The sequence below is a fragment of the Nuphar pumila genome, chromosome 4 (assembly GCF_984573655.1).
Source record: "Nuphar pumila chromosome 4, dmNupPumi1.hap1.1, whole genome shotgun sequence".
Taxonomy (NCBI): Eukaryota; Viridiplantae; Streptophyta; class Magnoliopsida; order Nymphaeales; family Nymphaeaceae; genus Nuphar; species Nuphar pumila.
The window spans coordinates 61,165,915-61,238,003 of NC_143252.1; the positions used below are offsets into that span (position 1 = coordinate 61,165,915).

Here is a 72,089-nt window from a genome sequence, read left to right on the forward strand (position 1 = left end):
TAAAGAACTGAATCAATTCCAAAGGAATGAAGTTTGGGATCTTGTACCAAGACCAAAGGATCATCCGATCATTGGGACAAGATGGATCTTCAGAAACAAGCTAGATGAAACAGGTAATGTTATAAGAAACAAAGCAAGACTAGTAGCTCAAGGATACAACCAGGAGGAAGGTATTGATTTTGATGAAACATTTGCTCCTATTGCTAGACTTGAATCTATTAGAATGTTTTTAGCATATGCAAGCTATATGGATTTCAAATTATATCAAATGGATGTTAAAAGTGCATTTTTAAATGGTTTTATAAATGAAGAAGTTTATGTAAAACAACCTCCAGGATTTGAAAATGAACAATATCCAGATCATGTTTTCAAACTCAAACGTGTTTTGTATGGATTAAAACAAGCACCTCGTGCTTGGTATGATAGACTTAAAACCTTTTTATTAAAAACTGGTTTTTCTGTAGGCAAAGCAGACTCTACTTTATTTGTGAAAATAGTGAATAATCATACCCTAATTGTTCAAATATATGTGGACGATATCATCTTTGGATCTTCTAACAGCACTCTTTGTGAAGAATTTTCTAAGTCCATGCAGAAAGAATTTGAAATGAGTATGATGGGAGAACTCACCTACTTTCTTGGACTGCATATTAAGCAAACCAAGGATGGAGTTTTTATCAATCAGTCTAAGTATGCTCGTAAACTTCTGAAGAGGTTCAACATGAACTCAACTGCTTCAAAATCTACTCCTATGAGCACTACTATTGTTTTGGACAAAGATGAAGATGGTAAGTCTGTTGATACAAAGGTATACCGAGGTATGATAGGATTACTTCTCTATTTAACTGCTAGCCGTCCAGATATTATGTTCAGTGTTTGCTTGTGTGCTAGATTTCAGTCAAATCCAAAAGAATCACATCTTAAGGCTGTAAAAAGAATAATGAGATATTTAAAAGACAGTTGATTTTGGATTATTCTATTCAAAATCCTCTACATTTGATTTAATCTCATACAGCGATGCTGACTTTGCTGGAAGTAAATCTGACAGAAAAAGCACAAGTGGAACATGTCATATGCTAGGGCACTCACTTGTATCATGGTTCAGTAAGAAACAAAACTGTGTATCTTTATCAACTACTGAAGCCAAATACATTGCTGCTAGCCTAGCCTGTACACAAGTTATCTGGATGAAACAAACCTTAAAAGATTTTGGTTTAAATTTTGAAAATACAACTATTTTCTGTGATAATACTAGTGCTATAAACTTATCTAAGAATCCTATTTTACACTCACGAACTAAGCACATTCAAATAAGACACCACTTCTTAAGAGAACAAGTCTTAAACAACATAATTAAACTCGAATTCATACGCACTAATCAACAGTTAGCAGACATTTTCACTAAACCATTGAAACATGAAGACTTTACACGAATTAGAAGAGAACTAGGAATATGCAAACTAAGTGACTTATAAATTAATCACACTTATTATAATACTTCTTATAAGTTTTGTTAAAATCTTATTTTAAACATTTTTTTTTATCGATTTTTGTTAGTCAAACTAGGTTTCCATATTCACGTATACTCTAAACTCTTATAAGACACATTCTTTATGTCTTTCAACTTGTCATCTTTCAAGTACACATCCATAATGACTCCTTGTCCTATCTCCTTTCACTCATATCCATAAGAATTAATTATATTAAAAGCTATCATGACATTGTTCACATCACTCATCTCATAACTCCTTTATTATTTTTTTGTCTTTTTGTGAAAACTTATCTTACGATAAGTTGATTCACTTTCAACATGATAACATATTAGTTTATGAGAAATCTTGCTTTTCAAATTTTAGTCAAAATGGAATGATTATTTTTTGGTTCTTTTTACCTTCTTCTAAAGATCTAGTTGCTATGTTTTTACGTAAAAATTTTATTATATCATTTGTTATATCATATATTACGTACACTCTATCTCTATCATGTCTTCCTTTTCTTCCTATTAAGACACTTCACTAAACTTTATGGTAAATAAATCGAGTGTTTATCTTTCTTATTCTCTTCACCACCTTTTTCAAAATCAAGTTGTCATATTTCACGTAAAATCTTACTACATCATCTGTTATATCATATCCTAAGTATAATCTATTATCGTCCTTTCATCCTTCACATCTTTTATGAAAAATTATTCGAAAAACTTGTCCTTTTTTTTTATTATTCACATTAGTACCTTTAGTACTCTCTCTCTCTCTCATACGAATTGAGCCTCCATTTTTTTCAATCTGTGATTTTGACTCCTTTACTAGTTAACTTTATTCTCTAAAAACTATGAACTTCCTCCAATCGAGTTTCTCTAAAAATATGTTTATCAAATAAACATTAATTCATGTCAATCATAACTTTATTTTATGTCTTTTATCTCATATCAATCATGAATTTTTTTCCCTTTTTTATTATTCCTATCCTACTCGAAAATCCATATATGTCATCTCACTTTTCTTTATGACTACTCTCACTCCTTCCACGCATATCCATAAAAATATTTCTTATATAAGCAATTATTACTCTTCACTCATGAATATCTTTTGTCTCCTCATTTCATCTCTCGATTACATTTTTTTTTTTTGAATCCGACTCCTCCATGTCTATTCTCATTCTTTAATCTATCATTTATCAACTCTTATTTTTTTAAAATATATTTTTGACTCTTTCTCTTTTTGTCTCATCATCTCTCTTACCACTATTCATAGTCAAAGTGTGTCCTTCTCATATTTACGTATACTCATAAAAATTACAAATGTGAAGACACATTAATCATGACACATTTTTTAAGTCATTCTTTTCTTTCAAAAATGTCATATCTTTCAAAGTACACATCACATGATCACCCTATGACCTATTTCCTTTCACGTATATCAAAACATACACTTCTTAAATAAGAAATTATTGTATTTCCTCATACTCTCATGTTTGTCCTATTCCAAACTCCCTCTTCACGATTTTGGAATACTTTCACATAAAGTAAACCTTTGAAAAAGTTGTTTGTTCTTATTAGGCCATTATTCACTCTCTATCTATTCTCCATGATCTTCACGAAAACCTTTAAAAACTCTTGAATCATTCTTTCTCTTACGTTTGAAATGACACTCCATACTCAATTCATGACTCTTCTCACTATCCAACAAGATTGCCCATAGAAAATTTGTTACATATATAGAAAAAATTATTTCGAAACTATGTCCTTCTTAATATCTTCACTAATATAATACACTATCTTCCGAAATTGATTTGATTTATCATTCACAAGTCTCTTATTTTACAACTCACGCATTTTCTCTTTCCACTAAAATCTAAAAATCCTTCACTTCCAATGTCATTCATTTCTTATTACCATTATATTTCTTCTTCTATTTATTAGATTGATTCATATCTCATTCCCACAATTTTCTCTATTCTCTTACAAACTCTTACTCCTTTCCAAGCCTTTCTCTCTTGCTCGTTCTTTCTAAGCCCTTGCCATAGCTTCCTCCTCAAACACTGCAATCACTGTCGCTGACCTACGGGATCCCGATCTATTTCACTTCTACAACTCCCTTTGTTCTCGACCAATTCATGAACAAACTACCATCACCACCAAAGTACGCGGACGCCTGATGTCCTTTCATGCTTCCTCATTAGGCAAAATTCTTAATCTTCCTTCCACCGGCATAAACCTAGACAACATAGTACCACTCGAACGGTCGGTACTTCAAAAAATTCTTCTCTGCACCAACTGCTCACAACTTCCCTGGCACATGAGGAATCTCCAACCTCATGCTCAACTTCTTGCCCAGATTCTTCTCCACAATATCTATCCCAAGCCTCCACGCAAGGGATTAGTACCAAGAAAAATCTCTCTCCTTCTCTACGCAATGTTTTCTTCTACTCCGATAAACTGGTCCAACATTCTTTTCGACCTTTTTATTCATTATCAAAAATTCCAGCCTCTTCTTTTGGGGTGTTTTATAACTCCCATTTTAAAATACTTCAAAGTACCCCTTCAAAACGAAGTTATCCTCCATCCCTCTCAGGTCCTCGATGCCACTTCCTTCAATCTCAGGTCCCTGCACCTGCCCGGCTCTGATGAAGATGCTCCAATATCCAACAACTTATCTTTTAGACTGTACTAGCTGTATTTTTTTCGGTCTGTAATACCTTTTAATTAATTCTGGTCTGTAATAACTTTACATTTTTTTTTGTATGTAATAACTCTCTTACTCTAATCCCTTCCTTTTTGTCCATGACAAAGGGGGAGAAAACCTGTCTCCATTATTGGAGAAATAATCTCTCTTTAAACATTTTTCAATATTTTATGATATTATTATTTCTATGCATAATGTCTTTTTGACAGGGGGAGCATATTTTGTCATCATCAAAAAGGGGGAGAATGTTGAGAAACTCTGTTTTGATGTCACATAATATGATACACTGTCTTATTTAAATGTCATATGATATGATAATATGTCTTCTTGAAAAATGTTATATAATGACTGGATATGTTTTGCCATATATCTAATGAGTATTTGATGCAAGGATATCTCACTCAAAAAGAATGGAGACCTCTTGTTCAAGTACAACTATGATGCAATCATACTCCATGAAAAAAAAGCTTGTTGAGCCATGCACTCCTAAAGACCATCTAAAAGAGATCGGCTTCCTCAAGATGAAGATTTTTTCTTCTTTAGAGTCATTTATAACAGAACCTTCAGAAGGATGCATATTGCATATTACATACTCACTCATAAAAGCTATTTCATAAAAGTATATGATAGTTTCAAAAAGCTCCTTTTTTAAAACAAATAATTGTACCTTCTTACAACCCTTTATGAAAAAGGTATTTTGACATGATTTCAAAATGTAATAATTGTACCTTATATCATATACAAGACAACATGAAAAGAAATGATTTCAAATATAGGAAAAAGACAAAACATGAAATCGGCTACACAAAGAAAACAAATATAATATGTTTTGAAAAGACTCTAGTTACCTTCTTTAAAGAAATGATTTCAAATATAGGAAAAAGACAAAACATGAAATCGGCTACACAAAGAAAACAAATATAATATTGGTTTTGAAAAGACTCTAGTTACCTTCTTTAAAGAAAGGATTTCAAAGATAGGAAAAAGACAAAACATTAAATCGGCTACACAAAGAAACCAAATATAATATGTTTTGAAAAGACTCTAGTTACCTTTTTACAAACTTATAGAATGTCGACTTACTTAAAGTCATCATTCTCTTTGTATAGCATTAAATACCTTCTGTAAAGAATCCTTGTTAAATATCCTTCTCAAAAATGTCGACTAACTTGTAGTCTTCATTCTCTCTGTAGACTTTGAAAAACACAACATAAAGAAAACACTTGACATGACTATGTACAAATAAATATCTCAAAGCACTCATTGTACTTACACTCATTTAAAGTAAAGAAGTACCTATGTACCACAAATCATTAATTAGGATAAAGACAAAACCACATGACAACCTACAATCCAACGTTCAATGTACTATTGTAAGAAATAGACTTTTTACATAAAATATATATTACCTAAAATATTACAACGACTAGTGTACCCTATATTTTACTTTTATGGATAGAAGACTTTCTCGAATCTCTCTAAAGATGTTTTTTGAAATGACTTGACATTTCACAAAGGCTACGATTTCAAAAAGCCAACGACTATTTTTTTTTAAGCTATAAAAACACACTCAAATGAACTATTCAGATAGAAGGGAATGGAATAGACAAGTGAGCTTACAACGAGAAAAATACCTATTCGATATTTGAAAGAGAGCCTAGAAAAAGAAAGAGAAAAAGTCAAAAATAACTTTTTGACAAAGAGTATCTTCTAAGTGACAAACAGAACATTCTGAGAATCCTTCATTCGTGCATTCATATCATCCTGAAGGTTCTATAGGAAGTATTGTAACTTTCTGTTATTCACTGTAATCCTTCTTTGTTGAAAGAAGTAGACCTCTGTGAATGAGGGTGTTGCCCTTCTCTGTTAAGAGAAGAAGACCTCTGTGAAAGAGGGTGTTGTCCTTCTTTGTTGAGAGAAGAAGACCTCTGTGGAAGAGGGTGTGCCCCTTCTCTGTTGAGAGAAGAAGACCTCTGAGGAAGAGGGTGTTGTACTATTTATCCGGTGACTCGGATGTTATAGTGGAAAGCTCAAGTGGTTTGCTTGGGGACTGGATGTAGGTCAGGGTTTTGACCGAACCAGTATAAATCCTGTGTTTATTGTGTTGTGTCTTATTGCTTTATTTTTTATTATATCAACTTGCATCGTATTTCACTATTCACCCCCCCTCTAGTGGAATTTCAAGTGTAAGATGTGTTGCATGCAGCAGGAGGATGCAAGTGCAAGAGGTGATTAGGTGGAAGTGTAAAGGTGCATACAATGGGTATAGGTATAGGGAATGTGCACAGGTGATGGGAATGCAAATGTTGTGAGGAGGTGGAGATAATGTGCATGTGAGATGCTATGAAAACATGGGAAAAACACATGTCAACATATGATTTTGAATCAACAGGGAATGTCTGTTCCGGCCTCTTTATGATGGTACGAATAATTCATAGTATAGGGAGGCTAAGTTGTTCGAAGCCATTTTAGAGATTTTATGTGCAAATACATATTGAAAATGGGAAAAGAGAACACTGAAATATTAACTTCAAGGTAAGCCACATGTGTTCATGAAAACTGCAGCTATGCACTCAAAGTTGTACTCTCATTTGCAAAAAAAATGAAATGTGCACATGGGGGAAAATAATTCTATTATCATGTACTCACCTGCAATTTAGCACAAGTTCATTTCCCAACCCTCGTAACAGTTTTTAGGAAAACCATTTATATGAGACCTTGAGTGGAATGATTTCATATTTCTTTTCCATTGAAGAGAGGAACTTCTTGTCTACTATACCCACCTGAATTTCCAGTTAGTTTCTTTCAAAACTAAGTGCGTGTTATTATTGTCTAAAGGCAGAACAAATATTCTTTGATCTAAGAAAGCAAAGTGTGGGCCAGTGATTTTAGATTCCTAACCTCTAGGAGGTTTACAACAAGAAGGGGATGGTGATGGAGCAACTTATCCACCATATCTCCTAGTGTAAAATCCTACTGGAACCTGGCAACCCACTGACAATGTTGTTGTCGCCCAAGTAGTTGAAGAGGGAATCCGCTCACATTAAGCACAGGCGAATGGTATGGGTTCTAACAAAGTTTCCAACCAATCATCTCATCTAGTTAGGTTTTCCAGACCTGCAGTATTTCCAAAAAAAATCTCAAAGTGTTCAAAGATGCAAAGTTGTGATGATGTAAGCATCCATTGGATGGATCCTTCAAGATATTATGTGACAATCTCTCTCACTAGCCAACCCAAACTGGGATATGCAAAATACAATACTAGGAAAGATGGCAGCGCAGGGAGGCCATCTCTTGCAAACACTCATCACAGATGTAAAATCCTCAGGACTGCATAAGGATGTTTTAACAATAGGACATATGTTCCACATTGCGGCTTGCTTGTTTAGAAAAGCTTTAGCTAAGGCTTTCATCAACATCCTGAGACAACTTTAGTTCGATTTGGATACTACCACCTTGCTTCGGGTTTCGTTGCTTACATAGGAAACTCTAGCACCAACCAGGAAGTGATCAATGTGGATTGATTTGGGATTGCTGAAATAACTAGAGGTTAGATAAGGAAGTTATTAAGGGTGGTAGCTATACTAGCTGCTCGGAATGGCGAGAGCAAAGCAAAGATTGGAGGTGAGGGGAGGTCCGGAGGCATCCTTTCTAGCAGGACAGCTCAATAAGGTTCACTGTAAATGTGAAGGAACCAGGGGATAAGTTGTCCATGATGTTGCAGTAGGCAAACTAAATGCCATTCAATTTTGATAAATTTAGCAACCATTAATTCCCAGGGTTTTAAGAGAAACATCGGTGATTTGATGGGAGATGGCTTGCAAGATGTGATAAACAGAGGATACAATCACATGCAAGAGACATGCTATCCTTGAATTAATGCAAATGAGAAGCTAGATTGAAAATGTGATGATCTGAACAAACTATAAAATAGAGAATGAATCATGTAATGTGAATTGTGAAATCAAGTGTGATATAGAGTCTGTTCAGAAAAAGGAAAGTGTATTGTGCAAAATCAACAAATGAGCAACTGAAAGAATGCAGATGCAAGGTGGTCAAAATGAAAATACAATGGAAATGCTAACAATACAGCCAGAGGGAGGATGATATGTTGTGTAAATGTCAAACAAAATTGCAGAGAAACAGAAAAAAGAAAAAAGAAAAAAAAGAAAGATATAATTAAAAGTGGAAACAGGAAATCAAATGTGAGCATGGAAATCAAATGTAAGCATGGAAATCAAAGGTAACAAAAAAAAACAAAAGATCTGAACCAAAATTGTAATATACTGGATAAGATACAATGTAGATAACGCTTAAACAAAAATGTAGCAAAGATAGAATCCAACGAATCGGATGGTGCTACAGGGGAGTACTGAGTTCAGTGGCATGAACCAACATTTCAACTTGTGTAAACCGAAGAAGTTCAAAAATAAATTACAAAAAAAAAATAGAAAGAAAATATAGGACTATGAGTATTCCCGTGATGTTGCACATACGTAGATCGATATTGCTATAAGCAAATTGATGCTACATGGGGTGTATTAATGGAGCAAGAACAGAAAGAAAAGAAGAAGAAAAAAAAATGAAATTTAAAAGAGAGAAGGAGAAGTACTCGTACCGTGTCTAGGCTTGGATCGAGAGGAAGGAAGGCTTTCTCTTTGTGCTACTACAAGCTCAATCAAGTTCTTCCAAAAAGAGAAAAAGAGAAGAAACAGAGAGGAAGGGAAAAAAGGAGAGGGAAAGAGAAGAGGGATCGAGAGGAAGAAGGCAATGGGAGGGTGAAGGCGGATGCGTAGAGTCAACCCCTGTGCTAGTTTTTATAAGAAAAAGCCATTACACTTTTTACTACAGAGGTCCCTTATATTTTTCAAGAATTTTAAAAAGAAGGTTTTTTAGAAAAAGAGTTTTTCCAAAAGAGGTTTTTAGTTAGGAAAGGAGTTTCAAAAAGAGGATAGGCTACTTTTTTTCAATTTGTGAAAGAAAAATTTGAAAATATAAGGGAAACACAAGGATTTTAACAGATGGGACCCCAAACGAGGGTTTAAAAATGTTTTTGAGAAATATTTGTTTTGAAAATTGAGGTTTTTACAAAAGAAGATTTTGTGAAAATACATGGTTAGATTTCAGAAATTGGGTTTCAAAATGGGTCTGGATCTGAGATTTTGAGAAAATATTGAGTTTGAATCTTGAATTGAGATTGGATTCAGATAAAATATCTGAGAAAATATAGAGAATTAATTTTTTAAATTTTTTTGATTTTTTTTGAAAAATAGCAGATCTGGGCTTAGAATTGGATTCGGATATCAGATTTGGATCCGAGATTGGGTCAGATATGGAAATTGAATTTGGATTTCGGATCTTCAACCAATGAATCCGAGAAATGAATGGAAGTTGATCAGAAGTTGACCCAATTTATTCAAAGGATGGGGCTCAAGGGCAAAAAAGAGAAATTTTGAAAATTTTGAAAAATTTGGGGTGTTCACAATTACCCCCAGCCCTCTCCTACCTTTTCCATGGTTACTCCGCAGAAGACAGCTTCCCAGTTATCTTTTGAGGAGAAGATTCTTCAAGCATTGTTGTTACGACAATGAAGCCATACATGATACTTCAAGTACAAGGTTTTGATGATGAGCAAGTAGAATCAACTGCATTTCAGCTAAAGCTATGAAGAAATTGAAGAATTCAGTGAAGAATCCTTGAAGACTAGTGTGCAAATGTTTAATTCATTAAAAGTCTTAGATTTTTGTAAGAGCCTTACTTAGAGTGCATATTTAGGTTGCATTTCACCTTAAAAGTCTTTAGAAAAACTTTTCAAAAAGAAACTCTTTTGAAAATCTTTTTAGAAAACTCTTTTCTTAAAATTTCATGTTTATTAGTCGACCAATAGACTTATCAGTCGACTAATCCTTTCGCGCCATATTTTCTAAAAAGTCATTCTTGTAAAATTAGTCGACCGAAGGTTTTATCAGTCGACTGAACAGAACATGTGTTTTCTGAAAATTTAGCAGCAGTCGACTAATGCTTTTTATCAGTCGACCGAACAGAATGTTTGTTTTTCAGAAGTTTTTAGCAGCAGTCGACTAAAAGGTTTTTCAGTCTACTGATGATATTATCAGTCGACTAACTTTTCTCAAGTCGACTAAGTTTCAAAAGTTCAGATTTTCAAACGGCTCGATTAACAGATCAGTCGACCGACGATAACTGTCAGTCTACTAATAACTAACTATTAGTCGACTAACTGATGTTTCAGTCGACTAATTTTGCCGTTTTCCTGAAACTTCAAAAAGGCGTGTCTTTTCATTTTTCAAACGTTTTGATCGTTCGAAATGGACCGTTTTGACACCCTTTCATACTCTCAACGTATGAAATCTTTTAACTATAAATATGAGTGCATTTTACACTCAAAAATAACAATTCAATCGATTTGAATCTTGCTTTTCACTCTTATTCATTCAAGTATTTGTTTTCTCACTCACGTGATATTTTCACTCAAATCACTTTGAGAGATAGTGAATTCGTGAGTAGAGTGTTTCAACAATTTCAAAAGCCAATTGCATCTCATTTGCATTCAAAAGAAAGGCTCATAGGTTGTATTGTAAGTTGTTATTTCTTTTGTGTAAAAAGAAGGACTCCTTGGTGTAAAGGAGTTGTTTGCTTTCAGTAGGATTGTTACTGAAAGTGGGACTGGTTATGGTCTGTGTGATCTTGTAGTTTACAAGGTTGATAGTGGAAAATCTCAAGCGGGTTTTGCTTGGGGACTGGATGTAGGTCGGGTTTGACCGAACCAGGATAAAATCTTGTGTTCTTTGTGTGTTTGCTTTGAGATTTGCAAAATCCTTCAATATTCCGCAGAAAGTTTTAAAAGCACTATTCACCCCCCCTCTAGTGCTCGTTGCCTCGATCCTAGTGCACTTTCATTTGGTATCAGAGCACAGGTTTGATATTACTTTGATTTGACCATCATCTAGCATGGCAACTACAACATCTCTGCACAAAGAAGGAAGCTCCTCCGTTCGTCCTCCCCTCTTCGATGGAACAAACTATGGATACTGGAAAGTAAGAATGACAATATTCCTGCAATCCATGGATCTCGATATCTGGAGAGTTGTTTCAGAAAAGTACCAAACTCCATCAACTGATTTCAGCCGATGGACCGATGATGAAAAGAAGACTGCTTCACTTAATGCCAAGGCAATGAATGCCTTATATTGTGGCGTTGACAAGGTAGAGTTCAATCGCATCTCTCAATGCTCTACAGCTAATGAAATCTTGCATACTCTTCTCGTAACACACGAAGGTACGTCAAAGGTAAAGGAATCTAAAATTGCTTCTTTAGTTCATAAATTTGAATTGTTCAAAATGAAGCAAAATGAATCTATATCGGACATGGTAACTAGAATGACCGATATAACTAACACTTTGAAATCCCTTGGAAAAGAATATTCACAAGTGGATTTAGTCAGAAAGATTCTAAGGTATTTAACTTCTGAATGGGAAAGAAAAACCACTGCTATTGAAGAAGCAAATGATCTCAATACTCTCACTCTTGAAGACTTAGTTGGTAACCTAATGGCATATGAGGTCCAACTTCAAGACAGACAAGAAGAAGAGCCTAAAAAGAAGTATCTTGCTTTTAAGGCTACTTCTGACTCAGAAGATTCTGAAGAAGATGAAGATGAAGATATTGCCCTCATCACAAGGCAATTCAGAAGATTCATAAAAAAGGGAAGATTTCAAAGAAAGGCAAAGAAAGCAGATTCTTTCATTCTCAATGAAGTAAAGTGCTTTAACTGCAAAAAGGCAGGACATATCAAGAAAGATTGTCCTCTTCTCAAATTCAAGCCCAAGGACCAATTCAAGAAGAAAAAGGCATTTCAAGCATGTTGGGATGATAGTGACTCCTCTTCCGATAAAGAATCAAATGAAGAAGTCGCCAACATGTGTTTTGTAGCACAAGAAGATTCGGTAAGTCAATTTGACTATGATGAGTTATTTGAAGCATTTAATGATTTATATGCTAAATTTAAGAGTCTTAGTTCTAAAAATAAAGAGTTAAAAACTGAAAATTTAACTCTTGACTCTCAAAATAAAGTGTTACTTCAAGAAATAGAAGATCTCAAGAAGGAAAATTCTTGCCAAGCACTTGAGATAAAAGAAATTGGAGTTAGAACCAATCTCTTACAAAATGAAATATTTAGTCTTAAAGAAAAGTCAAATGATCTTCTTTCTATAGTGACCAAATTCACAAATGGTCAAAAGAATCTAGAAAAACTTCTTGGTTCTCAAAGATGCTCGGTTAATAAAACCGGATTGGGATATAGCTTCTTTGATACTCAAAATAGACCAAACTATGTGGTGAAAAATCAAAGACATTATTCTCAACCTTTCGTTCATAAAACTAAATTTTCTAGTTCTAATAGAAATGCATCTATAAATGTTTATTCTAAATCCTTTTATAGAAAGAATATTTATTATCAAAGGAAACCAAAATCCAAATGGATATGGGTTCCTAAGACTAACTCTCATGGACCCGAAAATAGAAAGGGGTCAAATGCTCTGTTTTCTGATTTTGTTATAGGTACACAACATAAGGAGCAAATGGATATTGAACAACGGCTGTTCCAAACATATGACTGGAAGGCCGGAGTTATTTTCCACCCTCCAAAATAAGGATGGAGGAACCGTCACCTTTGGTGACAATAACAAGGGAAAAGTGATAGGTATTGGTAATATTGGTAATCCAAAATTTTCCTTGATAGAAAATGTTCTTTTAGTAGATGGTTTAATGCATAATTTAATATCTATTAGTCAATTATGTGATAAAGGTTTTCATGTTTCTTTTGAAAATGATTTATGCTTAATTTCTGATTTTCAATCTAAAAAGATCATTTTTAAAGGTAAAAGAAGAAACAATGTGTATGAACTATATCTACATGAATTACCCTCTTTTAATGAAAAATGTCTTATTGTTTCAAATGAAATTCAATGGTTATGGCACAAGAAACTTGGACATGTTAATTTTAAAATTATTTCAAAATTATCCAAGAATGATCTTGTAAGAGGCCTACCTAGAATACCATATAAAAAGGATCACTTATGTGATGCTTGTCAAAGGGGTAAACAAATCAAGAGTTCTTTTAAAACTAAAGATATAGTTTCAACAAAACGTCCTCTTGAACTTTTACATTTAGATCTATTTGGACCATCTAGAATTCAAAGTTTGAATGGTAGCAAGTATGCTTTTGTTATAGTAGATGATTATTCTCGGTTTACATGGGTGATTTTTCTAAAAAGCAAAAATGATGCTTTTTTAGAATTTTCTAAACTTTGTAGAAGAATTACAAATGAAAAATCTACATCTATTATTAAAATTCGTAGTGATCATGGTGGTGAATTTGAAAATGAATATTTTCTAAAGTTTTGTGATTTACATGGTATCTCTCACAACTTTGCTTTTCCTAGAGCGTGGTATGAAAGACTAAGAAATTTTCTAGAACAATCTGGTTTTTCCATTGGTCGGGTAGACTCCACTTTATTTATTAAACATTTTAATTCAGATATTCTTATTGTGCAAATTTATGTTGATGACATAATATTTGGTTCTACTAATGATTCTCTTTGTAAAGAATTTGCTAAGGCTATGCAGGAAGAGTTTGAAATGAGCTTGATGGGCGAATTAAACTACTTCCTTGGACTTCAAATAAAGCAAACTGAAGAAGGAATCTTCATCAATCAGGCTAAGTATACAAAAGAACTTCTCAAGAGATTTGGGATGGACTCATCCAAATCAAGAAGGAATCCTATGAGGAGTACAACTACTTCTCTTGATAAAGATGAAAATGGTAAAAGTGTAGATACTAAGCTCTACAGAGGTATGATCGGATCTCTATTATACTTAACTGCTAGTCGACCTGATATTATGTTTAGTGTTTGTATGTGTGCAAGATTTCAAGCTAATCCAAAGGAATCTCATTTAACTGCAGTAAAACAAATTCTTCGTTATTTGAAAGATACTTCAGATTTCAGTTTGTTTTACCCAAAATCATCTTCCTTTGATTTAGTTTCATATAGTGATGCAGATTTTGCAAGAAGTAAATCTGATCGCAAGAGTACTAGTGGAACTTGTCATTTCTTGGGAAATTCCTTAGTCTCTTGGTTTAGTAAAAAGCAAAATTCAGTATCACTCTCAACAACTGAAGCTGAATATATAGCGGCTAGTTTAGCATGTTCACAAGTACTTTGGATGAAACAGACCTTAAAAGATTTTGGTTTGAATTACTCCACAACAACTATTTATTGTGATAACACTAGTGCTATAAATCTTTCTAAAAATCCTATTCAGCACTCAAGAACTAAGCATATTGAAGTTAGACATCATTTTTTAAGAGATTGTGTGTTAAAAGGAGATATTTCGTTAAATTTTATTTCCACTAAAGAACAACATGCCGATATCTTCACTAAACCTCTTAAAAATGAAGATTTTATGAGAATTAGGAGAGAACTAGGTATTTGCTCGTTATTGGATTTATAAAAATGCTGATTTTTGAACAAAATCTCAAAATCGCACTATATTAGTCGACCGATAAAATTTTAGTCGACTGGTGTTTTATATTTTGGAATGTATCGCACCATATTAGTCGACCGATATATTTCTAGTCGACTGATGATATTTTTAGAATAAGTCGCACTTTTTAGTCGACCGATAAAGTTTTAGTCGACTAAATTTTTTTTAAAAAAAAAAAAATTTAAGTGAAGGGACCCGACACCCCTTGGATTTGTTTTAAAGCCCGTTTTTTTTTTTTTTTAAAACAAAAGAGGCATCGTTTCACTTCGTACCTTTTCGTTTTTTTTTTTTTTAAACGAAACCCTTAAACCAAAAACCCCTCTTTCTCTTTTGCCTCTCTCTCTTCCGAAAAACCCTCGGAGTGCCGTTCGACTCCATCATCGCCGGGATTTTCTTACCGTAACAGGGAGACGCCGGAATCTTCTGGCCGTGATCTTGAAACGCCGGAACTCTCTTGCCGTGACAGTGCTTTGCCGGAATCCCCTTTTGGCTGACTTCTCCTCATCGTTAGCCACCACATTGTCCTTCATTTTTTATCGCCGAAAAGTTTTTTCCCCTTGTCGGACGTTATTTGGAAGCCGACATTTTGGTAACCATGCCTCGCACGAAGTCTGCATCTGCAAAAGGTTTAGGTTCTCCTCCTCCTACACCTACTTCAAGACATGGTTTTTCACTAAGATTACTTCGCAACCCTCTTCTTTATGACACTTTTGGATCAATTTCTGCACTACCTATTTTACCAGGCCGAAATGTTCTATTTCACTTACAAAATAAGAGAATTATTTCCTGGTATTTCACATCTTTTTTATGCTTGTGCAGATACCCTTCACTATCCTTTTCTTATTCACTTGTTTTACACAAATTTACAAATGAATCATGAAACTGGAGTTTTGTCTTCTCTTGTTCATGATGTTGAAATCGAGTTTGATTCGAAATTGCTTGGAGAAATTCTTGAAATTCCACCTTCAGACACTCTTTTCAACACTATTGAATTGAATGATGAAAGAGTTTTTGAATAAATTCTTCTTCCAGAAGCACCTCACTGCCCTCCTTTCAAAAATACTAATCTTCAAACTCGTGCACGCATTGCTGGACGAATCCTTGCCCACAATGTTCTACCCAAAACTGGTTCTTTTGATTATTATTTCACAGATCTATCTACGGCTCTTTATGTTTTATTTGGAAATATTTCTGTCAACTGGGCCAATGTGTATTTTATAAACTTGTGGAAACAAAAACCATTTCTTCCTTATGGTTGTCTTTTAACCTGTATTTTTAGACATTTTAAAGTTCCTTTAACAAATGAAAAGTACATTGAGCAAAAAGAGTTCTTTGATCAAACAATTTTTAAAAGAATGAAAATTAAATATCTGCCTCCCTTAAATGTTGATCAAACTGAACCATCTGATCCTAATGAACCATCTATTTCTGAACCTTCACCTTCTGCAACACCTTCATCTCATGCAAAAAAGAAAGAAATTTTCGACAAATCAAGACCATGATGAAGTTATGCAGAGACTGGAAGCTTTGGAGCTGCATCAACCCACCTTTCGTGAAGATGTGACTCAACAACTTGCTTCAATTCAGAAGGATGTAACTGCCATTAAGGATTTGCTAAACTCTCTTTTCTGATCTTTGATCTTTGAAAAACATACTTTATGGGTTGTAATATTTTAAACTTATCTGCTTATGCTATTTTTGCCCTTACTCTTTTTTATTCTGACAAAGGGGGAGAAAAAGATAAAGATAGCATTACTTTGAAATTGCAAGGAGATCTTGAGAAAAAGATGATAGCAATTACATTACAGGAGATCTTGCATGAGAAATGCAAAATTAAGAACAAAAGAAAGCTTTGAATGAATGTATTTCTAAATGCATGATGAATGGAAATGCAAACCAATCAATATGTATTATATGTGCTTTAAATGTGCTAACTTTTAATGTTTTGCAGCATATTGATAGGGGGAGTAAAATCTCCATCTATGCATCTAAATGCTTCATCTTTGATTAAGTTTGTCATCATCAAAAAGGGGGAGATTGTTACGACAATGAAGCCATACATGATACTTCAAGTACAAGGTTTTGATGATGAGCAAGTAGAATCAACTGCATTTCAGCTAAAGCTATGAAGAAATTGAAGAATTCAGTGAAGAATCCTTGAAGACTAGTGTGCAAATGTTTAATTCATTAAAAGTCTTAGATTCTTGTAAGAGCCTTACTTAGAGTGCATATTTAGGTTGCATTTCACCTTAAAAGTCTTTAGAAAAACTTTTCAAAAAGAAACTCTTTTGAAAATCTTTTTAGAAAACTCTTTTCTTAAAATTTCATGTTTATTAGTCGACCAATAGACTTATCAGTCGACTAATCCTTTCGCGCCATATTTTCTAAAAAGTCATTCTTGTAAAATTAGTCGACCGAAGGTTTTATCAGTCGACTGAACAGAACATGTGTTTTCTGAAAATTTACCAGCAGTCGACTAATGCTTTTTATCAGTCGACCGAACAGAATGTTTGTTTTTCAGAAGTTTTTAGCTGCAGTCGACTAAAAGGTTTTTCAGTCTACTGATGATATTATCAGTCGACTAACTTTTCTCAAGTCGACTAAGTTTCAAAAGTTCAGATTTTCAAACGGCTCGATTAACAGATCAGTCGACCGACGATAACTGTCAGTCTACTAATAACTAACTATTAGTCGACTAACTGATGTTTCAGTCGACTAATTTTGCCGTTTTCCTGAAACTTCAAAAAGGCGTGTCTTTTTATTTTTCAAACGTTTTGATCGTTCGAAATGGACCGTTTTGACACCCTTTCATACTCTCAACGTATGAAATCTTTTAACTATAAATATGAGTGCATTTTACACTCAAAAATAACAATTCAATCGATTTGAATCTTGCTTTTCACTCTTATTCATTCAAGTATTTGTTTTCTCACTCACGTGATATTTTCACTTCAGTTTTTCACTCAAATCACTTTGAGAGATAGTGAATTCGTGAGTAGAGTGTTTCAACAACCTCAAAAGCCAATTGCATCTCATTTGCATTCAAAAGAAAGACTCATAGGTTGTATTGTAAGTTGTTATTTCTTTTGTGTAAAAAGAAGGACTCCTTGGTGTAAAGGAGTTGTTTGCTTTCAGTAGGATTGTTACTGAAAGTGGGACCGGTTATGGTCTGTGTGATCTTGTAGTTTACAAGGTTGATAGTGGAAAATCTCAAGCGGGTTTTGCTTGGGGACTGGATGTAGGTCGGGTTTGACCGAACCAGGATAAAATCTTGTGTTTTTTGTGTGTTTGCTTTGAGATTTGCAAAATCCTTCAATATTCCGCAGAAAGTTTTAAAAGCACTATTCACCCCCCCTCTAGTGCTCGTTGCCTCGATCCTAGTGCACTTTCAATTGCAGGAGGTGAAAACCTCCAGTCATAATGTTATGGAGAAGTGTAACCAAATGCTTAACTCGTATACCCAGTCCATAGCCAAGCTTGAAATGCAGATGGGCAAGTTAGCAGATGCATTGATGAGGAGAACCGAGGGTAGCCTGTTGAGCCAATCTGTGATGAACCCTAAGGGCAAGGAACTTTAGGATTCTAAGCTGAATATGCCAGACCTCCATTGAGAAATAGGATAGGATCTGAGCAGTGATAGTGTATCATATGTATATAGTAGAAATACAATTTTGTTTTGATTTGATTTTTACTTGGATTTTATTTTGTCATGCAGGTATGCATATTTTGTGATGCTTCAGTGAATGAGTTCTAGGTTACCAGACACAGGACATGGCTTCAGGAGCATACCATTGGCCAGATTAGCAGAAAACTATGTATTCGTATATGCATATTGGTGGTGCGAAGTCAAGTCAAGTCAAGTATCAGCTCAAGAGGCCCTACACATAATCAGTTGGTATCTTTCTTTTCTCCCATATGTATTTTATTGTTCTGTAGTGTATCTGCATTGCATGTTGCATTTTTGCATGCCACTATGGACTGTGTCATTCAAGCATGGGAGGATAGTATAGATGCACACTCAAATTTTTTTTTGTTCAGGTAGCTAAAACTCATAAAATTAGGCCTTTAAGAAACAAGTTTGTAGCATATATGAATGTTTTTGCATAATCTGACATTTTAGAAAAAAAAATTAGCCCTGTGTGCAAATTTTTTTCTGAACTAATCTAAAAAGAATGGTTATTTATATAAACTTCAAAGAAAAGATAGTATTTGAATGTTAGAATTGTTTTAAATCACTAAAGTATAAGTATGAACAATATGTTTTTTAAAAAAAAACTAAGCAAATGAAAAATATAAAGAAAATGAGCTTAAAAGAAAAAGGGCATATGTTTAGTTGTTGATGTCTTTGCGATCTCCAGTAGCTGAACTTAGACACAAGTTGAAGTGTTTGAGTCTCATGACGAAAAGGATAACGAAAGAAATCACCTTCTTGTCTAGTCAATATTTGTGGCCTATTTGGTTCGAGCAAGTAGAGTCTGAAGGGTGTTTTACACCTGGTGCCCTAAAGTCACCTGTTTGGGAGCCATCGGCTTGAAAACTTGTTACATGGACTTCATAAAAAGCCTAATTGATATAGACATTGCACATGACAAGAAGAAGACTATACGTAAACTATTAAAATGGAAGGTCTAGTGACTCGAGCAATTAAGTTTGAGGGATACTCTGTATCTGGTGCCCTAAAGTCATCTGGCCTCGGAGTCACTGACCTAAAGCTCGTTACACGGGTTACAAAACTAGATATTTGAAATAGTGCTTGACTAAAAAATTGAAAAATATGAAAATCGAAAATCAAAAGAAAAAGAATGAGCTTAAAAAAATTCATTGCTTAGAAGTAATTATGAAATATTGTGCAGAAAATATACAAGTGTTGATAAATGAGAAATACTATGATAATACTTGATTTTTTGAGAAAAAATCATAGACAATTGTAAATTTTAGAAAAGTGAAAGAAAAAAAAGAGTTTTTACTATAGAGGCATGAAAATTCTAAATATGTTACGAGAATGTAATTACATGAAATATTTGCTTAAACTTATTTCTTAATTGCCTAATATTTTTGAAAAAAAAAAATGTTTCCTGCATGACATAGATGTTTGTGGGTAGCATCACTGCAAACCCTCACGAGACCTTACTCGTCCACTGAGGTAACCCAAGGGTTTAATGGGCTTGTTGCATGAGCTAAATGCAACCGTGATTCCTATAAAAGTGAGTTAGGAATTTCATTTTACATGCATTGTTTATTTTTAGTTCTTAGCATATTAATTTTCTTCAGTAGTTTGTTAAGGGACTAACAAACATTCAAGCATGTGGGTATTTGATGATGCATGCAATGTACATTATTTCTATATAAAATTCATGCATTTTCACATGTTTTAAAGGTTTAGAACCCATGTATTGATGTAATTATGAACAAAGAGGTTACAGTTCGAATTTCACTTGAATCAGAGTTAAAACGAAGAAATTAGAGCTTTTCAGGATTTTAGAGCATTTTTTTAGACCAATTGGATCTAGTTCTGATCCAAGAGCTTAAATTTGGATCTTGGACCAGACCTAAACCTTGTATCTCCATAAACTCACATGCTTAAAAGTATTTTTAATTAGCTTTTACCGAAAACCCCTTGTTATCTAGCACTTAGGTACCTAATTACAAATATTAACTAGTTAGCATTTAAATTAAAACTAACTTTTGTATTAGGTGGCTTTTTGAATTAGGAACAACTAGGGGTATAAAAGGCTCAAGAAAAGAGGGGTTGACATTTTTTGGTTGCTCGAAAAATTGCCCCCCTAATCCCTTCTCTCTCCCCTTTCCATTCTCTCACACCTTCACCATTTTATTTTTTCTTTTCTTCTTATTTCTCTTCTCCCTCCTCCTTTTCTTTCCTCCATGTTGCTTTGTTTCTTCTTGGTGGTTGTTGTGTTTTATTTTGCAGGTGGTGCAGATCTGTTCGGAGAGCTTCCCAACCAAATTTTGTGTGTCGTCTACCAACACCAAGGATCCAGCCATGTTCTCTCTTTAACCAGGCCTCCTTCTTTGCTTCCAAGATCGAGCTCCCTTCCCGCAACTCGGCTTCCAGTAGGTTGCAGCAGCTGGGAATAAAGTTGCAGACAACCCAAGACATGTTGAGCATATTTTCAACCTCCAAGAACCATTCGTGTTCTCCCCCAACTCATCGAACCAACCGAAAAGGTGCGTCTTCTCTCCCTTGTTCTTCTAGTTAGTGTTGAGTCCAGTCGTAGGTTTGTCCTTAGGATGTCGTGTCAGTCCAGATTTTACTTTCTTGAAGATTCAAAATTATGTTTTAATCGAGTTCTTGCTGGGGAAAGAACCGATCTTATAATCATTAGTCACCCGATTGAAGCAATTCCACCGATTTCACTTTTAATCATCAATCGGCTGAATGTTGTGAATATTGTATAAAGTATTTGCTTATTTTTACTTTTTATTTCCTTATGTTCTGAATTTTTCTTTTCTCTGTACAGAATTGACAACTTGGTCAAGTTCTAGCTGCAGCTAGAGCAAACCATTCATCCTTGGTGTCTTAGTATTAGCCGTCTAGCTAGGGATAACCTAATTAGGTTAGTAATTAAATGTCTTAAGTTAATTCAATTTGACAGTAATTCTACTAATGTTAACTCAGATTTTTAGCAGTATCTTAACAATAGGTAGCTCTAGTTAATGAGGTCTTAGTGTGTGTTATCAAGCAAGTACGTTAATGTTAGACGTTTAGTATGAAACTTCATGTTAGATAATTGTAGGGAAACAAATTTTGTAGTTACTTTATTTTAATTTTAATGCCAGCAATTTTTATATAATATGCTTAGGTCAGGTTATGTTAATCTAGAGTAGGTTCACATATGTTAGCAATTATATCACTAAGTTAGAGTTTGATTTTTGTGAAATTCATTAGTAACGCGTTTGACATTGAATAGGGTTAGAATTTGTGAAAAGCGTGTAGGTAATTCAAGTTATTTATTATTTCATTCAGCCTTAGATAATTTTACTATTTTAAAGTGTTAGGTTAGTTACTAGATTTGGAGTCTTCTTGTAAATTTTAGTAAATAATCAATTGTTGGTATGATAGCATAGGTAATTTTTTAGCAAGTGTTCACTTTTCTATAGGATTTTCAAAAATTGTGTATTGTATTTGGAGTAATTTCATTGCTTGTTTAATTTAGATAAGCTTTATATTTTGGCTTGCTAGGTTAATTATTAGAGTGTGATTCATTGGATTGGATTTTTTAGCAAGTATTAAATTTTGGTAGGATTCCTTAGTAATTAGGTAATTTTGTATGGTATTTTTTTTTAGCAAGTGTTAACTTTTCTATAGGATTTTCAAAATTCATAAATTGTATCTTAGGTATTTTTAATTTCTTTGTTCAGCCTTAGGCAAGTTAGATATTTTGAATTAGTAGGTCGACCTTTCTTTTAAGCCAACACATTATTAGGTTAGCATTTCCCTTTTTGTTGCATTATATTTTTTAGCTAGATTTGACTTTGATTAGGTTTTAGGAAAATCGTGTGATAGGCTAGTGTTATTTTAAGTAATTAATTTATGTTGTCCTCAATTTTAGACTAATTTCCATTTTAATACATTAGGATAGTTTCCATACTTTGTTATAATTGTTTTAATTAGGTTAGTATTATTTTTTCCAAGTCATTAAAGAGGTCTTTAGCATAGGAACCATTTTCAACCCTGCCGTGTTTGCTTCTTAGCTTAAGTTTAGGAATTTATTTAATTATTCTTGTAATTATTAGTTCAAAATAATGTTGTATTAATTATAGTGGGTCCACGGAAGGGGCGTGAGAATCCAACCTTGAATCAAATCCAAAATCGCCCTTTTGTGCCCTAAGTAGGTAATTAACCCTTTAGTTTTAGTTAATTTTTAACATTAAGTTAAACTAGTTTTAAATTCCATTTTCCATTTCAAGTTAAGTAGCTAGTTTACTTTAAGTAAATACATTAGGTTAGTTATTTTCTTTACTGTAGATATTCTAATTTGAAATTGTGCTTTAGCTTAAGTTAGTTTAGTTAATTGTGTATATTTAAGCATTGTTTTAGAATTAAGGTAATTTCTTTCAAGTAACTTAGGTATTCATGTTAGATTTAAAAAATTTAGTATAATTCCAATTTTATTTACTGTATCTTAGCAGTCCATAGGTGTGATTAGTCTGTTTGTGCATGAGTTCTATATTAATGGTGCATGAATCACATTTCTCTAGTGTTCTATGAATTGAACCTTTGAGCTGAAATTTGCAGTCTTTGGCATACATCATTTTATGTGTAAATTTTTGAATTTTTTCAAAAAAATTGGTTCTATTCTCTTCATTGATATGTTATCTGTCTGCAGACCAAAAATCATCTCAATCGGAGCTGATTTGGTTGCATTTTTAAGTGTTTTTCAAAAATAGATTTTTCAGGATTTTTAATTTCGGGACATGCTAATTTTTATTTTTTTTGGTTTTGAAACGCTTATATTTGGAGCTTCCGGATGAATTTTTTAGTTTTGTAAAATTTGATAGATTCTTGTATGTGTCAAAAATAGAACAGAATAAATTTCATCAATTCTGGACTTCGTTTGTCCCTTCAAAGTGTCCATTTTCAAAAAATTGTTAGAAAGTAATTTATGCACTATATCGAGGGCAAAACAAATATTTCATTGAATTAGTTAGGGTGCTGTAATTTTTTGTATTTTTCAGCAGTATAATTAGCATAATTACAATAGTTAGTTTAGTTAGTTTTAACATGCATTAATTACTTTAGTTAGAATTTATATTTTGGCTTAATTTTAGTTTAATTACAAATTAATTTTGAGTAGTTGATTTTAGAATTAGAATTAGTTGTAATTTATAATTAATTGTATTTGTCTTAATATTGACTTTTTACTTTATTTTATTTAAGTTGATAATCTCACTACAGGTCAAAAGGTGTATTCATACTGAGAGTGAGAATGCAGATATGGAGAAAAAATGAAAGTGCCCCTGCGATCTGGAGAAGGCTTTAACAACCTAATTTAGGATTTGTTTTAGCTAATTTTTATTTTTAGTCTATAACTTAATTATAGTTGTAGCATTTGATTTCATTGTAGACATTTATGATATTAATAAATTAGAATTTTTAGATTTAATTAGAATATTGTCTCATTCTCTAAGGATTCGACCTGTACTCGCCACAAAAGTGGAAAGTCGGTTTTTACATTTTTGGTTGACGATTTTCCAAAGCTTTTTATTGAAAAATATGTTTTAAAAATACCACTGCAAAAAGATCAACCATTGCATATGTATGTGGGTTCTTGAAATTGTAAATATGAAAAATGCACATAAATGTGGGTTCTTAAAATTTGGATATGAAAAATGCATATGTATGTGGATTCTTGAAATCGTAAATGTGGAAAATGTGAATGTGTGTATTTTCTTGAAATTTGAAAAATCTGAAAAGAGTAATATGTATATGAATTTATGAAAATATACATCTGATTTTGAATATATTCATGAACCTGGATTTAGATATGTAATAAATCCAAGCTGAGATATGTTGTGAACCTAATTCTAGTCATGTTTATGAAATATGGTTTGTAGTTATGTTATGAAATTGATTTCTTAATTTCAACATGAATATGTTATTTTAGCTATGTCCATGGAACTGAATTTAGCCATGAATATGCATATGTGTTTTCAATGCATGCACATTCGATCTCGTTATACTTCCGTATTACCTGTTTATGCATGTGAGATTATGGTTTGGTTTGAGCGAGACAAATTGTATAGTAGCTATGAATGAGCTACATGTGGGTCAGATGAGACTATGCGCGAGTGCATTGTTATTGAAAGAATCATGTGAATGCATTGTTGTATGTTTTATAATGCACATGATTATATTGTACAAGTTTGCACACAATGTTACACATGATTGAGATACATATTGGCCGAATGAGGCCATGCGTAAATGCATTGTTATTAAAATAATTATATGAATGCGTTGTATGTTTTATAATGCATATGATTAGATTGCATATGTTCGCACACAATTATTGCATTGTTAGGACCGAGTGGGATTGTAGCCCAATCGAATGATGTATGAAGGTACATGCTCCAGATGTGTGGATCCAATGCGTTATTGAGAGAAAAACTTTTGTTAATATAAAAAGGTATAAGAAAACTGAATAGTGTAAGAAGTTGATTCTTTGGTTGCCTTTTGTTGCTTTTGGGATCCTTTGATGGCAGTCATGGAGGACTGAGTGATACTGAAACGCTGCAGACATTATTTTTTTCAAGCACCCGATATAGAGTTTTATGTTCCTAATCGCAATCGCAAGAAACTTTTCACCAATCTGCCTAAGGATGATGATATTAGCTCAACTATAATGTATTAGTATACCAATAAAGTGATGGCTTAGGTGTTGATTCTCTCTATATTCTCGACAATAGTTGTTGATTTTCGATATTCCGACTAGGTTGTCGATTTCTAAAGCCGGTGGAAGGATATGTATAGGTACCCAAATAATAATAAAATACAACAGTGCTGGTTCTGCCTGCCCTACTTACTGTCTGTCTTGGCAGCGTAAAACTCATTGTGCTTACCTCGTGCCTCCTCCATTTTGGCAGACTGGACTATGAAGACATGAAGAATGAGATGATTTATCTGAAGGGACGAAGCACGACACCCAAACAACCTTTCTGCCAATATGACCTCATGAGCAGAAGAATTTAACACAACCAATTTACACTTTATCTTCGCTGATTGAGACCCGACACCACCTCAAATGCTTTCAAAAACACATATTTTTGTCATATTGGGTTGGCCAAGCCAAATTTAAAGGATATCGTCTGCAAATTGTAATAGAGAAATCCAGTAACAGCAAAGGCGACAATTGTTCAATGAAAGCCCAGGGAGGTAGCTTTCCAGAATAAAGCATCAAGGCTTTAACCTACCACAGTGAAGCACACAACCCTTGATAATTTCAACTCTTGAAAATCAACCGACTAATAGTGATTATCTCTATATATTTTGATTTGAAAACAAATCTGCCATTCATAATTTTAATTCATCATCCACATTATACCTCTAGGAATTCTTCCATGCCGAACGTGCGTGCAACTTTTCTCCATATCAGAGAGGGAAAAAGCCCACAGGTCGTCAAACTCCCATCATTGTTTGGGTCCTTTTTTTTAAGGCAAGTATATAATTGGGAGAGGGTGGTGTATGTTCTGCTTCAATGATTCACTGAATCCCACGTCTGTGTTCGGAGGTCTCAATGAACACCACGTATACAAGCACATGGGGCTCATATTCCCGTGTATGTTGACATCACTTAGCATTAAAGTCTGGTGTGGTTGCAAAGACTTAAGTACCCTTTCTTGCTATTCTTCTCATAAAACGATAATTTGAGAAAATGACAAAAATACCCTTTATTCAAAAAAGAAAAAACAAACGGTTCAAAAAAAGGACAAACATGTTCTCCATCCAAAAAGTCAAGGATGATGTTGACTCTTCAAACTCTACACATCGAAACAACCTTTAATCGTTTCGCCGATGGTGATCCGGCGAAACAATGGTGAGCCGGTGATCCGATAGTCATCCGACGAAATGAACCTGAGCCATCAAAAATGTTTGTTTAAACTTTTCATCGTCATCTTCTTCTTCTTCCTTCTCCGTAAAACACTGTAAAACCCTCTCTCTCTCTCTAGAGAAGAAATCAAGGGAGGCAAAGAGTTTTCCCTGGAGAAGGGCATGAACATCAACCCTCTCACTCTCTCTCCCTTCTCTCTCTACTTATGTGCACATTCAACAGATGATCCTACATTGCTCCATCAAACACCGTCTGACCTGCACACTGACTGTAGCATCATTCAACTTGATGAGTTGTTGAGCCTGATTCATAGTTTTTGCCCTTACAGGAGGGGGTTTGGGGGCACCTCTTAGCGTGAGTAGCATCATTCAACTTGATGAGTTGTGGAGCCTGATTTAGAGTTTTTGCCCTTACAAGAGGGGGGTCCGGGGGCTCCCCCCCGACGCGGATCTCACTGCGCAGTCAGTGGGCGAGGGTCCAGGGGGGGCCGCCCCTAGCGGGGGGCTTGGGGGGTAGCGCCCCCAGACAAATTTTTTTGGGGCCTTGTATAAATTTTTTATTTTCTTTCCCTCTTTTAACTATCGAAAAAGAGCAATAAAGCATTTTGTTTAATCGTGGGGCGCATGTTTCCTTCAGTTGTTTCTTGCTTGAGGTTTTCGTAACACCCCTTCCCACAAATTTTTTATTCTTCTTTTCTGTTTCTTTCCCACGATTTTTTCAATGACTCCCCTACAACGATTTTTAGTGTTGTCAGGCCTCCAACGAGCTCCATAGCAATTTATAGTGTTGTTCGGTCTTCCAACAACGATTTGTAGTATTGTTAGGCCTTCCTATAGCGATTTGTAGTGTTTTCGGGTCTCTAATGAGCCCAATAACGATTTATAGTATTATCCGGCCTTCCAACAAAGATTTGTAGTATTGTCAGGCCTTCATACAACAATTTGTAGTATTTTCGGGTCTCCAACAAGCCCCACAATGATTTATAGTATTATCCGATCTTCCAATAGCGATTTGTAGTGTCTTTCGCAAATCACTATAGCGATTTGTAGTGTTTTTGGGTCTCCATCGAGCCCCACAGTGATTTATAGTGTTGTTGGATCTCACTATAGCGATTTGTAGTGTCTTCCGCAAATCACTATAGCGATTTGTAGTGTTATTCAATAATCAAATTGCTGTAAATCACTACCCAAATTAGGACCAACTTGTTAGGGCCATATCTTCTTAACCGGAGGTCATATTTCAAATCGCTGGATGTGCACAGAAGTAGAAAGAAAAGAGAGAGAGAGTGAGAGGGTTGATGTTCATGGCCTTCTCCAGGGGGAACTCTTTGCCTCCCTTGATTTCTTCTCTAGAGAGAGAGAGAGAGGGTTTTACAGTGTTTTACGGAGAAGGAAGAAGAAGAAGATGACGATGAAAAATTTAAACAAACATTTTTTATGGCTCAGGTTCGTTTCGCCGGATGACCATCAGATCGCCGACTCACCATCGGATCGTCGACTCACCATCGGATCGTCAACTCACCATCGACGAAACGATTAAGGTTCGTTTCGATGCTACCCATGCTGGGAGGAGCCCCCAAACCCCCCTCCTGTAAGGGCAAAAACTCTGAATCAGGCTCCATAACTCATCAAGTTGAATGATGCTATCCACGCTAGGAGGAGCCTTCAAACCCTTTTCCTATAAGGGCAAAAACTCTGAATCAAGCTCCATAACTCATCAAATTGAATGATGCTACCCACGTTGGGAAGAGCCCTCAGACCCCTCTTCTGTGAGGGTAAAAACTTTGAATCAGGCTCCACAACTCTTCAAGTTGAATGATGCTACCCACACTGGGAGGAGCCCTCAGACCCCTCTTCTGTAAAGATAAAAACTCTGAATCAGGCTCCACAACTCTTCAAGTTGAATGATGCTACCCACGCTGGGAGGAGCCCCCAGACCCCTCTTCTGTAAGGGTAAAAACTTTGAATCATGCTCCACAACTCTTCAAGTTGAATGATGCTACCCACGCTGGGAGGAGCCCCCAGACCCCTCTCTTGTAAGGGTAACAACTCTGAATCATGATCCACAACTCATTTAGTTGAATGATGCTACCCACGCTGGGAGGAGCCCCCAAACCCTCCTCCTGTAAAGGTAAAAACTCTGAATTAGGCTCCACAACAGTCAATGTGTAGGTCAGTGCTTGATGGAGCAATGTATGATCTTCTGCTGGATGTGCACAAAAGAAAAAAGAGAAAAGAGAGAGAGTGTGAGATGATTGATGTTCATGGCCTCCTCAAGAGAAGATTTCTTTTTCGGATAATTCTGCAGTGCAGAGACTGGGTCTTAAATAATCATCTTCGGGGTACTTAAGTCTTTACAACCACTCCTTTTCTAGAATCATCATTTTTTTTGGCACCAATGAAGGAGAATGTACTTAAGCCTTTGCAATCGCATCAAACTCCTGACTTAAATACGTGGTGCTTTTTGGGACCCGGGAGCATGATATGCCCTATTCTGGGGTAACATATAACCTGCTTAGTATAATTGGGAGGGAAAAGGATTGCGCGTGGCAGCGCGAGGCTTCCCAACTTCACCATTGCGTGTTTCCCTCATCTCCCTCTCTCACAAACAGGTGAGGTGGACACGTCTTTTTCCTTTCGGGATCCTGCTTGGAAGCGTCCCTCCCCCGTCTCGGACAGACTTGAGACGGTTGCGTGCTTCATTCGGCGCGCCCTCACCCTAGGTTAAGAGAGTCTGAGCGAGTACATCATCGTCGGCATTCGGCAGCAGCGGCATCAAGCGTCCCCTGCCGCTTCTTCGGGCGCCATGGTCTTCCCTTCTTCTTCTTCTTGGTCGGCTATCCCCATCTCAATATTCTCCGTGATCGTCGGTGGGGTCCTCGTCCTGTTGCTGTTCGCCGACTACTTCCGCCGGAGAAGGAGAGACGTCCAAGCGATTGCCGATGCAGCGGCGCCAATCTTAGCCAAGCAGAACCCCCAGATGATGTCATCGTCGTCGAAACCCCTTCCCTCTTGGAAACCCAACCCCAGATCCCATCATCATCGCCCCCCTTCTCTGGACAAGGTAATTTAACACAAGAGTCAGTCGCCTCCACCTGTTACTGTTTGTTGGGCAGCGCCTCTTTCATCATGTAATAACAAGCGCGGAATCCTTCGCCTGCAGGATAACGTCAAACGTCATCACCAGTTGGATCTGAACACTTTGAAGGGGCATGGTGATTCCGTCACCTCCCTCTCCTTCTCTGCCGACGCCCGTTGCTTGGCCACAGGTCCAGTCGCAATTACTTCTGCTTGTCTATTTAGTTTTTATCATCGCCACCATTCTTGTTACTTGCTGTCGCTCATTGTTCGTCCTCACACGCCCATTTTACTGCTCCTCACGTCACAGTCTGTGCAGCGCTAGATGGGTGCCAAAGGTTAGGGTCAGGGTCGCTGGGTTATCATGATTCACTTTAAAATAAACCTGTGGAAATTCAGATTCTGGAAAATTTTCATTTTCTCCCTCGTTACTCGCTGGATCTGGCTGACATTTTTGTTGTGCTTGTCACCAAGCTTCGTGATTCACCACCATTCTGTTGTAGTGCAACATGTTCCCACCAAAATGGGTGGGGAACAACAACGGTCGTGTTTTTCTGTCCAGCATGGGAGAAACCAAGTTAACGTCTAATGTTCTGGACATTGGCCGACATGTCTTTCCTTCCAAAGTTAGCCGTTGCCTAATTAGCAAGCCATGGAACACGCCTAAATGTTATAACAAAAATTTACATGACAAAATAATGCAGTTGTGATCGTGATCTCTTGGATCATCTGATGCAACACTTTTTTTTCCCCCACTTTACTATCCTTATTCCTGAAAACGGACACTATGGTAGACTTCATGGTTGTTGTCTTACCGCTGCTGCTTTATTAAGCACCTACAACATGTTCGAATCCTGTCCATACCGTTTAGTTAGTCAGCCTCTGTTGGACACATAAAAAGAAACGCCTATGTTGCTTGTTGTGCCAGTACACAGATTTTCCTCTCTCCTGTTAGCAATCCTATTTCTGTTATCTTTCTCCACTCTTATGAACTTATTTGTGTTCTACAGTTTGTGCTGATGGAGTTGCAAGAATATTTAAGCTGGATGACGCCATGGGTAAAAGTTTCAAGTATGCCATACATACGATTAGATACAAGAACTTTTTTGGTCGACCTTATAGACTTATAGTTGGATTGGTAAAAGTTGCAGTGTCTTAGTTGATGCGTGTACGTTTGGATTTCAGTTGAGGGGCTATCCTTGCTTGTATTTGAAAAAGAAAATAAAGAAAGGATACATGACCTTTTTCATTCACTGTTAAAACTATTCATTTTAGAAAACTATATATGATTGATGCTGCCTACTCACTTGTTTTCCCATGTTTCTCTTATGTTTGTGCAGGTTTCTGCGTGTTAATTTGCCTGCTGGCAGTCATCCCACAGCAGTTACATTTTGTGATGGAGCCTCATCCTTTGTTGTAGCAGCCCAGACTCTTTCTGGTTCTTCTATACATAAGTATGAAGAAGTAGTTGCTAAAGCTCCTGATGATTTGAAAGAACAAGCCAAGCTTCCTATGCCTGAAATAAAATGGGAGCATGCGAAAGTTCATGAAGGAAGGGCTATCTTAACTCTTTCTGGTGCCAAGGCGAGTTATGGCACAGCTGACGGGAGCACAATCATTGCATCATGTTCAGAAGGTGCTCTGTATTCCCCACATTTTTTTTGCCCTTCAACTAAAGCATAAAGGTACATATAATATATATGGGTGTGACTATTGTGGTATGCAACCACCGTAACTTACAGTGGTAGTGGTAGACTTATGTGGATAGATCTAATCTCCAGAAACACAAACTAATCTTGGATCATGTTTAACATAATCTCTTTACTATTTTCTTGTGTTAAATCTGATTCCAGAAGAATGTTTTGACCCTTTTCATAACCATCCACACCTTCATGAATTGCGAGTGGTTGATTCTTCATTATATCGAGAATTGACTCCTAATTTATTGGATATGATTAAACCTACTAACATGGTAAATGAATCATGTTAAACACATTTGTATGGTTAGATTGAACATTTTGGTATATATATATATATATTGTGGTTCTAAACCATGATAGCTTGTGGTGGTACACACTGCACACTCTTGTTTACATGGATCTAGTTATATATATGAAATTTGGTATGTGTGCACCAGGTTTTGGTCTGCACCTAGACCATTCAATCAAATGATCGGACAGTCCAAAAGGCTTTATAGATGTGACCCAGTGGCGGAGCCAGGGGTGGGCATGGATGGGCAGTCGCCCACCCCAGAATTTGAAACCGAAAAAAAAAAATATTGTGCCTCCAGCGATATTTCATAAAGAAACAAAGAATCTGACTTTAACTCTTGTATGCTAATGCCTACCGCTATGTGTGTTTTAATTTGTCTGGTGTGTGACAAACAGAAAATAAGTGTATGTTTACTTTTAATCCAACAATCTGTTCGAGGATCAATAACGCATGCTTGGAATTGAAAAATTGTTAGTGTTGGACTTGACCTGTTCTGGATATTATCGTCCGTTGTGTGTTGTCATTTAGATGCAGTTTGTTTTAGGTGGCGAGCACTCGCCCAGGACAGCGATCAGCAAGTGGTGCTGACACGTTTATGTCTTCCCGTGGCATCACATACACCCTAAGCTTTCACCTAATCTGGACCAGCGTCTGTCACTCCCCGAGTTCAAATCTGCATTCAACCGGGTTCTGGATTGTGCGTTTTAAGCTTTAGAAACTGCTTTCCGAAAGCAGCGTAATGTTCTGGTTCCTTGCTGTTTATTTGAGCTGAATGTATGCAAAACGATCTCAAATGATTTGAGTATATTGTGATAAATATTGCTGATTTTTTTTACATTGATAACCAATCGATTTCAATATAATTCAAAGGCTTATTTAAGTTTTATCTCTTCACGAACTACTGTGCCTTCAACGATTTTTTTTGGCTCCGCCATTGATCCGAATAAATGGATCGTCCTTCAAGACCATAGCATTATCCCCGAGACCCGAAGTCTGCCCACCCAACGAAAAACTCCTGGCTTCGCCACTGATGTGACCTATATGGTTTGTTTAATAAAAAGACAGGTTTTGGATCATGTGAGTCTCAAAAATCAAAGGCCCACAACGTACTGAAATTTCACAACTTAAAGACCATGATTTTATTTGAAAGAACATCATTTAAGATATGATTCCTAACGAATGAACTATGCTTAGCACGTATGTAAGGTTAGATTGAGTGATCCAGAGATATGCGCTTGACCATGGTGTATAATGGGTACTTTACCTAGCGCAAACACACACATTCATACCTAAGTCACACAGACTCGGCTAAAAGGTCGATGCACCCGCGTTGCCTGTACCCGACATGGGTGCGGCTTCAGACACAGGGCAAACATGGTCAACGAAGTGTTGGACTCGGTTAATGCATCGGGGCCGAGTCCGTCCACATTTTGGACTCGGTCAACTTTGACCGAGTCTATTTTTGTCCATTTATTAAAATTAATTTTGGACTTGGTCAACTTTGACCGAGTCTATTTTTGTCTATTTATGATTGTAATATATATATATATATTTATTGTTATTATTGTTATATATATATTTTGTCAACTTTGACTGGTCAACTTATTGCTATATATATATATATATATATATATATATATATATATATATATATATATATATAGCCGTGTCCCCGTGTCCAAAATTTTTGAAATTGCTCCGCACTAGTACCCGCATCCTTGTGACATATATATATACATACATATATATACATACATATATATATACATACATATATATACATACATATATATATACATACATATATATACATACATATATATACATACATATATATATATATATATATATATATATATATATATATATATATATATATAGAGAGAGAGAGAGAGAGAGAGAGAGAGAGAGAGAGAGAGAGAGAGATTCATAAATGTTAGTTGTTTTGACTCAATTTGACCCTGTAAATGTGTTCAACATGGTCAATTTGTTAGAGATCAAACTTAACCACACTGAGGTCCATTTTTGTCTAAAAGTAGATTCAATTAACCCTAATCAAATCTAGTTTTATCTATATTATATATATAAATACATAAATGCACACACATACATGTAGTGCTATCTTAAAACTGTTAAAAATTATATATATATATATATATATATATATATATATATATATATATATATATATATATATATATATATATATATACACACACACTCTCCCCACACCCCCGCACCCAAGTTTTTTTAAAGTGCCATATCACCTCATCCGCACCTGCACCTGTACCTGTACCTATGTGACATAGGATCAAACCTTGGGTCATGTTCTTTCGATAAAACATACATTTTTTAAGTTGTGAAATCTAGTGCAATCATGGTTGTCAATTTTTGAATCACCAAAAAAATTTGCACACGTCATTTATCTAATAATTCGTAATATTTTTCCCATGTGAATGGATGTAAGAGCATGTTGAAATTGGCTAGTTCTATGAACAACTTGTGCTATGTTTGGTCTAGTAATTGATAGGAAAGCGAGTGCTCCAATCAGTTGTCGATAAGGCGTTGGGTCTTCAAGAGATTTTTCATCATCAATTCTCGTATTGACATTAGTAACTTCGGGAGTGTGAACTTTCTTGTTATCCGTAATCCCAAACCTGAAAACAATATCATAACCAAATTTAGATTGAGACAATAAGTACCCTTTAGGGGAATAAGCAACTTCAACTCCTAGAAAGTAACTTAGAAAACTCAAACCAGTCATTTCAAAATTGCTTTTAAGAAGTTCTTTGATATTTTCAACTTCCTGTTTGTCTCTCACAGTAACGATCATATCCTTTAGATTCATTAACAAACAAAGCTGTTTCAGTCAAGCAAGACGTAAAACCAATATTAAGCATAACCTTACTAAATCTATCATACTATGCTTTTGGTGTTTGTTTCAGGCCATAAAGTGCCTTACTCAAGCGAAGTGCCTTCCCTTCAAGGATGCTCATACCAGGTGGTGCCTCCATGTACACTTATTCAACTAGATCCCCATTAAGAAAACATTGTTAACATTCATTTGATATATATGCTAGTTCTTAATGAAAACAACTGCTATAAGGGTCCTAAAAATGGTCGTTTGGACAACAGGGGAAAAGATTTTTTCATAATCTATCCTATATTTTTGGGAATATCCTTTGGCTACTAATTTAGCTTCACACTTCTCAAGGGTCCCATCACTCTTGGTTTTTACTTTATATGCTTATCTACATCCTATTAGGTTTCTTTCTTTGTGGAAGGCCTTGAAGTGTCCAAATTTTTGCTTTTTTTAAGGCTTCTAATTCTACTTTTATGGATTCTACTCATTTAGAATGTTCTTTAGCTTGGGCATAGGACGAGGGCTCTATATAGGAGTGAATTAGCGAATACATGCCTTGGATGAAAAGGACTCGTAAAACACTAACTTTTTTGAGGCTTTGATATTCTAGATGATCTCCTAGATTGCACATCTTTTCTTCCAATCTTTGAATATTTTTAAAGTGCACATGGAGGTTTTTGAACCTTGCATCTAGTGTATTGCAAGTAGGTTTTATCACAATGGGGTTGCTCTTTACAAGTCACTTCATCTCTTGGTTCATCGGCATTTTCAAGATCAAACTCAAGGTCACAATCATCAATATCATGCTTTGAAACAAAACCAAATAAAAAAGAATAATCTGTTGCTTCCTTAGATCTTTCAGAATCAAATAAATTTTCATTTTTCAAGAAAGACACATTTCTTGAAACATACAACTTTTCATTTTTTTGATCATAACAACTATAATCTTTTTGGACACAAGGAATAACTCTAAGAAAAAACTTGTTATTTTTGTTGGTTAAGACAAAACACTTGCATCCAAAAACTCTTAATTAGGAGTAAGTTCGAAACGTTTTTCAACAAGGAAGATATTTTGTAGTGATGAAGATGGCATTTTGTTTATAAGATACACCACAGACAAAGAGGCTTCAACCCAAAAGACTTTAGGTACATGACTTGCAATAAGTAAAGTTTTTGTAGTTTCAACAATATGTTTATGTTTTCTTTCAACCAAACCATTTTGTTGTGGTGTGTGTAAGCAAGATCTTTGATGTGTAATACCATGTAAATTACGAAAATCCTTAAATTATTTAGACAAAAGCTCTACCCCTGGATCGGTGTGAAAGATATAAATGTTATTATTAAACCTATTTTTAACTAAGTTATGACAAATTTGGAAATGAGAAAAAATTTCAGACTTATGTCTAAGGAAGTAAATCCAAGTATATCTAGAAAAATCATCAACAAATATTACATAACATGCATATTCTACTAACTCAAGTGGTCTAGTAGAAACAAAAGTTATTTTATGGAATGATAATTTCTTCATTTTGCCAAAAATACAATCATTACAAGTAAATTTGTCAATTTTATAATTTTTTTTCAAACTTGAAAAATATGGAATTTTGGTTACATTTTGATGTCCTAATCTTTTGTGCTATAAATCCAAATCTAAATTTTTGGATATTACGACAAAACGTATTCTTGGGTATTATCAAAAAATTCATGCAGTAGAGGCCTCCTTCTTTGGCCTTCCCCAATTAGCTTCCTTGACTAGCGATCCAGCACTCACTACCATTTGATGAAAAGGAAACATTACATCCATGGTTTAATTTTTGAGAGACTGATAAAAAAATTAAATTTATTTTTAAAAATATATCTAATTTTTGGAATTGATTTTTTTTAAGTTTTGAAGTTTTCTTTCAAAATTCTCAATTTCTTTGATTTCAAGATATGTATCGTCAACAAAGAAAACATTAGACATACTTTAATTAATACGACATTTGGATATAATATCAAGGTTGGGGGTCATATGATATGCACCAGAATCAAGAGGCTAAGGAGACTTACTGGGATCAGAATAAGATGAGACCGCAACTTCGGTTGAGGAAGATGATCCTCTAAGAAGAGGTTGAAGCGCTTCCACCAATTGGAATAAGAACATGCTTTCAATGGATGTATCATGAGAGTTGCTCATGTCCTTATACTCATGAGGTCGACCAACTAAAGCCACATTCTTTTCTTCCTTTTTCCTCAACTCATGACACAAGGGTTTGATGTGTCTATGGTTCATGGCAATAGTGACAAGTGACTTTCCTCTTGTTGTCATATTCATTACCTTGTCTCTCAAAGTGAGGTGGTTTGTATGTGTGAGCATCGGTTCACGGTCTAGATTCGGCCGAGACATATTCATCATCATTCTTGAGTGTGCGTCTCTTCAACCTATTTTCCTCTATACTTAGCTCTTCGATTGTATCATTACGAAGAAGAGCTGACTTGATGGCTTCAATCTTGAGTCACAACCCATTTATGAATTGACAAAAATGCTCCACATCTATTTGCTTTTGTTAGAGCTCAATATCCAAAGGGCAATACCACTCATGGTTCTAATCTTATCTTATAAATTGCAGACATGTGCAATGTTTTTGAGAGAATACCTATTTTTAAGGTAGTCCAAAACATCATTTTCGCTAGGCTAGAACATTTTTTGATGTCTATGCTATTGATAAACCCATACATTATTTTTGCGTGTTTCATTTTTGACTCTTTGCACTTTTTCCTAAAAATCGATTATGGCCTTAGTCCTGTCATCCCCTTGGAGTGCAACATCCTTCATGTTATTGACTTTGGTGCGGAGAAGTTTAGGTTTTGGATCAGATCCATCCACTAATCCCCACAAACCCTTGTTTTAAATATGGTGCTTCATGATAGAAGACCATATTACATAGTTAGTGTCATTGAGCTTGATGGGCACAAAAGTGACTCTCCTTGTCCTCCGTGAATGACTACAAAAAAAAGAGAGAGGAGAGTGAGAGAGAGAAGAGATAAGAGAGAGAAGTTAATGTGGAGGAGCACACCCACTTGAACCACCATGAACATCACACCACAAACACTTGAGGAGCGATCCACGAGCACACGAACAATGAGTTTGTCAACTTCAAAGATCAAGGGCACTATGGCTCTGATACCATGTAAAGAGAGTGAAAGCTCCAAATGAGAACAAATGTCCACCAAAGAATCCTAATGGACAAGCACAAAGAGCCACTATGGGCACACTCACAAAGGCCACTAAAGGCACACACTAAAGAGAGCTCACAATATGAAATAATATTATTTTATTGATTCACAAAATGCATGCAAGATGCATACCAACAATGAGGGGGAGATCCCCTATATATACACAATATGAGAAGGCCTTCTAGCCGTTAAAGCTAGTCTAATGGATAGATCCGCTAGCCTTTAGATCAGCTCTAATGTCTAGTCAACTTGAGTTGACTAAAAAAAATAAGACAACAAAATATTGTTTACAATAAAGAATAAAAAAATATAATATATGTATATATATATACACATATAATACATACACATATATAAACATAAACATATAATATAATATATACACAAAACATTTTTCCACACAGACATGCACATATGTGGTTGTGTCATTAGCACTGCATGATTACCATACTGTCTAATGGGAGATCATATGCCTGAGCTTTATTTGATCCTTCTAACAACATAGACGTGTGCAGCATGGTCTTTTTAGTTGGAAACACACTTTCAATCAAGGCATTTTGATGAAATGCTCTGATTTTTTTAGTCATAAAATTTTGGTGCATTGTGAGCCATTAATTTTTTAGGCTGTAAAAATCTGTTTACACATCTCAATCACATGATCCAAGTCAGTATTAAAACCATAAACATGGTTCTGTTGTTTTATCGTGAGACAGACCCTATGGAAATTACATAAGCATTCATGCTAACCTTCAAGTTTGACTCTTGGTGGAACCTTCTTGTTTACGGTCTGTACTGATAGTTTACTAAAGAAACAAAACAAAGAAAAAATTTATCATGCTAATAAGTTTTTGTGTTTTCTTTTACTAAGAAAGTACCTAGATCTCTCCAAGCCCATTTTATGACATCACACTTTTCATCATTTTAGTACTTATCCCATGTCATTTTACTTGCATTGGTTGGGATTTTGACAATGTTGCTCCTCATTATGGATTTGTCTGTTTTAGTAGGAACAGATAAACATATCTGTTTCATCTCTGGAGATTGATAACTGGCTCTTTGATATAGACAAGTTACATAACGGTCCTTTTCAACAATCCTGTGAGTAGAGAGGCAGGAGAAATACAAACACAGAAGCTCCCAGACTGTTCAGAAAGGGGTCAATTGCTTTTGGGGAAATACTTGCAAATGTGTTGGTCACATCTTCGAAGACCTTAAGTTGCTAAAGAAATTTTGTGCTATATATGCAGTAACATGTCTATGTACTGGCTTATAGGTCTGACAACATTGATTTGTCCAAAACTCACCATCAATGTTAAACATACTTACGTGCAGGTACTGATATCAAAATTTGGCATGGGAAAAGTGGGAACGTCTTGAAAGTTGTTGACACAAACCAGCTCAAAAACAACATGTCGGTAATTTCTCCAAATGGGCGTTTTCTGGCAGCTGCTGCTTTTACAGCTGATGTGAAGGTCAGTTTCTTTTTTGTGCAATTTGCTATATACTGGAGTGGCTTGGAATTGCTTTCCATCGTTGCTTTGAATATTAGCAATGCTGTGGTTTTCATTTTATTTAATTCTTCTTGGAAGACACTTGTAGATTCACCATTTACTGAAATAGATATACACATGCAAATTGCAAAATCATTCTTTCTTCTTTTCTTTAGGTTGATCTAGCTTGTAAAACAACTGAATATGCTGAAAGAGCTTGGCGTTCATAATTTTCTTTATTATATGAAAACTAGTTCCATCTTGTTTTGCATAATTTAAATAGGTCCATTGTGAAATATTTTGATTCTTTTGACATACCATAGTATCACTTTTAATCTGACTATAGTTGAATTATCCACGGGATTTCATTTTATGGTACTGCAAGCATTCTACCCATTCTGAAAAAACTGTTGAATTATCCACAGGTTTCATTTTACGGTACTGCAAGTATTCTACCTATTCCAAAACAAATAAAGTTCCCTTGATTTTTAATCTAACCAACAACTCTAGTGGAAAACTCTGTTTAAACATGTAGATGCAAGTGCTAGCATATTCATGTATCTGCAAATGCATACTAGGCTCTCAAGTTATAAATGCTGTATTAGACCAACCTCATATTTTTGTGAAACATGACATGTTTATGAATTTATCTTATGTGATTCTTAAGATCAGTCTTAGACGTAAAGGTCAAGATACTATGGAAAATAATTTGACATTTACCACCAATCATGTCATGATCACATGTTTGGCTTCTTTAAGAGGTACCTTTTAAATTGCAGTTGCATTATTGATTGACAGAATGACATTGGTAAGATGTGAAAGTTTCTCCACAAAGTTGTTCGGCAATATATTGTAATCAAATTCTGTTCTCCACATCTTAATTATCTATATAATGTTAAATGTGTTTTAAACTAGTTCAACCTTATGTTGATATCTCTGATTTTTTCTTGGTAGATATGGGAGATCATTTATGGGAAGGATGGCTCGGTAAAGGACGTTTCAAATGTCATGCAACTTAAAGGACATAAGGTATTCTATTAGAATTGGTACTTACAATTATGGTAGTTGTTATGGATCTTAGCATGATCTGGGAAGTAAAGACTGAGCAATTGCCACTTTTACACATTATAGCTGAGGTTCAGCTGTGAAGCACTCGGAGAAATGCTTTAATTGAAAATTTTACATGTCATTCTGTGTGGTACAGTTTTAACTAACCATTCCATTGTTATTTCTTTTCTGAAAGTTCCAATATGTTTCCATGTGGTATATTCCCTGGAAAAATTCTTGTATTATGAAATCCTGACCATGCTGCTTTTATCCGTCTATTGTTGGATAGAGTGCTGTGACTTGGTTGTGCTTCTTTCCCAGTTCAGAACAGATAATCACAGCATCAAAGGATGGTTCCATGAGAATATGGAATATCAATGGTATGCTCACCAACCTTGCAAGAATTAGTGTTCCATTCTGCTTCAATGCATAAGCCCTTGTTTTTATCTGTAAAGAGGTGCACCATGGAGTTTATGCTCAGAATTTACAAATTGTGGTAAAAGCTATGTCATCAATGTTGTGGTCCTCCAAGTCATTTATTGATTAATTCAAGCTAATTTGGTGTTCCAAATGAAGGTGCTTGTCTGTTACTAATCAGTTTGAGAACTGATTATTCGTTGTTAACTATCATGGTTTTCTTGGAAAAGATGTCAGGTTTGGAATTTGGATGATGTTTGGTGTTCCAAGGCTGTAGTAGACGGTTGGTTTGGCATGTTACTCCCAGTAGAAAGATAAGAAATATTGAATGAGCAAAATTGTGTTCTGTTTCATTAAAAGAAATTGAAGTGAATTATCCTGAAGAGAGATCAAGATGAAAGTTGATCTCATGGTCTTTCTTTGTGCTATCCGGAGATTTGGAAGTAGCAGCTGTATGTTCGAAGGTTTTGGGGCATGTAGGCATGTAATGTCTTTATAACCTACTGCTAAGGGCGCTTGGGGATAGAATATAATCAGCTATATGAGAGGGTTATCCATCCATGAATTCTGTTAGTATGGTCAAGTAGATGATGCTGTGAAGTGTAATTCATTTTTGCAATGCAACCCAGTGTTTCATCAGTCCCGATTCCATGTTAATGCTTTGATGTCATTCTCTGTAATCCTTTGTATGAATGAATCCTATCCTGGTGACTTATCAAGGTTCCTTTTGATTAGTTCGATATCATCTTAATGAGGATCCAAAGACATTGAAGGTGTTTCCGATTCCATTGCTTGATGCAAATGGTGCTGCTTTGCATTATGATCGACTAAGTGTTTCTCCTGATGGAAAGATATTAGCTGTCACACATTCTTCTACATTACAATGGTTGTGCACAGAAACTGGAAAGGTCTTAGATTCATCAGATAAAGCACATGAAGGTAATCACTTTATTTTATTTTATTTTGTTACCTCTTTTTTCTGTAAAGTTTATGAAGTTAACAAGTTTCTTTTTATCTTGTAAATATTAGATAGACTTAATGTCTTTTGATGCTGCATGATGCACATGTTCTACCTTCCTCATGATCTTTATGTTTGCCTAACGTGTAGCAAACAAATAAGACCATGCTGTAAACATGCAATTTTTTGGTTGGTATGCATTGGAAAGAAAAGGCATTAACTAAATTTCTTTTTATAGTTTATCCATGCCACTTTAACCAGAAGTTCATAGCCTGCAAACCAACAATCCAAGACTATGGGACCATGATCCGGTCCTTGTTTGTATCAACAGCACATGCTTCCTGTAAATACTGTTCTAAATTAACTTCATTCTATGGAGGATAATATTTTCATTTGTGTGTTTCCCTGCTGCAAGTGGAGGCCAATTATTTATTTTTTTGTCACCATGATGTATTTTCTTTTCTTATGCGACTTTCTGCACTTGATAAAGTCAAGTGTATTTTTATTCAGTGACTTGAGAGTCTTAAAGGGCATTGACTAGATATCTAGAGAGAGGGATTGCCAGAAACGAGGGAAGACTTCTGGGCCTAACGAAATTGAAAAAAAATAAATGTGTATTTGTGTGTGTGTGTGTGTGTGTGTGTGTGAGAGAGAGAGAGAGAGAGAGAGAGAGAGAGAGAGAGAGAGAGAGAGAGAGAGATTCCTTGGTGTACGTCACCACCATATATTACTAATTTCATAAATATTAAAGAACTGGTAGCTTTTTTCTGTTAATCTCTTTACATTTACTTAAATACTATGACCGGGCTTTTCTTCCATAAAGTTCATGCTTTAAAATACATGATCTTTTATGTGAATTTTTAGTACCAACTCCTGTCTGTCATGGGTTTAACAGGAAAATACATAAATGTTAGCTGTCCTTTTCAAATTTCATTGCACGTGCTTGTTATGTATATATATATATATGTGTGTGTGTGTGTTCTCTTATATATACATATATTTGGTATGTTTATACACCAAATATTGTAGATTGTATTTTTAGGAACTCATGTAATTTATTTTATTTCTTGTTTATTGTTTATTTATTTAGACCAAGCTAACGGCTAACTAGCTAGCCGTTGGGTCCCAACGGTTAGTCCTCTCTCTTTTCCTGTACATATATGGAGTTAAACCCCCTTGTAGTCATATGCTTCTCTTGAGCATTTTATGATTAATAAAATAATAAATTTTATATTGTGTATTAAGCCCATTAGTGACGTGTGTGTGCTCTTGAGTGTTTGTTCTTGCCCTTAATGGCTTATGTGCACTTTCCATAGTGGACTTGTGCTTGTGCACTTCTTTGCCTACTTTCATTGCAGTGCTTGCCATATATGTTAGGTTGGAAGTAATTTGCTGTTCTGTTATATTCAGTGCATGCATGAGATCATTAAGTTTATTTTTTTTTCAAAGATCTGAAATTTAGATTACTTTGTTGAAATGTCCTGCCAAAATTTTACTTTTTTATTCTTGCCCTTGGTAAGAACAACAGTAGTAATTGAAAGATAAATGGCAAATTAGAAACCTTAGGGATGAGGGTGCATGCTAGGAGGAACACAAAAGAGGTCTGGAAAATAATACTTGTTCAGGGAAACTATCCTCCGGCATGCTCATGAACTTGTTTGAATGAAAAATGATTATAACAGTAATCCTCCTATTTTAAAAGAATTTGTTGCATGTGGTTATCAATTTTCTTTTGACTACCATTTTTGGTCTGAGATAAGTTGCCATTCCTTTTTCTTTCTTTTCTTTTCTTTTTCGTCATTGTTATGTTAATTTGTGTCAGATATTTATCCTTTTGAATGCGGTTATTTTACTTGGGGTTCACGTTTGTTAGTGTTTTTTCTTAATTGCACTCTTTTGATATTCAGGTGCAATCACTTCAATCGCATGGGCACCTCAGCCCATCCCAGCTGGTACTGGACTAAACCTTTCTGTTTCTACAGTTACATATTGATATTTGTTCTGTATGTTTTTTGGTCAAATATGTTTATGTTGAATTTTGGTTGTCTTGGTATATGCTTTTGAGTTTCTAGTAATTGATTGTTTCCATTGTAGCTGATTTTGTGGAGCTAGTTTGCACCGTCTCAAGAACTAACTCCTGTAGTTTTTAGTTTGATTTGAAACTGGAATGCATATTGAAAATAACATTCAAGTCAGACCAGGATCATCTGATCTTCTGATGTTCATCTTGTGCTCTAGTGAGGTGGTTGCCAACTTGATTTAGGCAGCCACAAAAATTTCATGTTGTAATGTCTCTTAATATCTGGATACCATGTTGTTCTTTGCTCCTTTTACTTTCTTTGGTGAACTTTGATGATCAGTTTATAATCTCAATGTCTGTGTATGGTCAACACTATGTTATTCTTTTCAGGAGAAGGTGTTGTCACGGTTTTAGCCACTGCTGGTGATGACAAGAAAGTAAAGCTCTGGGCAGCTCCAAAGCTCTTGAAAACGTTCGTTTGAAAAGCTATTATGATATGTGGAAGGCCATTTTTGTTAGGCAAAAGAAAAAGCTAAATCTGGCGGTCATGGTTGGGTCCTCAAGCTTAACAGTTAAAATTCTGTTGAATGCTGTGAGCATCAGCTTTATTTGCAGACGTCTCTCCCACATGCTTATTTACTGGCAGGATTTTGATATGGAATTTGGTTTTCATTCTTGAAGATCTTGTTATAGCCCCTTGCTTTTGGAAAATCAAACATTGTACACGAAAAGTTTTGACAAATTTTATATTGGTTTATTCTCTCTTTTAATCTGCAGACTTAGCTTGTAGTTGTAGGTTTAAAATTTCTTGTTCGTACCACTCATGAGATCTTGTTCCGATAGTGTTTACTTACTGCAAATAAAGCTGCTGCTAATATTTCGTAACTTTTAATAGATGGCAGTTGACGCTGAACAAATCATATATATATATATATATATATATATATATATATATATATATATATATTACTTAAATGAGTTGATGTTTGCCCTATTCTTTCACAACCATGTTTTAGAATGTCTATACTAGCTTTTGCAGTGAGTGGTCTATTTCTCTTTGTTTTCCTGATTAGTGATGGGAAAATGAACTACCACTACAAGAAAAACACTAATTAGCACAAACAAAATTCATCTCAAATTGGCGATGGATTAGCGAGAGAAAGATATTCGTCGTTAAAATATCGTTTATTTGTGATTTTAGCGACGACAAATATTCTGTCGATAATTCGTTGCTACTTTGTGATGGATTAGCGATGAATTTTATTCCTTTATATCCGTCACAACTTAGCGACGGATCAGCGGCAAAACTATTTTGTCGCTAAGTCGTCAAATAGCGACGACGGAATTTAGCCATCGTGAATTCATTACTAATTTTCTCGTAAATCTTTAAATTTTCTCCTTTCTTTCTCTTTTTTGTTTTGTCTTCGCCGCGTTTTCTCGGCCCGCCTCCCGTCGCCCCCCGGCCTGCCTCCCATCACCCCCCAGCCCTCCTGTCAGCACCCGGTTCGCCTCTCGTTGCCCCACGGCTCGCCTCTTGTCGCCCCACGGCTCGCCTCTCGTCGCCCCCAGCCCGACAACATCGTTGCCGACCTTCTTACCTAACTCACTGTTACCCCCTTTCTCTCCGACAACCTTGCAGACCCCCTTCCATCGTGCACCCGACCTAGGCTGACACCCTCGTCCGGACATCTTCTTTTCTCCTCTTTTTTGCTCGTGTTTCGGATATTTCCGACGCCTTACCCCCGTCTCCGGCGACCTCACAGGTAACCTCCCGGCTCACCTCCTTGTATTATATAGTATATTTGTGTTTCGTAGGTACGTTGTTGAGTTAATTGCACGATGCTTAGTGCTAAGCATCGCATGTGGCTAAAAATGTAATGCAAACAGAAATAAGAAAAAAATGCAAAAGCATAAGCAATTTAAATCGGGTAAATACCCGTGGTGAGTAAGTGATGCAAGTGCATCACATGCTATTTAATTTATTGGATGCAACATTTTTCTGTTCACACACTCACTTAGTTGTGGATATCTAGGACTGCTTTGATGGAGTTTGGAGATCATGCTCAACATGATTTTAATGTATGAGAATAGAAGTGTTCTTATTTTTTGAGTACGGATTTCATGCTCAGCATGGTAGTAGTTAGCGAGATATTGGAGTGTGTTTGCTGCAGGTATATGTTTGATATATGTTTTGATATGAATGATTTGAATGTATTGTAATGTTTGATGTGTCTATATCCATGCTTGCACGAAGTTATTTTTCATTTGATTATGCCTTTCATGTAAAATTGTATCATGAAAACATACTTCAAATAAATATATCGTTTTATAAAATGTGATTTCATATTTTTAAATATCCTCGTGATGTGTATAAATATGATGTTATGGTGTTACACACGAAAATTTACACATTCAAAAAATTGCTCATAAACAATCACCAAACAAGAATTAACAGATAAATTAAATATTTTTTTTATTATAGGATTATTAAGATTCTCTTTTAACAGGTGATGATAATATCTGTAATATTATAGGACAAAATGACTGCAAACCGTGAATGAATGTACCGTAGAATAGTTGATAGTGAGGTGCCACATGAATATATGGATGGTGTGAATAATTTTATTGAATTTGCAACGACAAGTGTCAGTACAGTGGATCACACCGGTCGAATCAGATGCCCCTGCACGATATGTAAGAATAATCGATTTGCAGAACCTCATGGCATTAGACATCACCTATACAGGAAGGGTTTTGTTAGTGGTTATTAGAATTGGATGCTTCATGGTGAAGAATTTTGGATTAATTTTGACGCACGAGTAAATGTGGTGTACGATAATCTATATGTGGATTTAATATTTGATGCCATAGGACTAGAAATGGGTTCTGCTATGGGACATAGTGATGCACCAACTAGGGTAGAGGAAGAAACAACAAACGATGCAACTAGTACATTTTATGACTTACTTAGAGATGCTGATGAGCCACTGTGAAATGGTTGCGAGAGTCACACCATCTTATCTGCAGTTCTTTAACTACTAAATTTGAAGTCAGAGTATAATTTGAGTCAATCATGTTTTGACTGTCTGTGCTCTATTGTGAAGAGTATGTTGCCTAAAGATGAGAAATTGTCATAAAATCTCTACCGTGCGAAGGTTATGATCAATACTCTAGGTATGTGGTATCAAAATATAGATGCTTGTCCCAATCACTGCATGTTGTATTTCAAAGATCAAGAAAATAGCAGATCATGTCCATCATGTGGACATCCTCGGTTCAAGCTAAAGACAAAAGGAAATGGTAGCACAAAGTCAAAAGAAGTGTTATATAAGTCACTCTGCTACTTCCCTCTCACTCCTAGATTACAACGACTTTATATGTCTTCGAGGAGAACTAAACAAATGATATGGCATGCAAATAAAGTTCGACATGATAAAGACAAGATTACACATCCTGTTGATGCAGAAGCTTGGAGGCACTTAAATCGTACTCATCAGATCTTTGCTTTGAAAGTGAGAAATGTTAGGCTAGGTTTATGTACAGATGAATTTAATTAATTTAGGGGTAGATCAACCCCATACTCGTGTTGGCCGATATTTGTCACCCATACAACCTTCCTCCAAGCTTGTGTATGAAGCATCAAAATCTTTTCTTGTCTCTATTGATCCTTGGTCCGACGTCTTCGGGCTAAAATCTTGGTGTATATTTAAGACCATAGATTGATGAACTGAAAATACTGTGGGATGCCGATTTTCTCATGTACGATGCCCATAAAAAACAAAACTTCAATATGAAGATTGCTGTTCTATGGACAATCAGTGACTTCTTTGCATATGATATGTTATCTGGTTGGAGCACACATGGGAGGTTGGCATGTTCGTACTGCATGGAGGATACAAAATCGTTTAGATTGACGCATGAAAGAAAATCGTACTGGTTTGATTGTCACCATCGATTTCTACCCAGCGATCATCCGTTCCGACGACAAAAGACTGTGTTTCGAGCAAGCACAACTGAAATGGAAGGTCCACTCAAAAGGTTGTCTGACATAGAGATTTTAAGAAGATTGCGATATTTTCATGTGGACTGACAGATGCCTGTAGGCCAACGCTCTTTATTGGATTTGAGAAGGATCACAATTGCACAAAGAAATCTATATTTTGGGAACTACCATATTGGTCGACCTTATTGATAAGACATAATTTGGATGTCATGCATGTGGAGAAAAATGTGCTTGATAATGTGTTTAATATGGTAATGAATGTGAAAGAGAAAATGAAAGATAATTCGAAGGCCCGTATAAATTTAAAAATAATATGTAAAAGACCAGAATTGGAACTCAAAGAGTACAATGGCAAAGTACTGAAACAAAAAAGCAAGGTACGTGCTTGGACCAGATCAAGTAAAACTGGTATGTCAATGATTGAGACAGTTGAGATTTTCAGATGGATATGTTTCTAATATTGCTCGGACTGTGAAGATAGATGAGAGACAATTATATGGGTTGAAGAACCATGATTGTCATGTCATTATGCAACGATTGATACCCCTAGCATTTCATGATATGTTAGACAAACCTATATGGGAGGTATTATCTGAGTTGAGTAGATTTTTTAGAACATTGTGCGCATCAGAAGTCGTAGTATCTGAGGTAAATAATATCGAAGAATCTATCGTAACTACTATTTGTCAGCTAGAGAAGATTTTTCCACCAGCATTTTTTGATGTTATGAAACATGTGATCATACATTTGCCATATGAACTTAGGGTTGGTGGACCTGTGCAATATCGGTGGATGTACCCATTTGGAAGGTATATATTTTTAAATTTTTTTCTTTTCAATGCTATTTTGAAATTTATTGTAATCCGAGATGTATATTGTTGATAGATGCATGTTTGACCTCAAAAAAAAGGTTCGAAATAAAGCAAGAGTAGAGAGCTCTATTTGTGAGGTGTACTGATGTCCTTTTTTTAAATCATTTGTAGTTTTGAAAAGATTTTTAAATGAAGATTATATGAAAACCAGACATCAAATAATAAAAACCGGTTCTCATTAGTGGATGAGACCGGGTCGAACTCAGGGAACGAGAATACTTCGTATTCAAATAAACAATTCTAAACTATTCTTTATTGCCAAAATGTAAAATATAAAATATACTCAAAAAGTAAAAACAACTAACTATTACAACTAATGAATACCCTACGCAGAGGGCGAAAAAGACATTATTTACAAACTCAATTAATTGCTTAAATTCTAAAATAAAAGAGAAAGTCTTCTATCTTCATGTACTTCTTGAAAGAAATATGACAAGTTCAATGACATGAAAGAAAATGCTAGCTAATCACTTAACAAATGATTAATGACTTAACTAATCACTACCAATGACTATACTAATCAACTAACTAATGCTTCAATGAACTAAAAGTAACTACTGATATAACACTAACTCTAACACTTAAAAGAATTCAGTAAACATTAAGTAAAAGAGAAGTTCAACACAAGTAAAAAAAATTTATATAGCAAACAATAAAAACATTGCAATGAAACTTAGTTGTTCAGACAATGAAAATTTTCAATGAAAAACAATTAGCAAAATGACTTGCCGAATGTGAAGTTCAGGTGAAATTAAGATTTCTGTGAAAATAAAATTTCGGCACTGCTGAAGCAATGAGGGGTAATTTTGGTGGATGAAAAGAAATTCTGGTCTTACAGCAGCTGAATATGTGAATTCCGTCAGATCCTAAAAGCTTAGGTATATTATGACGGATGGACAAAAATCTAAAAAAAAAAATGCCGGTCAAGCAAAGAACACGATCCAGGTTTTTAATTGAAGCTGGAAATCCAATTCAATCGATTCAGGTGATCGATCGCTATTGACCTACATTAGATTTCCCTTGAGAATCAGTAAAACTCACCAAACCTCCTTCAGATGAAAATCAGACAACTACTCACCGGAATTTGAATGAAACTCTTGTCGGAATGTGATTTCACGTTGGAGCATCACATGATTTCTCACATAATGATTCTGTGAATGTCTTACCTGAACTCCATCGTAGATAGCAATTTCGCACCAGAAAAAGTGGATTCACTGTAGAATCGTGATTAGATTTCTGCCTTTTTCACCAATTTCAAATATTTTGATAGAGAGGAATTCCGATTCCTTTGTAAATCTTGATGAAAACCCTTGGTTTCACAGTGAATCCATAGATTACAGTTTATTGATTGGAATGATGCTTAGTTCACCCAATTTCACAGAAGAACAAAATCAACAAATAGGTCACAATAGATCTGAGCAGACTATGCAACGAGGAAGAACTTGATGCATATGCTGAATCTACGATAAGAAATCAAAGAATAATGCTACGATCTACATTCAGAATGGAAATCGAATCAACATGGACAATCAAAACAAAAATGCATACCATGAACTCAAAACAAAATTGCAGGAATAAAGAAACAAGGAACAGGAAACCGAAGACGCAGAAAATCGGGAATAAAGAGATGAAATTGAAACCTAATGCATATATATTTTTTTATTTTTCTTTTCAGAATCAACTAATCTAAACCATGTACAGAGATGAGAAGAGAAAGAAGAAGATGAAGGTGAGAACTCACCGTGAAATCAGAGGGGTTAGAGGAGAGCGATCTCCTCCCGTACGCTGTCGCCGGATTGAGAAACCTCCACCGGCTTGAGGAGAAGAGAGAAAGAGGGAGAAGGGGAAGAAAAGGGAAAGAAAGGGAAGGAGGGAAGAAGGTCGGTGGTGGGGAAGGAGAGAAAGAGAGGGAAAAGAGGGGGAAGGGAAAAACTCGGGCACACAAGGGGGAGACAATTTCCCCCCCCTTTCGTTGAGTTTTAAAGCCATCGGGTTTTTTTTTGGAATTTTGAAAATTCTAACGACTACCCTTTAAAAGAATATTTACAAAAGAACTCATTTTACTTATGTTTTGAAAACATATAACTATCTCTATAAAAATTTTATTTATTTTTAGAACTAAACTACTATAATTATGTCAAAAACTAAAATATGCATTAAAATGTAAAATAACACTATTTTTCATGCATTTTTTATTTTTAACTCATTTTATCTCATTTACTCAAAACTAGCGTAAAATAGGGTTTTTAAATCATTTTTTCATGAAATCATGCATATTTTTATATGAAATATCCCTAAAATATATGCATGATCAAATACCCCCATGCTTATGTTTTGCTAGTCCTCGAGCAAACTAGACAAATGCACGAAATCAAACTATCAACTAACTCACTTTCGTAGGAATCACGGTTGCATTTAGCACATGCAACAAGCCCTTTCAACCCCTGGGTTACCCCAGTGGACAAGTAAGGTCTCGTGAGGGTTTGCAGTGATGCTACCCACAAACATCTCTATCATGTATGCATAATACTATACATCTTCACAAGTAGTAGGTAATTAAAGACTTTGTTTTCACAAATATTTCCTGTTATTTCAAAATCAAAACACAATTAGAGTCTTTTGTATACCACCACAGAAAAAGGATTTCTTTCACTTTTCTAAATATTATAATTATTTATGTTTTATTCTTAGAAAATCCAATAAAAACAAGTTATTATTTATTTATTCTCACTCATATGTTTTCTGCACAGGTTTTTCTCAATCACACTTCTAAGACTGAACTTTTTTCTTTTTAAGCTCTTTTCTTTTTCTTTTTTTTTCCATGCTTTTTCTTTTTGCGCATTCATTCTTCTTTTATAGCTTGCGTGTGGTTTTCTTTTATGCCTTGTGCAATGTCAATATCTTCTATACTTTTTCAATATATACCAAAAGATATCGACTAAGATATAAAAGTGACTTCCTTCATTTACCTTTTCAACGTGAGAGTAAAACACTTCAACTTGTATCTGTTCTCAGCTACTTGGGATCACGAAGTTTTCCACTATCCTTTTCGAAATGGAATTCAAAAGCTTCAACTTACATTTAAGTCCCATCTACTAAGGATTATGAAATTATCCAAACAACCTAACACATGCTCTTTTTTTTCACTTTTGAGCTCATTTTTGTGCTTTATTCATTTGCTTAGTTTTTCGAAAATAAAACTATGCATATTCATATTTGTGATTCAAAATAAACTCTAACATGTATCTATTATCATTTCTTCAAAATCTGCATAAACAACCATAATTTCTAGATCCATGTCAGATTTTTTTTTGTGGGGCTTAAAAATCCTCTAAAAACATTAGATTTGAAATAACATTCATATAAGTTCAAACATTTTCTTTAAAAACCTACTTTTCATGAGAGATGTGTAAACATATGCAAGAACGTAAACAAAAATATCAAGGTGTGCAAACTACACCCTCCCCCATGCTTGAATGACACTGTCCCAGTGGCACTCCCCCATGCTTATATGAAAATAAGTGAATGCACATGAGAAGCAATAAATGAGGGAAAAGCATAGAAACAACCTAACATGAATTATAAATGCATGTTCTATGAATGCAATGTATACATGACATGACATGCAAAACTCCCCCCATGCTTATATGAAACTAAGTGAATGCACATGAGAAGCAATAAATGAAGGAAAAACATAGAAACAACCTAACATGAATTATAAATGCACGTTCTATGAATGCAGTGTATACATGACATGACATGACATGCAAAACTCATGAATAAAACAGAAATAAAAAATAAAAAATAAAAAATAAAACTTAATAAAATCTATGAATCTTAAAGACAAATCTACTAATATACAAGATATGGGCTGCCTCCCATAAAGCACTAAGTTTTACGTCCCCAACCAGACTGATCCTTAAAAAAACCTTCGTCGTCTATGAGATCAATGAACATGAAATCAGGCTCAATCGGGCTCTCTATGAAAAAGAGTGTCATCTATGACATTGCGCACTGTGTTCCCATCCCTTCTACATATAAATGTAATATCATGACTCCGTGGACAAGAAGGATGAAAAATAGTCTCATCTGAGATACTAGTCAGAAAATGAGAGTCTAGGACCGACCAACTATCAATGAATGCAACTTCAGCCAAGTGGTGAATATGATCTGGCTTGACTTGGTCAAGCACCTTCTGCATCTGTACCTCTTGCTTACTGAAAGCAATAGGTGATCCTAAAGGCTGAGAAAATGGGGCTTTATGAATATATGAAGAATGTAACAACTGAGGGCCTTGCCCTTTCTGCTGAGGTATAATGAAGATCGACTCGTCAGTGAAAATGATATGGGGCTCATGATTCGATTCTTGGGTGGGGTGACACGCCTTCCCATACTGAAGGGAGGTAACAACTTTGACCTGCGCATGGTGTGAATCAGTGGAATGCAAGTCAAATGAAATAGAATCTGCTCCCTTGGATGAGACAACAGACTGACTATAAAGGTTCCCCTGGCATTGTCTACTAAGTGTCTGAGCTAACTGTCCCATTTGAGTCTCTAGCTTGACTATTGACTGCGTATGAGAGCAAATGGTGACCTTGATATCAGAAAAAACCTCTAATATCTTCTTTTGGAATGATGGACTCAAAGTGGACTCTTGAGGAGAAAACAGACTAGACTGGGGATGAATCTGTGAAAAAATGGGATGCGAGTAACCTTGTGAAGGGTTACTGTGTCTGGGAGGGCTGATGGGATGAGAAAATAGAATAGTTTCACCAACCTGGGTTATATGATGGTGTAAATGAATTAGGCATGAGTCTAGCGAAACCTTGGGCAGTATTCACCTGCTCCTGAATGAATTCAGGATATAGCGGCGCTGCCAGACAATAAAAAACACAGTGTGCAGGGCTAGCACAAAGCTCACACACTCTTCTTACTGGACTTCACAAAGACTTGGGTAGGAGTTGATCTAATTTCCTAGACAACAGGTCGACCTTGACACACAAATCTAACTCAGACCCTACTTCGGAAATCCCTACTTTCCTAGGACCACTAGACACAGATGTAGTCCTATCGAGTCGTGAAGACAAAGCATGATGCATCGTGTTTTCACTCAAGGTCTCAAATAGAGACCACACCTCATCCTCACTCTTGAGCATAAAAGTGCCCCCATAAGAAGAATCAACCATTTGACGGTTCTTCTCAGTAAGATCGTCATAGAAATACTGCACCAGTTGCCAACGGGGCACCTAGTGGTGGAGACACTTGCGGAGAAGATCTTTCATCCTCTCCCAAGTTTCGTGAAAGTGTTCTCCCTCAATATGTGAAAAACTGGTGATGACTTTGCGAAACTGATTCATCTTACCAATTGGGAAGTACTTTTTAAGAAATTCGCGCTACATTCCTTCCCAAGTGGTAATCCGAACTGTCTCAAGAGCCTTTAGCCACTGCTTGGCTTTATCTTTGAGGGAGAACGGAAACAACGTTAACTTTAACGTGTCATCTCCAAAGTTGTTGATTCGCACAGTCGAGCAAATCTTGAGGAATTCATCGAGATGACGGTAGGGGTCTTCATTGCTAAGGCCATAAAACGAAGGTAGCATTTGGATAACGCTGGCCTTGATCTCAAAGTGGTTCGCTCCTACATCACGTCTCGTGATGCAGAAAGCGGGAGTATAAGTGTTGGGCACGAAGTACTCCCTAAGGGGACGAGTCATCTGCTGATTCTCAACCTTGGTTGAAGATCTCTGGTCTATCCTAATAAGGTACTCTGGGTCCTCAATTGGCTCTACCAACTCGGGGTCAAGCGAGCGTCGCCCTTGCATACACCTCAAAGTAGACTGGTATAGCACACGTCCTAATTTTGGATTTTCTACCTAATGCGCTAGCGGCCAAACCACACAAACCACAAAGCGAGTAAACTAAAAACAACAAAAACTAAACAAACACCACGCAATTGCACACAATAGGGATTATGTAAAGAAAATATGAAATCTATGTGTACGGTACCAATCGTACACAGTCACCTCTAAGGGAATCCTAGTAGGTGGGCTGTGCAGGAAAGTAAGCTCGTCTTTACGATATGCACACACGTGGTTCTAATCCGAAATGCACAACAAACACTAGGCAATAAAGTGATTACTAGTATTTCGCCGTTCCCCAGCAACAACGCCAAAAATTTGATGTCCGTTTTTTAAATCATTTGTAGTTTTGAAAAGATTTTTAAATGAAGATTATGTGAAAACCAGACATCAAATAATAAAAACTGGTTCTCACTAGTGGATGAGACCGGGTCAAACTCAGGGAATGGGAATACTTCGTATTCAAACAAACAATTCTAAACTATTCTTTATTGCCAAAATGTAAAATATAAAATATACTCAAAAAGTAAAAACAACTAACTATTACAACTAATGAATACCCTACGCAGAGGGCGAAAAAGACATTATTTACAAACTCAATTAATTGCCTAAATTCTAAAATAAAAGAGAAAGTCTTCTATCTTCATGTACTTCGTATCACATATCACTTTCACTCCACTCCGGTGCTAATCTGCACAAGTCAAAGAACACAAGCAGTACACGAGAGAGAAGAAATAACACGTATACTAAAAAAATACTAATTAAATGCTCAAAAACTTGAAAGAAATATGACAAGTTCAATGACATGAAAGAAAATGCTAGCTAATCACTTAAAAAATGATTAATGACTTAACTAATCACTACCAATGACTATACTAATCAACTAACTAATGCTTCAATGAACTAAAAGTAACTACTGATATAACACTAACTCTAACACTTAAAAGAATTCAGTAAACATTAAGTAAAAGAGAAGTTCAACACAAGTAAAAAAATTTATATAGCAAACAATAAAAACATTGCAATGAAACTTAGTTGTTCAGACAATGAAAATTTTCAATGAAAAACAATTAGCAAAATGACTTGCCGAATGTGAAGTTCAGGTGAAATTAAGATTTCTGTGAAAATAAAATTTCGGCACTGCTGAAGCAATGAGGGGTAATTTTGGTGGATGAAAAGAAATTCTGGTCTTACAGCAGCTGAATATGTGAATTTCGTCAGATCCTAAAAGCTTAGGTATATTATGACGGATGGACAAAAATCTAAAAAAAAAAATGCCGGTCAAGCAAAGAACACAATGATCCAGGTTTTCAATTGAAGCTGGAAATCCAATTCAATCGATTCAGGTGATCGATCGCTATTGACCTACATTAGATTTCCCTTGAGAATCAGTAAAACTCACCAAACCTCCTTCAGATGAAAATCAGACAACTACTCACCGGAATTTGAATGAAACTCTTGTCGGAATGTGATTTCACGTTGGAGCATCACATGATTTCTCACATAATGATTCTGTGAATGTCTTACCTGAACTCCATCGTAGATAGCAATTTCGCACCAGAAAAAGTGGATTCACGGTAGAATCGTGATTAGATTTCTGCCTTTTTCACCAATTTCAAATATCTTGATAGAGAGGAATCCCGATTCCTTTGTAAATCTTGATGAAAACCCTTGGTTTCACAGTGAATCCATAGATTGCAGTTTACTGATTGGAATGATGCTTAGTTCACCCAATTTCACAGAAGAACAAAATCAACAAATAGGTCACAATAGATCTGAGCAGACTATGCAACGAGGAAGAACTTGATGCATATGCTGAATCTACGATAAGAAATCAAAGAATAATGCTACGATCTACATTCAGAATGGAAATCGAATCAACATGGACAATCAAAACAAAAATGCTTACCATGAACTCAAAACAAAATTGCAGGAATAAAGAAACAAGGAACAGGAAACCGAAGACGCAAAAAATCGGGAATAAAGAGATGAAATTGAAACCTAATGCATATATATTTTTTTATTTTTCTTTTCAGAATCAACTAATCTAAACCACGTACAGAGATGAGAAGAGAAAGAAGAAGATGAAGGTGAGAACTCACCGTGAAATCAGAGGGGTTAGAGGAGAGCGATCTCCTCCCGTACGCTGTCGCCGGACTGAGAAACCTCCACTGGCTTGAGGAGAAGAGAGAAAGAGGGAGAAGGGGAAGAAAAGGGAAAGAAAGGGAAGGAGGGAAGAAGGCCGGTGGTGGGGAAGGAGAGAAAGAGAGGGAAAAGAGGGGGAAGGGAAAAACTCGGGCGCACAAGGGGGAGACAAATTTTTTCCCCATTCATTGAGTTTTAAAGCCACCGGGGTTTGTTTTGGAATTTTGAAAATTCTAACGACTATCCTTTAAAAGAATATTTACAAAATAACTCATTTTACTTTGTTTTGAAAACATATAACTATCTCTATAATTTTTTTTTTAAACTAAACTACTACAATTATGTCAAAAACTAAAATATGCATTAAAATGTAAAATAACACTATTTTTCATGCATTTTCTATTTTTAACTCATTTTAGCTCATTTACTCAAAACTAGCGTAAAATAGGATTTTTAAATCATTTTCTCATGAAATCATGCATATTTTTATGTGAAATATCTCTAAAATATATGCATGATCATGTACACTTTAGGAGAGATTTCAAATTTCTCATCTATGCACTTTGAACCTCACATTCCAACACGTTACACATGCCCACCTCGTAATGATGATGGAGAACAATTAATTGTAACTGACAAATTGTCTATATTTCAACCACTTGGGCATGCATTTGGCAGTTGCCGATCAAGACTCTTGGAAGATTGAGAGCAAGACGCAACACAAATCTATATCCTTTTTAATTGCTCAGCAATTGACCCATACATCGAGTAAGTATACTTAATATGTAACACTAAGTTCTATACGTGCGTACATGGTTCAGTAAAATAAGTTTTTGTTAAGTGCAGACGATTTGATCTGGAGTTGCGAAGAAAACTTCCACATCTCACTGATGCAGAAGTACAAAAAGAATGTGAAAATAAGTTTGTGGCATAGTTGAAAGAGTTGGTAAGGACGATTATATACATTCTTTCCTTGTAAATAATAATAAGATACTTAATTGGTCGTGATCACAGTCATTGTTTATGCTTGTAGGTCCGCCATGGTGATGTTAAAGATCAAGGAATATGTGATTTACAAAATGGTCCGTCCAAAGTTGTGCAATGTTACAATGAGTACATCATAAATGGTTATTAATTCCATACAAAAGACTACGGTGTCAACAAGTCAACGATGAATAGTGGCATGTGCATCACAGATAGCAGTTACGATGAAAATGAACATTACTACTACGATGTTATAGAAGAAATAATGGAGTTGACTTACTTAGGCACAAATAATAGCTTAACTTTATTCAAGTGTCATTGGTTTGATCCCACAACAACAAGAGTCGACAAAGCCTTAGGCATTATAGAGGTGAATCATAATTCAAGGTTTGTAACATATGAACCATTCATATTAGCCTTGCAAGCTCAAAAAGTTTACTATACTTCATATCCTAGTACATGGAAGTTAGATAGAAATGAATGGTGGGCAGTTTGTAAGGTGAAGTTTAAATTATACCTCGAGTATGATCAGTTACATGAAGACAAGATTGTTGAAGAGGGTGATTATTATCAATCAGATGATATGTATGACTTCTCTTATGGTCATGATGTCGCACATGGTATGCATGTCATATATCCATTGTTCGATGACACATGCATAGAAGAATGTAATCAAATGATATACCAAGTGGATGAGCGTTAAATGAAGAAGAAGAAGAAGAAGAAGAAGATGATGATGAAGAGGAGGAGGAGGAAGAAGAAGAGTATGAAAGTCAAACAAGTGATGATGAATCATTCTTGGGCTAGTGAAATACATCTTGTAATACATACCTGCATTTGATTTGAATGATTTGAATGATTTGAATGTATTGAAATGTATTACAATATTTGAATGTATTACATGAACTTATTTTCGATTTGATTATGTATCTTTGATAGGTTTCAACTACTGAATTGAATGTATTGTAACATGTTAGAATTATTTGAATGCATTGCAATATTTGAATGTCTTACATGAAGTTTTTTTCGATTTGATTATGTATCCATGAAGATATAGAGTTGTATAACTGATTCAATTGTATTGCAAGTTAAGGATAAGTATTGCAATATTTGATCTCTTATGTTTTAATGTAGGTCCATGAAGATATCTTATGTTTTAATGTATTGCAATATTTGATGTGAATGATTTGAATGTATTGAAATATATTGCAATGTTTGAATGTACTACATGACATTTTTTATTTAGTAGAATATGGTTCGTGGAGGTCACAGTCGTCGAGCACCCAGTGGTAGCCAGTTTGAGCCTTCATCTTCACGGGCTGCTTCTACATGTATATCATTTATATAATTGTATACTTGATTAGTTTAAATGTGCATTGTGTGAATTTCTAACTCATTGTTCTGTAGGTGCTGTTTCGCCTACACATGACCCACCTACGCCGGATGCAGGGTCTTCTCAGTGTGACACATGATGAGTAATTCAAATAGTGTATATCGATATTTGATCGTAAGTATTTTATTGTCACTTGTCCAATACTTAACTTATAAAAAGTGTATATTGATAGTCAATTGTTAATGTGTATCAATGCATGTGCAGTGTGAGGTTTGAGCAGCAAGAAGTAATACGAGAAATTATGAAGTCATTACTGCATCATCTTTCCGGACCGGTAGCGCAATGGAAAGAGTACTCGAGAGAGGTGTTGGACAAATTAATGTCCTCATATATGGTATACAATCGTTTATCATAACAATAAGTGTTTCATATTTATATGTGCTAACTTTATGAAAGTATTTGTGGGCTTCCCATCGCTTTGCGACTGTAAACGAGGAGAAAGACGCGAAGGTAATGTGGCAGAAGGTGGCTGTCAATCGATTTGCCGACATACTGCACAATATAAAAACTGCAGCAAAAAAAACAGCTGGTGGGATAGATGATCCACTGCAGTGGAAGGACCATGGGTCTTCTACTATCATGAGAGATTATTGGGAGGGCATGTGCGACAAGTGGGCGAGCAATGAATTTTGAAACTGCTCAGCAAAGGCTGCACAAAACCGAGCAAAGATGCCCGATGCCCATCTACACACAGGTGGATTTAGGACTTTTAAGAGCCACCAGAAGAGAATGATAACTCTCTCTCTCTCTCTCTCTCTCTCTATATATATATATATATATATATATATATATATATATATATATATATATATATATATATATATATATATATATATATATAGTCAAATTTGTAAGTATTTCAGCATACTTATTAATCAATTTTTTTATCATTTAACATTACAAGAAGGAGAAAAAAGAGACATTGTGCCTTACAAGGATGCGTTTGTTGAAACAAATAAATGTAAGAGAACGAGAGATTTTGTATCAGAGAAGGCGAGAGCGACATCGGTATGTATTTATTGTATTAATAAATATTATAATATACAAGTTACTTTGAATTATATTATCATAAACATTGTAATTATAAATTATTAATTCATATTATAATCATTACTTTGTAAGAGTCATATGAGCAACAAATGATACAGCGATATGACGATGACTCCACTCAGCATCCACCTTTTGATCCTGTAACATGGGTGACTGGAACTGGTGAACCAAAAAAGGGTTGTGTGTTCGGGGTTGGAAGTAACATGAACACCACACCAGTCGTTGCCTCCTGTAGCCACGACTCTCAGAGTTCTCCCGCCAACATCAACTCCCAACGTCAGATTGACCCTGCTATGTCTTGGGATGGTGTTTGTCAGCGTTTTGAGGACAAAATGCAATACTTTTTAAATGAAGCCATTCTCAACATTGTCCATAATGAGTTGTGCAACTTTTTTCAGGGCAGGGGAACTTCGTCTGCATTTAACATGAGCTCCGGTGCCTGTCAGGTATAAAGATTCATGTCATTTGTTTCATGTCGTTAGATTTCAAGCTAGTATATGCATGATTGAATACATATATGCATGATTGCCTCACTATGATTTTTTTGACATCTTATAACACTTATATGCATGATTGATTCACCATACAATTTTTTTGACACCCTTATAACATATATACGCATGATTGAATCACTATGAAAGGTTTTTTACAACCTTACAACACATATATGCATTAATTCATCACTATAATTTTGTCTTAGTGCCTTATAACACATATATGCATGATTTAATCACTATAAAAGTTTTTTGACAACCTTAGAACACATACAAGCATGCTTTCATCACTATGACATCCTTAGAATACATATGAGCCTGATATTAGCATATATGAAAGTTTTTTAATGCCTTATAACACATATGAGTATGATATTAGCATATATAAAAGTTTTTTAATGCCTTATAATACACATATGCATGATTGAATAACTATAAATTTTTTGACTACTTTAGAACATGATAGGCATGATTGAATCACATATAAAGTTTTTTTACTACCTTATAACACATATAAGCATGATTTCATTACTATGATTTTTTTTTGACTATCTTGCAACACATATATGCATGATTGTGATACATAACACATTTATTTGACAACCTTATAAACTATATATACATGCATGAATCACTGTGAAATTCTTTGACAAACTTAAAACACATATCTACATGATTGAGTCACTATATTTTTTTTCAGTCTTAAAACACATATTTGAATTCTGTTAATGTCCTTCAATTTATTGCTATTCTCTGTGTCATTCAGCCATTTACTTTGTTGCATTAGATTAGGTGTATTGCATATAATTTATTTCATTATATTTTGTTTATAAATACTAACATTTTTTTTCTCTTGTACGATGTTGAAGATGATCAGTGTAGAGGAGCTGATGGAGGCATGGAGGGAGGCGCAGATCAACAAAATGAAGAGGATGATGCCTAGAATCTTGACGAGGATTAGATTCATTTGTTTAATTTCTTTGACATACTTATAACTAATTATAACTTGGCAATGACTATATTTGGTTGTTAAAGTTTGCCTAACTTAGAACTTGTGTTACATTTGTTCCACCTGCATATGTATTTTTATGTGTATTTTGTTTTTTATAAGCAGGTTATATGATTTGTATAACGACAAAATTTTCTCGAGTTTCAGAAAATTTCAATTTTTTTTTTTTTAAAACTTAGCAACGTATAATATCTGTCGCTACTACGTCGCCAATTTGAAGCAGTCGTTGGTTTGCGATGAAATTAAATCTGTCGCTAATGTTCATCACCAAATTAGCGACCGACATTAGCGACATATACATATCTCTCGCTAAATAGTAGCGACTGATTAAATTTTGTCGCATAACCAAATCAGTCTCTATTTAGCGGCAGATTAATGACGAACATGATCCATCGCTAATCTATCACTACTTAGCGATGGATTGGCGACAAATAAATTCTACTACAGTTTAGTGACTAGGGTTATACGACGGACGCTATCCATCGCAAAACCGTCACTAACATATTTAGCGATGTATTAGCAATGACGTAGCAACGGATTAGCGATGACGTAGCGACAAATAACGTCCGTCGGTAATACACATTTTTCTTGTAGTGATACATGCTTTACATGACAAGTGGATGCGTTCACTTTGTGTCCGGTGGTTGTGAGGCTGGAGACTGAGTGTCTGCATGAAGATTGTGAATCTGCTTACGACGTTTCATCTGGGCTTTCAATAAGTTTCGCTACTTTCTTCCGCCATTGTGTCCGTCTCATTCAAAAGTCATAATTTGGCTATTCTACGTGTCGGCATTCGACAAATTTATCTCTTAGTTTGATGTGATACCTAACAAGTCAGGAAACAAACATGCCCGTGCACACATAGAGAGAGATAGAAAGCCACAATAGAAAGCTAGATCCAGCTTGAAGATTTACAGAGAGAAGGAGGGGGTCCGTTACCGAGGTACATGGGAAATCTTAGGCCAAAGGCCATTTACAAACACTATAAAGTGCTAAAGAGGTATTTACATCAAACACAAAGGTGGAAACATGGCGGTTTGAAACACGCTCTTCTGTCTAAACTGGTCTTCGGCTTTATTTGCTGGTGGTATTCTACAATCTTATGCTGGAATTGATGGATGTTACATGGAGTCTTTTAACTGACATCGTTTTTTTGTAATCATTTTCACATCACGAGATACTTCTTCACTTCTCCAAAGTAGTTGTTGACATGATCCATGATGAACTCGACTTCTTTGGAGGTTGAGGTTGGTGCTGATGATGGAGGTCATTAAGGGATGAGAGCTCGTTGAGATAAGCTTCAACTGGGATCTTCTTTATCTTCATTGAAGGGCTTCAAATTGCACACATAAAAGACTGGGTGAACTTGAAAGCTGGTAGGGAGGTCTAACTTGTACGCTAAGTTGTTGTTCTTTTGAATGATGACAAAGGGTTTATCATACTTTTGAACGAGCCCTCGATGGCGTCCTCAAAATATTACTGTTCTTTTGAGGTATAATTTGAGTAATACTTTATTCCTAACTCGAAATTCAGCTGGTCAACGGTTTTGATCCGTCCACTTCATCTGTTTAACATCTTTTGTAAAATCGCCTTTGCGAATTCAGTTTAGTCATGCCAGTTCTTACAAAGTGATATGCAAAGGGCACCTTACCCCAACCTTGAGCTACTATAGAGTGTGACATTTGTGGTTGTTGCCCTGTCACAATCTCGAAGGTACTGTAACCTGATAATTCGCTCTTCTGAAGATTGTAGCAGAATTAAGTGATGTCCAACAACTCTATCTAATTCTTCTGATTTGCACTAACAAAGTGTTGCAAGTATTCTTCTAACATCTCGTTAATGCTCTCTATCTCACCATCTGTCTGCGGGTGAAAACTAATAGAAAAATGTAATTTAGATCCCAATAATCGAAACACCTCTCTCCAAAACCTACCCGTGAAAAAGTATTACAATCACTAATAATGCTTTCTGGGATGCCTCAATACTTGACCACATGCTTCACAAAAAGTCGAGCTGTATCTTCAACTGAACAATTGGTGGGAGCAAATGCAAAGGTCACATATTTAGAGAATCTATCAACACGAATATAATGTTGTACTCCTCTATTTTCGACAGACTCATGATAAAGTCCATTGATATACTCTCCCACGGTCGACTTAGAATGAAGAGAGGTTCGAGTGATCCTGCAAGCTTCTGATTTATGGATTTATTTTGTTGATAGATCAGGCAAGTGCATACGTAACCGTCTATGTCATCACATATCTGTGGCCAATAGTATATTCGCTCAATCAATGCAAATATTCTCTCTTGTCATGGGTGCCCGACTTAAGGAGAGTCGTGACACTCCTTCAGTATCTCTCGACACAAGGATCCCCATCGGGGTATATATACCCGACTTCCTGCTGTCATCAACAATCTTTCTTGTTGCCAAAATCGCTTCATCTTTTTCTCTTTGACCATGGGAAGAAGATGTTGTGCCATGGAGTCTTCTTGCAAGCCTTCCTGAATCCTATCGAGGGGGTCACTACGAGGTCTTGTGCTCATGATATCATCTTCAACCAAGGCTGCCAACTCAGCCTTCCTACTTAGGGCATCCACCACTATATTGGTCATGCCAGACTTGTATTCCAAAATCATGTCGAACTCAGCTAGAAATTCTTGCCACCGAGTTTGCTTAAGACTAAGTTTCTTCTGGGTCTGAAAGTAGCTTGTGGTGACATTGTCTGTGTAGACAACGAACAATGACCCTAGTAGATAGTGCCTCCAGGACAATAAACAATAGCACTCATCTCTCTTTCGAGTATTATACATCGTCGCTCAACACTATTCAACTTTCGACTCTCGAAAGCAACAAGGTGTTCGTCCTGCACCAACACACCTCCAATGGCGAAATCCGATGCATCCGCGTACACTTCAAATGACTTCTCTTGGTTAGGTAGCTGTAATACTGGTTTTTTCGCCATGGCTTCCTTTAATGTTTCAAATGCTTTCTGATACTCTTCTTGCCACTCCCACTTCTGATCCTTCTTTAACAGTTATGTCAGTTGTGTCATAATAACAGAATAACCTGCGGTGAACTGATAATAGTAGTTTGTCAGTCTAAAAAAGGATCGAAGTTCAAGAACCTTGGTTGGAACTTTCTAGTCTTGAATGACCTTCACCTTCTGGCAGTCCATCCTTATACAACCATCCCCAACTACATTACCCAGGAAGCTGATATCTTTCTAGCAAAACATGCACTTTTTTTCTCTTAACATACAAGTCGTTGCTCCTTAGGGTCAGAAACAACACAGGGGCACCGAAGGGTGCCTTCGATGGTTGGATGATTCTAACATCTAACATTTCATCCAATTATCTTCTAAGCTCTTCCAATTATAGCAGGGCCATCTTGTAGGACACCATGACAGGAGGTCTTGCACCTAGCACCAACTCTATTTGATGATCAACTTCTTTTTGCGGCGACAAGTTCCTTAGCAACTCAGGGGGCATTACGTCCAAAAACTCTTCTAACACGACGACTGGTAAAAGAGCATCCTCAGGAGGCTTTATCTCTTCCTCCTCTCGCACCACTACTAGGAATGCCTGATCGCCTTGTTGGCGGCTCTTCTTGATTTGTAAAGCAGAAACCATGCTAGTGTTTGATGGCAATGATGTCGAAGAGGGGATCATACACAGGGACTCCTCACCCATGAAGCTGACAACATCCAGCTCTAGCATCGACACAACCTTACTCGCCTGTAGGAACTTCATACCTAAGATTACCTTAAAATTGTCCAATAGAGCAATCGAGAAGTCAGTTCTACCAATCCACTTTCCAGCTCCGACAATCACACCCTAGATACTCCCTAGATGGATTGTGTGACCGAATTCACTGCCTTCATGCGATTGACTTTCTGATCCCATTGCAAGCCTAGCCTTCTTGCTTCATCTCGAGCAATGAAGTTATGCGTAGCCCCTGTATCGACCATCGAGTTGGTAGCCCTTCCAAGTACATCAACTCCTTTTTAACTGTGGGCGCTGTAGAGGTGGACCCCTCTAGTGCGTTCACCCTTCGCAGGGCCCCCGTTTTGATTTCCTCTTATGCAAGTTTTTCATCTACTTCGATAGCATTAGTGGTCCTCCTTTTCACATTTTCTTGATCCTGATTGGGGCATTCCCATGTAGAGTAATTTACATGGTAGTACCAACACCAGAGGTTTCGGGGATATCTCAGATGCTGATTTGGTGGGGTTGGTCTATTTCCCAAGAGTCCTTTTGGATGTGCTTGATTCTAATTTCTTTGGCTACGAGGAGGCGGTCAATACTGATTTCCCCCTTGGCCACCTGTTGCATTAACCCGATCGTCCCTGCAGAATGACCATGTTTGAGGTCCCCCATGGGGGAGAAGTTCAACCATCTGTTCTGGCACCACTATAGCACTGACAAGGTCAACTGGTTTCATTCAATTTAACTTTTGTTGAGCCCAGAACGCTAATCTCCTTTCGAGGAAATAGATATGGTCCTTCTCTGCCATATCTTTGATATCAAGCATTGCGAATGAGAACGTGACTACGTATTTTTGAATGGTCTCTATGTGCCTCAATGCCAGGATCTTATTTCTCTTTTAAGGTCGTCCCACAACTCGATCATTAATCTTCTCCATTCCATGCTCCAATATCATGTCCTCCACCATACAACGACATCGTCAATCAAATACCTAGTCACAGTACGAATCTGATTTGCATCATCTTCTCTCTGCCTAATCGAAGATTTGTTCTACGTCCCATAAATAGTTTTTCAAGATCCTAACATCTCTTTTACCTTTGAACCTTGCCGGCTCAACAACTTTAATTTGGGCCTCTCGTGTTGGATCATCATTGCATTTCCACCATTTACATTGTTTATAGGATTTTCGGCATTACCCATGCCACCAATTTCATTTTCAATAACCTTTCAAAGACTCTGTATCTCTCTCGGCATTCACATTTTGGTCTCTTGTGTACCTAACCGATGTGTTAGTTCTTGGACTGTGGCCCTCAGCTCTTTGACCTCAGCCCTTACATCACCATCTAACTTTTTGAATTCATCTTGTGCTGTCTCAATCGCATTGGCACATGCTCGGACATCTGCCGATACTTTTGTTACTCTTTTCTCAACCTTGGTCACCCGCTTTTCTATGGGGTTGACCATTTCTTTCAGGCGAGACACTTCCACCGCCTCCAAAGCATTTTTTTCCTACTCTACCATTTTTTCTTTGTGGGCTTTTCCAAGGGGTTCACTTAACTCCGAGTCTATTATCGAGCTCAAACAACCATCGAGGGTTTCTATAGATACCCCTCTTTCCTTCCTTCAGTTCTCGAGTAAGCTCTGATACCAGTTATTACAAGCCTATTAGAAGCACCGTGTGACACCTGGTGATCCCGAGATCAGCCTTATGAGTCAAGAAAACCAACACAATTACATAATACAAGGTTGCATGAACATAACAGGAGCACATGCGTAGTCTCACAAACACAAAAAGAGATAGAAAACATGAACTTCTTATAGCAAGCTTGAAGATTTACAGAGAGAGGTGGAGCATAGAGGGATCTTAAGACAAAGATCATTCACAAGCACTATAAAGTGCCAAAGAGGTATTTACATCAGAAGCACAAAGGTGAAAACATGGTTGTCTGGACACCATTTCTGTTTGTGTTAATTATTGCCGAAGACCCGTGTGTAAATGGTGCGCTGTTGCAAGCGTCTTGAGCTGTGCTGGAGTCTTTCTACTAATCGTCATCTTAGCGTCCTTAAAATAAGTTGTTAAAGTCACCTTTCGCCTCCTTCCTATCCCTTTTACTGAAAAAAGTTGAAGACAATGCTGATGGGTCGATGTTGGTATGAATGGTTAAAAAGGAAAACTATTCACGTGGTTGCTTTAATTTGTACAGTGGGTTTGCACATGGGAAATCAATTAAAGTTCGGTCAGTTAATTGATTCTGTCTCAATGGCTAATTATATTGACAACAAATGACAAAAATGGAGCACGTGATTTGAGCGAGGCCCCCTTGTGAGCCTTTGATAAGCCAAATTTTGTTTCTGCATCAAACTTGGGTTCCTACAATCACTCATGGTCAACACAACACGGTCCTGATCGATCATTCTCCTTATTTTAATACTGAATGCTAGGGATGGGCCCAAGTGGCAATCATACACAAACCTCACAAAGATGGAGCACCTTCAGCACCCAAGTTTCCGGGTGCTTTTGTTCATATCATTGCACGAACCACCCAGGATGAAGGGCTGGTTTGAATGGACTTGCAAGTTCCCCAACTATAGAGACTCAATTGGGTAATTGGGACCATGTTGATTGGATTCTAAAGATGGCATATTTCATTAAGGTAGTGGTTATTTTGGTGATAGGAGTTTCTCTTTAAAAGCTTGTTAGATGTCAGGTAGCCTTTATGTAATGAGAAATGAAAGTTTGTTAATTTGGCTTGGGAGATTGGGTTTCCTGGAACTCTCTCTCTCTCTCTCTCCAGTTCGGTGCCATATGCCTAAGATCCTATCGCTTTGGTAACTATGTAGAGCTCGTAAACCAACCGAGCAGCTGATGGCTTGGATAGGTTCAGCTAGGATGAAGCTCATTGGTGTTCACCAAATGGGCTTGGTGAGCCAAACAACGAGAAGCTCATTTAGCATAAATGAGTCTAGCATGAACAGATGTTCAACTAAATTTAGCTCGAAGAGTGTGAGCTAACGTAAATATTACACATGATTTAAATGTTGCATTAGTACAAAAAAAAGTTTTAGGGGTTAGGGTACATGGCCTGCAAGTAGGCGGTTCAATATTCAAATTTGTGTTCTTGCATTGACAAAACAATGTAAACGTTATTGCATAAGCTGTCTTGGGCTCAGAGGCCCGAGCCAAGCTACAAGCCGGGTCTAGAGGTAAATGAGCTAAGCTCTAACTGCCTCTGCTCAAATCATTCAGCTTGTTTACCTGTCCTATAAATGGTAACAACAATTGCCTATAAAGACATGTCTAAACCTGATGAGCAAGAAAGGCCACTGGATGGAGATCCACAAACTTATAGTAGAGCCCCTTTTCGGAAAGCTGTAGCATCCATGGCCAACTTAGCGGCATATGGCAATTATGGAATCGTGAACACCTCAATTTTTTCAGAAATTTCAAAAATTCCCTTTTTGCCTCTGACCCCCACCTTCTGAGCAATTGGGTCAATTTCTGGTTGATTCTCGGATTCACTTGTTGAAAATCCGAAATACAATTTCATTTTCTATATTTGACCCAATCCCGGATCCAGATTAGATATCCAAATCCAATCCTAGGTCCGGATCTTCTATTTTCACAAAAATCCAAAAATCAAATTCTCTGTATTAGCTCAAGTATTTTTGCCCAGATCCAATCTCATTTCATTTTCTCAGTTCGAGGTCCAAACTCGATATTTCCTAAAAACCTCAAATCCAGATCCATTTTGAAACTCAATTTTAAAAAAAATTAACTCTGTTATTTCAAAAACTCTCTTTTTGTAAAAACCTCAAAATTTCAAATTAAATATTTTCTTAAATCTTTCAAAAACCTCATATGGATCCCATCTTTTAAATCCCTCATATTTTTTTTAGGTTTTGCTTTCAAAAATATAAAAAGAATAAATTTCAGGAAGTAGCTTCATCCCTTCTTTTGAAAAACCTTATAATCAAGACCCCCTTTATAAAATTTTTTAAAACTATGAGGAACTCGTTTTGAAAATTTTGTAACGTCTCATCTTATATAAACAACCATCGGGGAAAGGCTGGAGACCATCTCTTGCATCCCCCAACCCCCAAGGATCCATTCGCCTCATCCATCGCATACCTCTCTGATCCACCTCTCGCATCCTCTCCTCCTTCCTCCTTCCTTTCTTTTTCTCCCTCCCTCTCTTCTTCTTTTCCTTAGTTTTCCTTCTTACCTGGTGAAGGAGTGTGAATTTGCAACAAGTGACCATGGTAAGTAACCATCTCCCCTCTCTCTTTACTGTTATGTGAATGTATATCTTGATCGTTTCTTAAATTTCTTCGGTTCTTACATTGTTATTTTCTTCCTTTCATTTCCCATTATCATTGGAAGCACTTGATGCAAACATCGATCTGCCTATAGCAGCATCGATGTGCACGCTGCAAAAGAGTATTGATTCCAGTGTTGTATCTATATTTCAATTTTTCTTTTTTTCTTTCATTGTTATGTCTTCATTTGCCTATGCATTTTCTGCATTTTCTTTTCCATTTTGAATCTGCTGCACCCCATACATATCAGCATTGGATCTGAAATTATCTCTGTATCATCCACTTCTCATAGGTTCTTTGTTCTGCATTTTCCCTTTTCCCTTGCATACTGCATCATTTATGCTCATTGGTTCATTTGCTACATATTATCATTTGCATTAATAAAGCAATCAACATATCATCCTCTGCAATTGTTGAAGCAATGCTGCGATGAATTTCATATAGCATCAACTCATTCAACATCTGAAGCATCTTTCGTGCATTCAACATTCATGGTTTAACGCATTTTCTTCATTCGAATTGATCCAGCTCTGTGCTGACGCTATCAGATTCGATCAACATCGTGGATTCATCCAGCCATCTATTCATTTACCGTGTTCCTATTTCCCTTATGCATCTGATGCATAATAATATTTTCTGTTTTCCACTATACATTTCTGCATCGTTATAGTTGTATCTACATTACAGCATCATCTGCATCATGGTTCATTTTCATCATATCCTCTGTATTTGATTAGTGTCTCCTTCATCGTGTTCATCTCCTCTACATTATGGTCCATCTGTTATAGCATCGTCATGCCATCTTCTAACATGCATCTTACTAAATCATTCAGACAATTCATTCACATCTCCTTAATCCATGTATTAGCCTATGTATATTCACACCCATTTCGCATTGCATCAACAATATTTGCATTTATGTATTTTAATTCAACATAACCTCATATACATCCCCTGTATTTTATTCGATCGTGCACTTCCAACGAGTTAAAAATCGTTGGATCTGCATAAACCCTCTTCATTTCAACACCCGATTTAGGTATCCGTGGCATTCCATGCATAATAACTTGCAAAATCTGCACTATATCCAGTTCGCATCACTCCGTTATTTTCATTTCCTTATTCCTTGTTCTTGGCTACTTACTTGGTATCGTGTGAATCTGATTGTGCTTCTGATCACCATTTACACTTGATTCAATGTATAGTCATATTGCTGCTTATACATTGCTTGTGCTATCAGTTGCATCTCATTGATATTCTGAGAAGCATATTTTGGTAACAATAATTGTCTTGCTGTGTGTGCATCTGATCTTGTACATCGTTGCACTTGTATAGTTGTGTTTGCGTGATGGGGCAGGAGTTGAAATTTTGTAGTTGGGAAGTATCGTGTGTGGACATGAATAATTTTTTTTTGAGTTAATTTGTGGGTTGGATGGTGCGGTGATTAGTTATCTTGAACTGTCCTTGACTATTTTGTCACTGTTATTGTTGGTTTTGTTAATAAAATTTATGGTGTAATAGGGGGTTGTGGTTTGGGAGAATTGATCCAGCTTGATCCATTTAAGTCTGATGGAACCCATCTAAAAAAATAAGGGGTTGCTCTCTCTCCCCCCCCCCCCCCTCCTGGTACCATGGGTTGGCCCATCTTTGGAGAGACCACTGAGTTCCTCAAATAGGGACCCAACTTCACGAGAAAGCAGAGAGCAAGGTTATATGGCAATTCTCTACTTCACTACCATCTCACCACCATCATCATCTCAATCTTTCCTTCTATTGTGGTTTTGCATGTTGACTGGTTTTGGTGCATGTCTTTAACTCTGAATCATGGAGGAGAACTTTTTTTTGCTTTTAGATTAAAATTCAAAAAGAAAGAAAGAAAGAATGGAAACTCTGCATGATCTGTAGATTCAACCACTTTATTGGTTTGATTGGCTTCATTATCACTTGGGCATGAGAAACTAGATGATGGAATCTCAGTATGAGATGTTGATTCAGAAATTCTGCAAGTTGGATTTACTTCTTTGTTTACTAAAAATGACAATCTAGAGACTGGAGTAACAATATGATTCCAAAATTTTACTGGCTTGACTAGTGTTATCATTTTACAGGTATGATAAATTAGAGGATGGAATCTCAACATGATTGTCGATTCAGAAGTCTTAGTCGCTACACATGGCAAAGAAAATAATTTGCTACTACAGAATCACTGTTAGTTTGATTGATCTCCACTTCTGAGATACTTCCCTAACTTGTTTCTTAAGTTTGGTCCCTTACAACATATCATGTCTAGTTATTTTTACATCTTATCACGGTGTATTCCAATCCATTTCCTTGCACTCCATTACATACCCCAACTCATTTTTCTGCATATTGACACTCTGATGTGCTGGGTGAAATCACCCTGTTTCCTATGCATCTTAATTGGCTGTGTAAAATCGCCTTATACTATGTTATCATCTTGACATACTGTTGCTAAAATCCACTTATGGATGTTGCCAAATCCCTTGACTGTTGCCACTGAAATCAGTTTGCAGAAACTGACTTGTTGTTGGCAGTTCACTTGAGTCATCCCATCACTAATTACCACTCCATCATATGCATAATAACCTGAGTTACATTTTGCTATGAGAGCAGAGCGATTTACTGTGAAAAACTTTGATTCATTGGTTCAAAATTCAGCTTTCGGATCTGATATGAAATAGTTTGATATGCTAACTCAAAACCAGAACTTGATTTAATGTAAAACATGTACTTTGTTGATTCAAAATCAAATTTCGATTTGATACATATCCAACTCATGACATGATATCATCCATATGCCTCAGATATAGGTGATTTTTACTGATATTAGGCTCTAGCTCATGGTG

The 72,089-nt window shown here is 36.0% G+C and overlaps 1 protein-coding gene across 2 annotated transcripts; it reads left to right on the forward strand.

Annotated features, from left to right (window-relative positions):
- The first annotated feature begins 28,927 nt into the window (after positions 1 to 28,927).
- On the forward strand, positions 28,928 to 44,170 carry LOC149840243 (Transducin/WD40 repeat-like superfamily protein). 2 transcript variants are annotated; one of them, XM_090004375.1, is made up of 10 exons: positions 28,928 to 29,375; positions 29,475 to 29,580; positions 30,400 to 30,460; positions 30,730 to 31,025; positions 38,793 to 38,932; positions 39,905 to 39,979; positions 40,287 to 40,377; positions 41,150 to 41,353; positions 43,280 to 43,324; positions 43,783 to 44,170. In XM_090004375.1, the coding sequence occupies exons 1-10, from the start codon at positions 29,118 to 29,120 to the stop codon at positions 43,872 to 43,874; spliced, it is 1,368 nt and encodes a 455-aa protein (XP_089860501.1). In that variant the 5' UTR covers positions 28,928 to 29,117; the 3' UTR covers positions 43,875 to 44,170. The 2 variants fall into 2 exon arrangements, with proteins under 2 accessions (XP_089860501.1, XP_089860502.1); XM_090004376.1 differs by lacking the exon at positions 43,280 to 43,324.
- The last annotated feature ends 27,919 nt before the right edge of the window (positions 44,171 to 72,089 follow it).

Bases quoted from the DNA above. Each gene is read 5' to 3' on its own strand.
- LOC149840243 (XM_090004375.1), top strand. From the start codon at position 29,118: ATGGTCTTCCCTTCTTCTTCTTCTTGGTCGGCTATCCCCATCTCAATA. The intron at 31,026-38,792 runs GTGCTCTGTATT...ACTTACGTGCAG, and splicing joins CATTGCATCATGTTCAGAAG to GTACTGATATCAAAATTTGG. The intron at 38,933-39,904 runs GTCAGTTTCTTT...TTTTCTTGGTAG, and splicing joins CTTTTACAGCTGATGTGAAG to ATATGGGAGATCATTTATGG.